This window comes from Synchiropus splendidus, chromosome 6 (genome assembly GCF_027744825.2).
Source record: "Synchiropus splendidus isolate RoL2022-P1 chromosome 6, RoL_Sspl_1.0, whole genome shotgun sequence".
Lineage (NCBI taxonomy): Eukaryota > Metazoa > Chordata > Actinopteri > Syngnathiformes > Callionymidae > Synchiropus > Synchiropus splendidus.
Window position 1 is genome coordinate 1,146,183 of NC_071339.1, and position 66,318 is coordinate 1,212,500.

A 66,318-nucleotide genomic window follows, 5' to 3' on the forward strand; every position below is an offset into this window, starting at 1 on the left:
GAGTGAAAAACCTCCCTGAACCAAAGCCAACAGATGCTTTAGTTTGCTTTGGTTCAGGGAGGATTCCTCCATGTTTGTTGTTGTTGTTCTCATCCTAGCTGCATCAGTGGAGCAGGAGCTCCTGCACTGACAAAGGGTCCCTGCTGTCAGTGTGAATATCGCCATGAAACCCATGACATATTTAATGTCATATGCTTTTTATTTGAATATAGATCATAATAAAACTATGGAACAAACATTATAGAAAGATAAAAACTTCAAAGAACATGTTATATTTACTGTTGAACTGTTTGTTAAAAAGAAAAAGAATAAAAACTAGTCAGAAAAATGGCTACATGTTCGTGATGGGTTGAGGAGGATTTATGAATCTGTCTAACTAGATGGCACTGCCTGCTCTTTGCCTATAGACAACTGATTCCATGACACTTCAGAAACCAAGAGCGCCACCTACGGAGCTCTTGAAATGATGGCACAGTTTCATGACGCCTCACGAGAGGCCCAGGTCTGTGCCAGCTGGATCAAACAACGTGTGGCGTGAGGCTGAGGAGGGTGAATGAACCATCATCATCTGGAGCCGTTGAGAATCAGTATTTATGAGTGCAAATACCTCGTGGTGATGAAGCTGCTGAGCATTTACAAACAGCATCAATCCTCCTCTCTCTCGCTGCTATGGCTTTCCTATTGTGAAAATTGATACGAATGTATGTCCAGGACAAAGTCAATTTCTCCCTCCAGCTGCAGCATTTAACATGAGAGAAGTGTTCTGTTAGCTGCCTCCGAGCAGCTGATGACAGGATGGGAGGATGAGTCCATCTCTTTCTTGGCTTGTTTTACTGCCTGCATCGGTTCTCGTCTTCACTCTGGTGACGACACGCCACATGCTTCAGACTGACTGATCGACCCCTGAAGGTCAGGATGGTGTGTGTTAGCCTGTGTGGATACACGCATCCCGTCACAGGAACAGCTTCTTCCCCTCGGCCCTCACTCTCTTGAATTCATGAACAGCCTCTGTTGGTTATTTTATTTTATTTTATTTTTGACAGCACTTTATTCCAAAGCACTTTTCCTAGTTGGTGGGACCAGTCCAGCTACTGGCTACATGCTAGCCTAGTCGAGCTACTGGCTACATGCTATCTTAGTCCAGCTACTGGCTACATCCTCGGTTAGTGCAGCTACTGGCTACATGCTATCTTAGCCCAGCTACTGGCTACATCCTCGGTTAGTGCAGCTACTGGCTACATGCTAGCTTAGCCCAGCCCAGCTATTAACCGCATCATCCAAGTGGTGGAGTCCCACCAACAGAGATTCCACTGTCTCTCCAGCAGTTGGACAAAGCTGTTTACATGCATTTTAAAAGTCCAAATTTAGCCATGCTAACGCAACAATTGGGTCTGCTGGGTGTCCTGTGACCATGCAACCATTGTTCCCCCGGAGCCGCGTGCTTCATGAGTGACTGATCGACCCCTGAATGTCAGGATGGCGTGTGTTGGCGTGCGCGTCATGGGGCAGGCGAGCGACTGGCCTGCTTATCTCCTGGACGCTGGGCCTCCCACCCGGGCTCACGGCTCACACCTCTGGAACGGTGCTAGCACGCGCGTGTCAGTGCCACGGCCGAGGGCCCTGATGGGTCCCCAGGCCCGGAGGATGCGGCGGCCTCTGGCCCGGTTGCCATGGCAGCGGCGGGCTTTATTAGAGTGGCACAAACACTGCTGCATGGAGGCGCTCGCATCCTGACAGGGCTTTATTGCCGCCTCCCCCTGAGGCGCTCACATTTCAGAGCAGTTAAGAAACTTGTCAGGAATGAGAGATGGGCAATGTGCGGCTAAATGAAGCGCAATGGAGGAGCCGTCACACGATTTCACACTTGGGTGGCCTCTGGCTCCGCCGCCGTCTCACACACACACGCGCGCACGGGCGGGCGCGAGCGAGCGCTCAGTGCTGTGAGATGAGCATGAAATGAGAGCCTTGGTGAACATCAACACCAGCCCTCCATATCTGCGGCCGGCCAGAACCATCCCAGATCCACATTCTCCACACCAAACCAATGTCATGTTGTGTGTTCCACAAGCCTCAGTGCAAGTCAGGCCTCGCACCCACAACAAGTTTCTGGACAGACTTCAGACACCCACCACGTCTGGAGTCAGATGCTGATGACTTGAAATGGAGATGAGGTGACCAAGACTTCATGAGGATTCCAGGAGACACAATCCTGCAGACTGTCAAGCCTCTTCATGGCTCATGGACCCCAGTTTGCTCTTCCTTGGGCCCAGTGCTGTCGGGTTGTAGAACAGTCATCTTATTGATATATGTTGCCAGGATGTATGTTTATATATGATGGCGAGGAGCCGTTTCAGACCGGTGTTGTTCAGAACCATCAGAGCGAAGGTTATTGAGCCACCATCATCCTCAACACACTTAAATGTACAGGTTTCTCAATAAAATTCGACATTCACCAACCTGTTTTTTCTTTGTTTCCCAAGAAGGATAGATGTACGACTCTGTGTTTTAGATCACTAGCATGAGCCCCGACTAGCTTCGCAACCACGGTTGCTAACGTGGAGGTAGTGTCTCTTTAAAACAACTTAGCTTAGTCCAGCTACTGGCTACATGCTAGCTTAGTCCAGCTACTGGCTACATGCTAGCTCAGTCCAGATACTGGCTGCATGCTAGCTTAGTCCAGATACTGGCTGCATGCTAGCTCAGTCCAGATACTGGCTGCATGCTAGTTTAGTCCAGATACTGGCTACATGCTGGGTTATGGTCTATTTGGGCTTCAAAACGTCACATTTCGTGGCGAGGTGAGGCATTTCCGAGGGCGGCGTGGAAACACGCTCAGTGCTAACACAGTCCAGCCGACCTGCCTGGTGGTCTCCGGCTCACACATTCACCGGATCCATTGCTTCCCGACCGAGCTGAAGATTATCTCCGCAGCCGCCAGTTTTTGTTTCTTTACACTTTAATGACCATAAATTGCTTTGCTGCTGTTACAGATCGTGGCATCAGCAAAGCCTCTTATCTCATCCCATCGTCGCCCAGCGGCGCCTGAAGCCGTGAATCGCACTGGCATTGGAAATGAACGCCGCTCTGTGCTGCTGTGTCTTTTTATTCTCCAATAATCCATATGATGTTCCTCTACATTTCCATCCCAACAGTGACTGTTATGACTTGGGATATTCGCCATCTGGCAGCGGCGCTGTGAGACAGCAGCAGCCCCTAGAGCTCGCGGGTGGAAGTTCAGTTGTGACACCGCCACTGCAGACGCAGTGCTGACCCAACTCTCACAGGCCGAGCATCTGCTGAAAGTGGCTCCCTCTGAAGAGCGAGTGGCACCGTGATCCCACTCCATTCTTCATGTTTCTACACAACCAATAAAACTGAGCCGACACAGTGAGGGAGACAGAGCCTGTAGCCGCGGCGCCGCTGAGGAAGCAACAGGACGAGGTGCGAGGATGCGGAAGGACGTGCGGCGGAAGGAATATTAAGCAGCGACGGCTGATGAACACAAAGCACAGCACTAAGCACTGCACTTGTGTGCACAAACACTCGCAGGAGGCTGAAGTGAAAGCACTCGCACCTTAAACAGGGAGGATCACGGCGATCCGACTGGAATGTTAAAGGCAGGACGGCGACCTTGGGGCCGACGCAGGAGGAGGACTCGCTGCCAGCGGGAGCCACGTCATTCAAATGGAGCAGATGCACCAGGCCGTATTGACCAGACGTGATGAATAACACCGTTCCACTTCGACACAAGAGCAAAACTTGACAACAGAGCGACTTTGTAGTTTTCAGCACATATGAACACGGTAACATGGTCCTGAGAAACAGAGAATAATGTACAGAGACATGGAGCCTCCAGAAGGAAAATCATCTCCAGCTCGCAGTGATGAGCCGATGAGGCTTCACGAAACAGTCTCATCTTTTTCAGAGCCTTGTAGGTGGCGCTCTTGGCTGAAAAATGATCTGCAGCTGGTGCAGCCGCACGTCAGTCCGCGCATAACCTCAAGACTCAAAGATAATGTCAGTATCGTTTCAAATGCAAATACCGCGGCGGAGTTGATGAATTGATGACAGTAGAGACAGACTTGTAAACAATGGCGCCGGGATCGAAAGAAGCCAAAACAAGCCTCTAATTCAACGGCTCGCCATGCTGTTAAACTGGGGGCTGGAAAGTCCACAAAAAGCTCAAAACGCAGCTGCACTCGTCCTCCGTCGCCCTAAAAAAAGATCAAATCGGCCTCAAAGAAGCAGAGATTTGGCAAAAATGGAAAAGTTACAGTGAGCAATCAAGCTGGTTCGAGTGGAGCAGAGGAGAGATAAAAGTTGGTTTTGCGTTTCTAAACTGCGATCGTGGCCAAACGGTGCGGCGCAGAAACATGGAAATCTCCAGTGTTGTAGTCGCACTTGTCCTCTCTGGTAAAATGTGCTCAGAATTACTGTAGCACTTTGTGCATTTGCGTGAGAGTCGCGGTTTCCTCCGGAGTTTTTCAGGACTTGACAACAGTCATGAGAAAGTCAACACTTTTCGACCCTGATATAACAAGACAGCTGCAGCTGGACCAATGACCCAGAGCGAAAAACACCTGTTCAAAATCCCATGGAGCATGTTATTTACGTTGTTCGAATACATGCAAGATTTTTGTCTTACAGCTGGCAGTAATTGGAGTGTCCTTCATGTTTAGCTGTTGAACGACGGCGGCGCATTAGTCATGGTCACACGAAGGGCGAGCGACAGAGGACGAGACAATGGCAGACGTGTCTGCGCCGGCAGTGAATACATAATGTGGCCAGTCCTCACAGGGATTAATATTCGCCGGCGTGTCCTGATTCAAACAGGTCCCCAAATGATGCATGTTTAAAGCAATGTTTTCCGCCTTTTTCTCCTCTGACTTTAACTCCCAATCGTGTTGTTGCGGGAGCGAGCGTTTCAGGGTTGGCGTTTCCATTTGGGGCGTTATTGCAGCCATAGAGACAAGGGATATATCATACTTGTTACCAGTGACAGGACAGAATACATAATTCATTTTCATTTGGGCTCCTGTAATGGGCTGCGTGTGTGTGTGTGTGTGAGAGAGTGTGTGTGTGTGTGTGTGTGCAGCTGCTGGACCAGCCTTTTCCACTCTAAATGTTCTTCTCCAGCTCCTGTGTGTGTGTGTGTGTGTGTGTCGGCGCCGGTGAGGGGGAGAAAAGTTGGCGCATCTGTGTAATAACCTGGGATTGGATGTGTCAGGTCATTTCTACAAGTGTTAAAAGAAAGCAGGGAGGAGAGACAGGCAATCTGATGCGTGGAGCTGCATCTCAGCTCATCAATGGAGAGGGGGCAGAGGGGAGGAATTAAGGGGGGCGGGGGGGGCGGCAGAGGAGATGGAGGTCCGTGCTGAGCGAGGGAGGCAGTGGCTGTGTCCAGGAGGGAAAGAGTTGGATGAAAAGTTCTGGAAGCGACGGATGAACTTTTGGGGTGACGTTTCACAGGGGTCAACCCTGCTGTCTTCTGTTTTGTTTGTCTGTGGTCACGTGCTGAACTGGGGCCCAGTTTTCCACAACTTCAGGGCGGTGTGGAAACGTTACGCTGATGAAGCACAATATTCAGAATCTCACTGCCGACTTTAAAGACAGTCTACGTGAGTTAGGAGATGCTGAGAGTGGAGGGAATCGACCTCAGAGAGAGGACCACGCCAGTGAGGGGTGGCGCTGTGGTTCTTTCGCTTCCACTGTCCACGCAGAGCTGCGTCGTTTGAGACTGTTATGGAGCCGCCATCATCCTCAACACGCTTCCCTCAGCAGTTTTCTGGATTCAATTTGCAAGTTTCTGAATAAAATTTAATATTCAGGAGACTCTATGTATCACATGAACGATGCCCCGACTATCTTAGCAACCATGTTAACATGCTACCGTAGTCCAGTCCAGTCCTGAGACCAGCTTATCTTAGTCCAGCTACTGGCTACATGCTAGTTTAGTTAGCTATTATCGGCACTATACAGGTCGTTGAGTCCCATCCAATAAGCTGTTTACATGCATCTTAAAAGTCCAATTTTAGTCGGACGAACGCAGTAATTTGGTTTTCTGGACTGTGACTATCATGTAAACGTGGCCACTGTTTCAATTGAACCACCTGGGATGATGTGCACTTCTCTGAAATGTCCAGGGCAGATTAGCATCAGGTTAAGAGCTGGGATGGAAGTGTGTTGTCAGTAGGAGAGAACTAAACTAACTAAAAGCAAAGTGTGTCTCCACATACTTGTGCGGTGAAGAAGACGCTTGATACAAGTTCAGAGTCACTGCATCCAAAACAACATCCCGGGATCCATCCAGAATGGTCAACGAAACAATGAATCCCAAACCAGGAACTGCAGGGGAGACACTGCTAGATCCAATAACTCGGGTGGCTTGGCACTGGACAAGGAGAGGACATGCCCAAATCCCTCCAAAGTGCTTTTCCCAAAACTTCTGAGTAGTGTTTCTGCCGTGTCCAAGGCAACCAAGGCAAGCCAATGGGACGCCTCCTCTGGAACACAAAACTAGTCGGACAGCGTTGATCTATGTGCTGACTCTGAGTCGGTCGGTCGGACAGCGAATGTCTCGCCGGTGTTTGAGTCTCACTGTCAAGTCACAGATGACGACAAGCTCCTCACTCGTACTTGTTGAATGTACATATTTCTCTGACTCGGATGGGACAACCGATCTCCGATGCACTCGTCAATTACTCCGGCACGTGGGTGGCGCTGCGCCGACTCTGCACCGTCGAGTTCCATTCTGACAATAATCCGCGAAGATGGAGGCTTGAGCTGACAGGAAGTGACAATGGAAAATAGCATCTGCTCCGCCCTGAAAAAGAAATGATCGTGTCACAACACCATGTCACATTATTGTCAGGTCACAGCCGAGCGGAAATCTAGACGACGGAAAAACAAAAAACTTCAGTCTGGCAGAAGGAAACAAGCAAACTGAGAGGAGTCGACAACAAAAGGTTTTAGCCAGAAAAAACATACTTGTTGCTCCACTATGATCCGCTCCCGGACAACCTGAAGCAACGGACCGGATGAAGGTGGCTGCAGATTGGAGTCACTTCTCTCTTGCCGAGTGCTTCTCCTAACACACCAGTAAACACCTTTGGAATGAATGAAAGGCTGATCTTCATGTGGTCCACAACAAAAATGAGGACAAACGTAGTGACAAAGTGACAGGAGAAGAGACGGAGCAGGTGCTGAGTGATGCTTGTTCACTTCCCATGATGCATCGCTAGTGTATCCACGCAGCTCGCATCTGTTTCATTACGTCACGAGTGATGAATACAAATAACCGGTGAAAGTATCTTCGTTGGATATTGTAAAAATACTTTTCCCCTGAAAATGCGACTTGTCTGTTTTTTCCTTCTTTATGATGCGTTTTTTGGCTTCTAGTCCAACAACTACAGTATGATTTTATGAATTTTTTTGTTTCAATGCAGCAACAACGTGTCGCCAAGATGACACACGAGTCGGTGACTAGATAACTGACATGGACACTGACCGAGTGGGAAAGACGAGTAAATAAAAACATTGCTGATGATTCAGTTGAGTGTGGAATTACTTTAGTTGTGAATTCAACACTGACACATCTGTATAGTAAAGTGACCTGAGCATGGATGCTGCTGTGTCAACACCAGACAGAGGTGCTGGGTTCTAGAGCGCTGCCTGGTCGAGCGCTGTGGGATTCAGATCCACTCTTAGTGTCATGATAACAGGCGTAGTCACGCTGCCGGGGTGTGATGTGTGTGTGTGTGTCCTGCGTGGGTGTGTGCGTGTGCGATGTGAGTGATTGTGGGTGTGCTGTGTGTGTGTGATGTGCTCGTGAACAGCTGACAATGGTGTGTGTCATTCATAAACATCCCCTCACCTATCTATCAACATGTGTCCCCAAGTGTGTGTGTGAGTGTGCGCTGTGTGCCGTGTGCAGTGTGTGTGGGCTGCCGTGCGACGAGAGCAGACGGAGGGTGTGAGGCGCTTCACGTCGGTGAGCCAGCGAGCACGTTTGACGTGTTAAATGAGACATGGGTTCTGGCTGCAGAACCACTCGGCCCTGCCAAGCTGAGCGCAGACAGCAGCGCCAGTCATGAGCGGAGGACGGTGACAGTTGATAAACACATGCACACAAACAGAAGCGCCGCACACACACACACACACACACACGGTGACTCATGCATCTTAATTAGACGGCGAGCAGCAGCAATTTGATACTAGCGAGGAGCGAGGTGCGCGCCAGGGCCGGCGACTGTGAAAGGCCGTCAATATGCTCATGATGCGCTGGATTCAAATGTTTACATCGAAGCACATGGATTCAGTTGGAGTCAGCGCTGTAGAAACTTGGGCTCAGGATGGAATGGATGGAGTGTCCAGGCAGCTCTCGCCAGGTGAGGAATCACTTCCTAAAATGAGTTTCCCTTAGAGGTAGGCTGAGGAGCTCTGTCGCTCGGGAGAGACTCGGTGTAGAGCCACTGCTTCTCTGTTGAGAAGAGTGGGTTGAGGTGGCACCTCATGAGGACGTCCCCTGGAGGCCTGGAGGGGAGCCTGGACCAGGTGGAGGGATGAGACCTCTCAGGATCCTCCAGTCAGAGCTGGTGGATGTTGCCTGGGAGAAGGACGTCTGGTGTGACTTTCTGAAGCTGCTGCCACCGATAAATTGGAGAGGATGGATGATGGATGGAGGGATGGATGGATGGAGGGATGGATGGAGGGATGGTGGCCTTTGGCTGCTTCAGTCAGAAAGGTTCCTGACCCCTGGTTTAGCCAGTATCACGATGAAGCCTATAACAATTTATTGCAGCAAATGGTCCACAGAAGATCTGTTTACTTGATAAAAGACAGGGATCTTGAGTGTCCAGTCGAACACAAGAACGGACACCGTGGATGCTGCCAGTCACGTTGGGAATCATCCTGCTGGATGCACATGCTGGCCTCTTCCACACTGATGGAGCTTTGAGTCCTGTTGTGCTTTCTCCCTCCTGTCTTCCTGTTCCTGTGGCACACGGCTGCAGCCGATCAACCCCTGATCACCTGAGTACAAGAGCACCTGGACTCCAGCAGCCTGTGCCTGATCCACTCCTCTGTTCCTGTGGCTGTCCTCGGTCGTTCTCTCTCTGTGCACTGTATTTTGAGGACTGTCTGTGAAACCCTGGTGTGTTAGTGTTCTGTTCCTTCCTCTGTTTCCACATGTCTCCTGGTTAGTTTTGTGACTGACTGTCTCTGTTCGTTGTCTTTGTGTTTCTCAGTTTATTTCTGTCGGACTCTTATTCTCGTTCATGGACGTCTCCTGGTTTCATGCTTTGATTTTGGACATTCTGACTCTGCTCTGTTTCCACCGGTTCAGTGATGCTGTATGTTTTGGTTTTATTCTTGTGAATGACTAAACTATTGTATTTGACTCGCGCCTGCCTCCTGTGCCTCCCATCACTGCGTTTGGGTCCCTCCTCGCGTCTTGACTCATAACACCTTGAGTTTACAGAAAAGTTTAGGACGCAGTGTTGGAAACCTGTGTGGACACACACACACACACCATGGCATTTGCTCGCCGAGTCTCAAGGTACCAAGGTGCTCAATGACGCTGTTGTAGCTACAGGGACAATGTGACCTTTTGGAGTCGTGAGGGAGTTTCTGATGACTTCTCAAGTCACCTTAACATCAAACACACACACACACACACACGTTCAACTCTGTCTTCTTTTCCTACACTGTTTCCATTGATGAATTCAGTCTCAATTATTGTTTTGAATCATAATTCGTTTATTACTCTCTACCATAATTTCCGGACTATAGAGTGCAGCGCAATATTAGCCCCACCCACTGACTGTAAGAAGGAAGCCAGATCTTGTTCCTCCATGAGCCTCAGGTGCAGTGGTGCTGTCTGAACTGTGGACAGCTCAGTGGTGCAGCGGCTTAAAAACACTTCTCTAAAGTCTAGTTTGGAAAACGGGCTCCAGCATGGAGAGGGAGGAAATAGCTGCGTCACACGGAGCGTCTGGATCGCTCCACGCTGCTCTCACAACAGACCAGGTGCAGCTCTCCAGCCGGGATCAAGACTCGCTTGTGTTCACGTCTCAGACTTTTGAGCCCAACGCACTTGGTCTGGAGACAGAGTCTCACATCTTTGCTTCACATTAAAGCCCTCAGAATGTGCTGTTTTCACCCACGTGCCCAAATGGTGAGGAGCTCAGTATAGCTGAAGGGTAAAAACTGATTTGAGGCATTTTGAAATGAAAAACAGAAAGGTATGGAGCTCACTGGTCAGTAGCACACCAGCTACCACGAGTGAACACTGACTGTGGGTCCATGCAGAGCAGAGGTGGGCGCTTCAGTGTCCTGGAGGGCCTCATTATAAACGCTGACTGTTGTGAGGCGCCATCACGCCAAAAGAAAGGCGCAGGAGAAATAAAAGGTTCAATAGAAGCAAGGATATTAAGAACTGTAAACATGGCATGGACCCTATCAAAATCATTTCATATGCATTTTAGTTGAACAGAAATCAGAATAAAATCATGGACCAAACATCTAAGATAAAAAGGCAATTCATTTCAAAATTGTATTTTGAAGTTTCTTTCAAGGACTTTTGAGGAAAGTACTAAAATAAAAGGAAGAAACAAAATTGTCAGGAATGAGTACTGTCAGAAAATGACAAGCTATCAGTCGTATAGACCTCATGAGGGCCGCAAAAACACAGGTGAAGGACCGAATATGGCCCCCGGGCCGCACTTTTCCAGGGTCTGATGTGGAGCGTAGCTCGACTGAGACTGAAGCCGATAGCGTCATGTTGTCCAGGTTTACATGCTGTAGTTCCCCTCCGTGACCAGGGGTGGCGCCGTGAGCTCTTCAGTTCTTCCACCTCCTCTGAGCGTAGAGCATGAGCAGTGGCAGCTTAGTCGCACTTAGCTGTTGAAAAGCATTTTAAAAGTGAATAGTGTTAAAAGCTTATAGCGTTTCCTGAGCGTCCGCGACTTAAACACACAGTTAGCGGTTCAATAAATGAAACGTCTGCGACTGCAGAATGATCTTGTCTTGCAGCGACAGATGTGAAACCTCGCAGTGTTAAAACACTGAGTCTGAGGCGCTGCGCGTCAACCACTGTCTCGACTCCAACGCCTTCCAGCAACGTCAGCTGAACGTGAGCAACACACCTGCCTCGCTGGCGAGCGCCTCGCTGGCGAGCGCCTCGCTGACCCTTCAGCAGGTTGAGCAGCACTCTTCCATGGAGGCCAGGGCTTCTTGGAATGAAATGGACGCAGCAGCACGATGGAAAATTCAAATCACCAAATGACGTGCATAATTGCGCTGGAAAGACAAACACACACACGCGAGCAGCCTGACGTGATGCACTCTTAATGAACTCATTTGCATACAAATCACTCTTGCTCCTCATTAATTCTGGAGAAGAGCCACTGAAGACAAGGCGGCGTGGTGGCGGATGGGAGGAGGGCGGCTGTTGTGACATGTTGGTGTCAGCGCACCAGTGAAACATGCCGATCGACACCAGCGCGCTGGCGTTATCACACTGGAAACCTCGTTACGCTCAGCGGCTATTTATAGTGCCGCTGATGTGTAACTCCAGAATGAAGCCACTCTGTTGTGTCGCGTCTTCAGACGCGAGCTCCACTGACTGGCTTGCTAGCATGTGCCTGGCTCTGAAAACTGCTGGTTGCTGGCTAGAGACTAACATGGAGTCCAGCCAAGCATCGATCTGGCTCGGGCCCCCAGTGTCACCTTTGCCAATGTACAGTAGAGCAGTGGTCTCCAACCCCCGGGGCGGGGACCGGTACCACTCTGTGGATCAATCGGTTCTGGGCCACACAAGAAATAATTTCTGTTTTGTGGATTATGAGTCTGAAGGATCTTTTGTTTTGAAAAACATTCTTACTTTGAAAAACGACCGGAATCTCTGGGCTAAGCCTCGGTCACTTGAGAGCCGCAATTTTACCCACAAGCAAAATGAGTTGGAAACAGGTGTTTCTTTGCAAATGGGAAAAGGCTCAGTGAGGAGACGGGAGAAGAGCCTGCGACTTCCAAGAAGTACGTATTAGTTTTCCAAGTGGGTGGATGAAGGGATGAATGGAGGGATGGATGGATGGATGGAGGGAGGGATAGGTGGATGGAGGGATGAATGGATGGAGGGATGATGGAGGGGTGATGGATGGATGGATGGCTGGTTAGAGGGATGGATTGAGGGGTGATGGATGGATATGTGGATGAAGGGATGGATGGATGGATGGAGGGATGATGGAGGGATGATGGAGGGATGGCTGGTTAGAGGGATGGATGGATGATAGGTGGCTGAAGGGATGGATGGATAGGTGGATGAGGGGATGTAGTAGTAGTCGTAGTAAAAAGTGGCAAATCTACTCAACAAAACATTGAGTCTGCTTGAACCTGACCGTGTGATTCCTGCATTCCAGTGGTGAGACATTCATTTCCTGCGTCTGTGTGTCTGTAGAGTTCTTACGTTTGTGCTCCGGCTCTCTTCCTTGTCTTCGTCCCTGCCCTGCCGGCGCCCACACACGAGGCAAACTCATGCACCTCCTTCCCACCGACCTGCGACTCTCCCCCCGCGGAGCTCCGACTTCAAACCTCATCGTATGCTGATAAGCAAGAGTGAATCTTTCTCTCCCACCGCTCACCGCCAGACGCACTATTCTTTATTGATGGTCTTCTGCAGTGTTGAATCAAAGCTCACGCTGCGTCTCAGCTCGGAGGGAAGGCAGCCCAGGAACTGGAGCCGGCAGAGAGGACAATGGTGCTCAGCATATTCAGAGGGCTCTGCCGAGAAGGAAGCTGTCGATTTGTTCAGCCAATTGTTGCTGTGTGGGGACTCCATTCATCTGCTGTGTCTGTTTCCCTCCACACTATTGCGGCAAATCGCGCCCACAAAGCCAAACTGCTGAAGCTGAGGCCACAAGAAGGGTTTGGAGGGAAGATTGTCACTTTCACTGTGTCTCTCAACCTGTTCCTCTGAGCTGTGGAGGCCAAGGTTATACAGGAAGTTCACGTTCTGCTGCTTCCTGTCAGGAGGTTTCTGTGTGAAGTGATGGTGTCACGTGTTGTGTCATCGGCTGCCGTGCTATGTGTTGTTTCCAGCATATCCAGTGTTGGAGACAACGTTTTGGAAATGCCAGCTCCAACGTTTCTGCAACCTCTTGCATCGGCGCTGATCATCTCACTTGGTTTGGTGAACCAGCGGAGAAGAAATGGGCGGAGCCTGTGTTGCGGTGACAGACGTGTCAGAGGTGTGAGGATGCTAACGTTAGCCTGGATGCTAGCCCACTGTTGTTTGTTCAGGAGAAATCCAAACCTACTGTTGAACATCCATGTTGTATTGTTCATGTTGTGGGACACGGTGGAGCATTTGGCTGGCTGACGTGTGACACCAGAGGAAGTCAACACAGGGAAGAGTGGTCCTGGCTACTAACATGTCCCTGTTGTCCTGTCCAACACTGTTGTGAAATCAAGTCCTTTGGTCTCCTGGACATCTCTCCACACTTCATCTTCCCACTTGGTTTCAAGTCAGCTGCGGAGCTCCCTGGGTTTGAAGGGGTCATGTGATCAAGTGGTGACCGGCCAGTGAGGAGGAGTGGGACACGCCACACTGAGCCCAGTGTCGGGAGAGAGATGGGACACAGCCTAACAAAGTTTCTAGATCTTCTGACAAAAATACCTTTCAGTACTACATATCCGAGGGCTCACACACATATCCACTTCAGTGTATTTTCATGGTCTCTTGTCTGGACACTTCCTGTTTCTTCTCAACTCTGGTGTCTTGAGGGTCACTCATGCACCTTGCTATACTGTGTCACGGAGCCTCATCTCCCCTTCAATACTGTGTCGTGAAGCTTCATCAATACTGTGTCCTGCTGGAGTGGAGGAATCACCTGGTCAGACTGTGCGATTTTGATGACTTGGCTGATGTGTACCAAACACTGCAGCAGCTAGTGGAGACTATATGAGCTGCGCTGCCGTGGAGGGATTTCCTTTATTTCATCATAAGCTGTTGTTAATCTAACAATTTACCTGAGCTCAACACTAAAAATGGCCGATGGTGTCGGCGAGTGACTGACTTAATGGACCTCGGGAGATCATTGTTTTGAAAGGCAGATTGTGGCGCAGACCTGCTGAGATAAAGGACCGAATAAACAAGTCCGTCCTAATAAACAGAGCTGCGGTGCATCGGGCAGGTCCTGCCACGGCTGGTTGCTCCGCCTCGTGTGCGAGGTTTCTGTGCTATTGTGCCGTGAAATGAAACAACAAGTGGAACAAATGGGCAGCGCCACGCTCTGCTGGCAATTAAGCAGCAGGTGACTCGGTGAGATTCCGGCCTCATTCTTCCAAATGAGGAGGATTTGACTTCCGATCACCGCGGCTGATAGGGGGCGGCGTGTTTACGCCTCCATCCCCAGCTGAGCCCGAGGCGCAGCCACTATCAGCTGCTGGTCTGTCACCAGGAGCCTGTGAGCTCCAGCCTGTCTCATTGTGATTAGGAAAGTCATCAGAGGTAGTTGCTCTTCTGTCAGACCATTCCGGCTGGTCAGGACTGACTCGGCCAGGAAGAGCTCATCACTTGTCAACCGCAGCTGTCAGCAGCCAAAAACAAGCAAACGCCAGAGTGGGATCACTCGTCTCCATAGCTCAGGCCTGGTCAAGCCGCCGCTCTTTCCCCAGTTTCACGCGGTAGAGCAGTACGAGCTATTCCGGCGAAATGTCAGAATATTGTACAATGCCTTTGACTCACATTTAACTTAAACAACAAACCTTGCTGCACGTGTTCCAAGCTGGGGCTCTATTTTCACCTCTGAGCAACTAAGCACAGGATGGTGCTGGTCAGCTGCTTTGGACCGAGGAGGTGGTGGGGCTTTGGCTGCGAGAGATTTTAACGTCCGACTGTGGAGTTTCTATGGCGTTGAGCAGTACGACGCTGAGTGGGCGTGGCTGAGAGAGTGATGTTTCAGTTCCTTGGAAACAAAGCATTTTGAATGGGCGGGGCTTATGCCCATTTTCTAGGGTTGGTATTTCACATCATAGTTTTGTGTTCAACTGATTAGATTCTCTTGCAAACGCAATGCCACTCTCAGTTATGAATGCTTGTGTTTACCAGCTATGGCCACATTCGGATGGCGAGCCACATTCTCTGCAGAGCTTTGACACTAAAAGCCTTTGAAAGTGAGGTTTCACCAAGCAAATACCAATCTGCCAGTGTCTCTGCTGCTTCATGCTTCGGCTGTTTGTCGTGTTTACAGCTTAGAGATGTGTAACAGCACAGCAGTGCAGTCTGTGCCACAGAGGATCGTTCTCACTCACACGTTAAATGCGTGTGAGTGAGAGGGAGCCGAGTGGACAGGTGAAGTTACAGGATGCAGAGATAAAGAAGGTGAGGGGTTTGAAGTGCTGAGGCTCAACTGTCCAGGGCCATGGAGAGGGTGAGAGGGAGGTGAAGAAGCGACTGCAGGCAGGATGGAATCATTGGAGAAAAGTGTCAGGTGTGATGTGTGACAAAAGGATGAGAGGGAAAGTGTCCAAAAGGCTGGTGAGGCCAGCAACGTTGTATGGTCTGGAAACAGTGGCACTGAGGAGAAGAGCTCACCTGTCGGACACTCTCATGTGACCCTGAACAGGACGAAACGGTGGTTCACTGAAGATGAATGTAAACATGACGTTGGTGCTTGTTCAGAAACGACTCTGAATGACGTGAAGGAAGAAAGAGAGGAGCTGCTCACGGAGGGAGATTGCCACTCTAGTTTTAGCTTCCGTTGCTTTGTTCTGTGGTGCAATTGTACTATTGTTTTTTTGACTCATAAATTATTCAGTTGTGCCATGTGGTCTGACTGGAATGAAATGCAACTTCTAGAAAGAAGTCTCTTTCTGAAGTCAGTGGCCTCTTCCATCGCGTGATGCTTCACCAGCCTTGTGTTCATTGAAAGCAAGTCAGCTAATCTGAGGTGGTTGTTAAAAGGACACCAGACTTCAAACACTCACATTAAAAGATTAAACTAATCTGGTGAAGGTCCAGGATTAAAGTGAACCTCCTGCGTTACGACTGGACATACGTGAGCGTGGCGACAGCCAGTAATGACTCTGAGAAGGTCGGCTGAGGAACACTTAACAACAGCGCGTCACGTCGCCACCTGGGCCGCTTCATTTTCACCTCTCAGCCCTGCTGCAATCCACACGCACGACTTGATGCACTTCTGCACCTGGGACACAGGTGGGAAGACTGAAGATGAGAGATGGAAACATAACAAGGAGGACGGCGGTTTTCAGCGCTGCCTTCGAAGCGCTCGCACTCGTCCCTCCCGACAACAATGGAATGGACCGACGAGCTCCTGTGGGCGGAGAGAAGTCACTGGATTCAGTCGCTTGTTCGCTGCTCAAGTTTGATTTTGGTGTGTGTGGCGGTCGGGGGTGTCATTTATCCAACAATTCTTGACATAACGCTATCCTTGTGAGGACGGTATGAACGGATATTTGGACGGGCCCCACGATGTTAAGCCTCAATTTGGGGGGGAAGACGGAAGGAGGGATGGATGAAGGGATGGGCGGGTGGATGGATGGATGGATGTATGGGAGGATTGAGGCAGGGATGAAGCGATTGAGTGAGGATGGATGGATGGATGGCTGAAAGGATGGATAAAAGGACGGAGGGAGAGATGATGGATGGATGGAAGTATGAATGATGGATAGCTGAATGGATGGAAGAAAGAAAGGAAGGAAGGATGGATGGATGGAGGGAGTGATGATGGGATGAATGGAAGGATGACTGTTGGAGGGATGTCCAGTAGCTGCATGACCTGTGGCCTCCTCACCCACGGCAGCGAGGAGACACCAGGTAGCACCGGTTGCTTCATCGAGCTGGGAAAGTGAAGGGCTTGATAGCAACCTGCAGTCAACTGACTGTTGCTTGAGTCGACTTCCACAGTGATGAGTGATTCATCATCCCTTCAAAGCAGATAACGTCTGCTCCTAAAGTGCTTTATCCATCAGGAAAGGCTGTTCGACAGTGATCACCGTGGCCTTTAGAACGCCGAGGCGATAAGAGCCGTCTGAGCCGCAGCTGTCCGTCTGGCGCACACGTGTCCAAACAGCCCGTCCTCATCTGGGAGCCAGAGGCCGGAACCACCGCGCTCATCTGGGAGCCGGCGGCGGAAATGGAGGGAGAGACGCCGCTGCTCCGTCACACAGCAGATACGCAGATATCAAGCACAACCAAACCAGGCAGGAGGCAACATGAACCGGGGAGTCACTGAGGGCAGGAGGCGCCTGGAGACGAGTGGGAGCAGAAAAGCCCCCGGACTCCTCCCTTCCTGGGAATCCTCCGAGTCATAAACAAAAGGTCAGCAAAAGTTTCACTCCACTTTTTACTCCCCCGTGATGAGGCTGAGACGTCAGCTGACCTTTGGTTCAACGACCGTTCCTGCTCTATTTCCCCTTCGTTTCAACGGGACACTGAACGTTTTATAGCTCGGCATCGCCACGTGGTTCCACAGTGCATCGGATCTTCTCTCTCTCACTGTTCCCAGTGCTGTGGAAGTTGGTGATTCTTTACCACAAGGACGAGCGCCACCTAGAGGGCGCTAGAAGTTTCTTTAGTTTCCCACCTCTGGGCCGTGAGAGGCTCAGTTCTAACCCATGAGCCAGGTGTACAGGAAACACTGTTCAAGAAAGCACCTGTTGAAGCAGTTTTGATACGGCGATGCTTTCATTTACTCTTTCACTTATCTTCTTTAGAGTTCATTTATGATATTTAGACATTGTTTTATGATATTTATTTTGTTCAGAATTGTATTCATGGCGTGCAGTTTTTCCAATTTCCTCAGCAGTTTGCACCAAGGGTATTTATTTTTATTTTTTCAGTTTTTCTTCAGTAAATGTGATGAACATGACCTGCACCTGCTTCTGCTTCTGCTGCTGGTTGGACTTTTCCATGACAAATATCTCTGTGATGATCACATGATTTCATGTCGTTTCACAAGGCGTTGCTTTGTTTACATGTGTATGTTCATTGAAGAGAAATAAGTAATTCTGACATCAGTGCTGATGAGTCAGTTCTCGTCCTTGAATGGGCCCCAGGTCTGTTTGTTCTGGGCCCCCAGACCAAGAAGGTTCATAAATCCCTTCCTCTGGTTTGACTGACTTTGTTGGCAGGAAGACAGCCACCAACCTTCATGACTGAGGTCATAATAACAATAAGAATAATGGTAATAACCAAAGAGCCAGAATGGAGCTGCGTTTGCTGTGATGGACTCAAACACATGGAAAGATTGAAGTTGCATGTTTAGTCCAAAATCTCCTCAGAAGAGAGTCTGAAGCCGCAGAAGGGCGTTTTTGATTCTGAGCCAGTGTTTATGGAAATGAGTTCAGGTGGGTGTGAGGCATCTTTACCATGTGCTGCACACTTTCTTCAGCGTTGTGCTGCAAGTGCAGGGTTCACTGTGCAGGACGCACTGAAAACTGATGTGGAGAGGATGAGCCTCTTCACCAGGGGAGAGTCAGAATGCCAGCGATGGGTGATGTGATGGAGGAGCAAAGTCAAAAGAATGAATTTGATCGTCCTGGGAATCGGCAAACAAGTGGCCAAAGGGCAATTCAGCAACAAAAAACATCTGACCCAGCAGAACAGAGGGAGGATAACAAGCTGTCACACTGTGGTTGATCCAAATCTGATCTGCAAAGAAGATGCGCAGAGACACTCAAAGACTCATGGACTCTTCCTGCCAATGGAAGCTCCAGCTGCAGCAGCTGCAGCAGCAGTGGGGTCCCTCCTGCCGGAGCTCCAACCTGCTTTTGATGGGACAAATGCAGACTGCAGCGCATCGTACGCTCTGCTGAGAAGGTGATGGGTTGCAGCCTGCCACCTCTTCAGGACCTGTATGTCTCTAAGACCCAGAGACGTGCAGGTGGGATCAGAGCCGACCCTTCTCACCCTGGACATGGACTGTCTGTTCCTCTTCCCTCTGGCAGGAGGCTACAGTCCATCCAGACCAGAACCTCCTGTCACAGGAACAGCTTCTTCCCCTCAGCCATCAGACTGTTGAATTCGTGATCAGCCTTGTTGTTATTTTATTTTATTTTATTTTTTCTGTCAGCACTTTATTCGTGGGCTCCCCGCTGGCCATGGCAATAAATTTGATTCTGATTCTGACTGTGATTCTGATGACTTAGACTCTTGGCTCTGATGGCTGCTCTTCTGGCCATGAGCTTCATGAGGACATCACCCGAGGGTTTGCAGCACACGGAGGCTACTTTGAGTCGTCTAAAATATGAAACATTCAGAGTGATTCAACTGTTTTGTCTTTGCTGCACAGCTCCATATGTCCTGCTTCATATAGTTGACATCTTCACCGTTGAAAGGAGTAAAGTTCAAGAGGAAACGCTGAATCAGAAGGTGAGTCCAGACAAAAGTTGATGACAACAACAAACTCCAGAACCTGGACAGGGTGACTGTGGAAGAAGCATTGATCGTGTAGTTCCTGCACAGAAGAGGAAACGGAGGCAGCGCTGTAGGAGGCGGTGGTCGGTGAGGCTGTGAAATCTATCACCTCTGGAGGACTGAGAGTTTCTGCCATTGTTATGGCTTCTTCATGTCTCACCAGAGCGACGTATCGGGTCGTAACAGCAACACTGCCCCCCATGGTTTCCAGCAGTACTGCTCCGTTTGTTGTTAGCTTTGCGCAGAAATAGGGAGGAAATGAAGGCAGCGCACGGACAGAGGTTTCCGTCCAGTTGCGGATCCGTGTGTACCATAGAGGACCAAGTGGCCTCCAGGCGAACACTCCTGATCCAAACCACTGGGTGGAGACAGTGAGCTGGTCCTCCCAGAGTGATCCATATGATGTCTGTTAAAGGACAGGAGAGATGCCTCCTCCGCCCTCAGCACATAGTGGAAGTGTTCTAAGAGGCTTCCATGCTGCAGATGTACAGTTGGTCCTCACAGCGACAGGTTTATTCCAAGCAAACTGTTCTTCCTTAAAATATTCACACTTGCATCGACAAACACAAACAGCTAAGAGGGGTGTTTGCCCGAGGGCACTGAGCTGGAGAGACGGCGGCGTCTCGTGCCAAGCAGAGTGGAGAAATTCAATCGCAGGATTTGAAGCCAGTTCTGTCGGGGATCTGTATCTGCCTCAGTTGTGGCGATGCATCTGCAGCGCCCCGTGGTGCCTCCGTGTTTATGTGATTGGGAAATGTGTGGGCGTCTCAAGTTTTCATCCCTCAAACCCTCAAAGCTAGAAACAACTGCGTGTGGCTCCATATTTCTTACATATTCTTTCAATAGCTCGGACAATCCGACAGATCTGTTTGAGTTGTTCACGCTTGTGGGGCGGAGCCGCAGTCGCCTGCGGCAGCCTGAAGTTAGGATGGAACTGAGTGGGGGGGTAATCCCACCCCAGAGATGGGCACTCCGCTCACACTGACTCGGACTCCAGTTGACTCCAGTCGCTGTCTGTGTCTGTGGTGCTGTCTGTGTCTGTGGTGCTGTCTGTGTCTGTGGCGCTGTCTGTGGTGCTGTCTGTGTCTGTGGTGCTGTCTGTGTCTGTGGCGCTGTCTGTGGTGCTGTCTGTGTCTGTGGTGCTGTCTGTGGTGCTGTCTGTGTCTGTGGCGCTGTCTGTGGTGCTGTCTGTGTCTGCATGTTTCATTCTCTTCCACTGTTATGAAAGATACTTCAGTACATATTCATGTACTCTCTTCAGGATGTTGACTATCTTCAGGAAAAACCCTCAACAAACATGGTGTCAGAAGTGGGATCTCAGGACCAGCGGCAGACGGGGCTGATCACCTGGGTGCAGTCACCTATAGGAGGCCTTCATATATATATATATAAACATGAGGCAGGTCCAACCACATGTGGTTTAACTTTGAGGAGGCACTTGATCAAACGCACTGACTTGCAGACACAATGTTGACGAACAGTGGGAGACATCGTGGCTACAGGGGGATGGATACAGAAGCTTCGCCAGAGAGGCAGCTACGCATGCGCTGACATTTACCACTGTATCTCCAGATACTAATTATCAGGAGATACCTGCGATCTCGGGATAAAAGGAATAAAGCCATCCATGTCACTTCCAGGGCTCCGTAGTTACTGCCCTCATGTCTGTGAACGTTTGTTATTTGACTCAGATGCTTGTTTATCTGTTGTTTGTCAAGTTATTTTGGGACAAATAGATGTTCACAACTGTGTTTGTTACAAAGCAAGTGGCTAGTTGTCAGTCGCGGGGTTTGGAGGCCCTGTTTCTGGAGAACAGGGCACCTGCAGCAGGCATCAGCTCCAGCACCAGAGCGTGAGGTTGAGGAGCACAGAGCCACGTGACTGTAACTGCAGTGGAGGTGTAATGAGCCAGAGCTACTCACCGGACTCTAAAGGTCGAGCCCAACACTAACAGCCGACAGAAACAACGTGTGACCTGTTGAAATGTGGCTGGGAGCGTGATGGAGAAAAACCCTCGCTGTTGTGAAGGAAGAGTGTGGAGGAAGGTTAGATCTTCGACGCTCACGCTGGAGGAGAGGCTGGCTCTGAGGTTTGGATGTGGAAGAAGCTTCTGCTGCAGGTGCTTCAGGAGTGTGAGGCTGTCACAGAGGAGACCTGGACCTGCAGCTTCATCTCACGTTCATCATGTTTAGGATGCAGCATCTCCGTTGCTGAGGCGTTTATCTTTGCTGCTGCCGTCTGAAACATTTCTGCTCAGTTTGGTTCCTGTGGTGAAGCCGCTTCTGTCGGCTGCTGGAAGACATGACACAGAATGACGACATGACTCACAGATGCATCACATGGGGCTGGGCTCCCCTTGGCTCACGCGGCTCTTTCCCCAGGTTCATGCGGCTCTTCACCAAATGAGCCGCCGAACTGGCTGCAGTTTTGGTCAAGTTGCTGTTGAGATGATGTTTATACAGGAAATAAGAGGATAAAGTCAGAGCTATCCCAGCGAAATGTCAGAATATTGTACAAAGACTTTGACTTGAGTTTAACTCTGAAACATAAACAATAAACCTCAACGCACGTGCTCCAAGCAAGTCAAGTCAATGGCGGCCACATTTCTATCTACGGCGCTTGATATTTCCAGGAGGATCAGGGTCAAATGCACAAGAGACGTGCGCCGGACGTGAACCAGCAACCTGGTGACACACAGGGAGGAGCTTTAACCACTCTACTGAGTCAGGTGAGCAGCTGCTCAGGTGAAGCCTCACAGCCTGACGTGTCTGTAGCATGGGGCTCTGTTCAGCAACACAGTCAAACAGTGGGGCTCTGGGCCTGGGACTCGGAGCCCTGGACTGGAGTTTTAGTGGCAAGAGGGGGTCATAATGTAATGATTTGTGTCAGGTCTGCGTCCTGTAACTTCACCTGTCCACTTGGGACGGACGGCTGACATGGCATCAGCGAATCAGCAACAGAAAGAAACTTCATTGAAAACGGCACAGAAACGGATGGAATAACAGCAAGTATGGGCGGAGCCTGACCTGGCTGCTGAAGCAGGAGGTCTGGAGCTTCACTGTCCACTTTCAGACGTGAATGAGACAATGACTTCTGTCATCACACTGTTTCAGCTGGACCACCTGCTTCTCACGCAGCACAAATGAGATGCCACTGGGAAAACTGCTGTCAATAAAGGTCAAGGTCAAGAGGTCAGCGCTGCTCATTATAGTGCCGGACGTGGGACAGACACTGAGAGCTTTTCTTTTAATATATGTATTTATTATTTTGGAAAGATTCGTTCAGAAATGGGTCTGCGCCACACCATGACGTCACAGCCTCAGCATACTACGTTTGGTGGTCCTCTGCTGCCACCCAGTGGGCGACAGCTGTAACTCACAGACAAGGCAACTGCTGGCTCTCGACGTAAATCGCTCCCATTCACGCGAAAATAATACACCATACTGATGTATCACTGGTGATTGATTCAATTTATATATGGTATATTTGGTTAGTATATATGGTATGAAAAAAAAAAATAAGTGGCAACCATCTGCTGCACCTTCGCCTCAAACAGGTTTGGAAGGCGACTGCAAATGTCCAGGATTTCCAGCGTAAACAAGCCACGACAGCAAGAGAAGCTTTGGAGAGTTCAACACCAACCTGTGCCACTGTGGTGTCTGAAAACTACAGAACAATCCAAAACTATGGTAACCTGGTCTTGACCTTTAACCTGCCACTGAGGTCGCGGGCTGCAGACAGAGGGAACCTGGTCAGAGCTCTGGATAGAAAGTGGTTACCTGCTCTTGCAGCCTTGTTGTTTCCTCTGGCTCTGGTGTTCAGTCAGGACACTCGGACAGAGGAAAGCACGCCTCCGTCGGCTCCTCCTCTCTTTCAGTCTGACATCTGCCACATTTTCTGGACAGAAAACCCAAGGATTCTCAGGTCATTTTTGTGGCATCTGCGTCGGTGGCTGAGGTATCGGCGTCTCTTCTGCCACTCGGAGCCTGAAAGATCTGTGCCATCAGATATGGAATATGAATCTCTAATGGCATTTTCACCACCAAAATCGCAGTTTTCATTTGAAATACCTTCACATTTCTGTCACGTAGAAGAATTTCAAACATGTCAATATCTGAGCAGGACGGTTCAACGGACAGTGGACCATCAAATCCGATCAAAGTAAGAAGAGTCGTCCGGTGCTTCCCAACAGAGGCGAGGGTCAGAGGTCACCACCGTCATCCTCGGGTTCAACTCCAATACTGCGTCACAAAGCCTCATCTACTACTCCAATATTGTTATGAAGCCTCATCTACCCTTCAATGATAACGTACTTATCTCAGTGCATGAATGTTGGAATCACATTTGTACAATAGATGAAAGACACTCGACATGCTGTTAAATTAGACTTTATTTTCAACAAATCTCATACATTTCAAAACAGACGACCCCGGTGTTGACAACAGCCTGGTTGCTCTCATGGTGGCGATGGGCTCAGTAGGGGGCGCTCTGGATTTAAAAAGGATGTGACCCCCATTGAAAGTGTTGTTGTTGATGGTAGAGCAGAGAGCGCCATCTAGTGGACTCTGAAAATGAGGTCACTGTTTCTCGAAACCTCACCCACCCGCCCACCGCTGTCAGGCAGCGTCTTGAGAGGGTTGGGGAAACAAACTGGGCCGCAGGTATCAACCATCCAACAGTGCATTTGACAAAGCATCTACGTCAGGTTCCTCTCAGCTTTCTGCTCAGTTTGGAACATTTAGTCCAGAGTCCACCCGCGAGCCGCAATGCTAACCCTGAGGGTTTCCTGGATCTTCTTAAATAAAGCCTCCCCCGGTCTGTCTGACATCACAACGGGATCTTGTTAGAACGGATGTAAAGTGCCTGAAGTTCCCAACATTCGCTGACTTCCTGAAGCCGTACACCATCCACACGCTTCACTACGTAACTAGGACTTTCACTGGAACCTGGTGAGAGCGAGGACACGGCCTGGCTCTCACGACGGACTCGGCTTTACACGCTTCTCGTCTGGTTGTGGGCTCCTCCCTCCGCCATCTGAAGGGGTCGCTGGTGGGTGGCTTGATTCCCAAAAGCGGCCTCAGCCTCTATGGAAAAGGGCTCGGCCGTGCCGAAGAGACTGGCTTGCCTCTGTTGAGAGAGAGCACAGGGCGTGAGACACGGGGCGAGAGACGGAGACGCTCGCTGGCGTTACCCGGAATATTTCCTCGGCCGCGGCTTCTTCTGCCGCTCTGTCCAGCTCGTCCTCGTTCATCAGGTCTCCAGAGATGGCGCGATGGAGCTCCGGGGCCGCCTCGGCGTCGATGTTCCTCAGTCCTGCCTGAGAGTTGGACTCTACATCACTGCTGTGGCACTGGAGCAAGGCAGGAGCCGCGTGGATGGGTGGGGAAGGTCAGGAGGCAGGGAAGGAGGGGGGGGATGGGTGGATGATGGAGGGAAGAAGGGACGGAGGGATGGATGGATGGATGGAGGGATGATGGCGGGAAGAGGAAAGGAAGGATGGGTGGTTGATGGAGGGAAGAAGGGAGGGAGGGATGGGGTGGGTGGATGGATGGATGGAGGGATGATGGCGGGAAGAGGAAAGGAAAGGAAGGATGGGTGGTTGATGGAGGGAAGGAAGGGGGTTGGGATAGAAGGAGGGAGGGAGTTAGGGGTGGATGAATGGATGGATGTATGGTGGGATGGAGGGATGGAGAGAGGGATGGAGGTGTGGATGGATGGATGGATGGATGGAGGGGGGAGGGGGGATGGGGCGGAGGGAGGGAGGGAGAGAGGGATGGAGGTGTGGATGGATGGATGGAGGGGGGAGGGGGGACAGAGGGTGGATGGGGGACGGAGGGAGGGAGGGAGGGAGGGAGGGGGACATGGTTCCTCCCCACAACCAGAGTAGTTTAAACTAGTGATGGGCTGATGAGGCTTCATGAAACAGTGTCTCTATTTCCAGAGCCCACAAGGTGGCGCTCTTGGTTGGTAAATATAAGGTGTCGTTGGAACAGTTGTTTAACAGTTGTATATTTTAGAGCACAGAGTGCCATCGTTGTTTCATGAAGCCTCAGCACTGTTTACAGGAAGTGAATCAGAGGGAGACAATAGTCGGACTGTACCATGTTGAATTACGGGGTGTCTTGAAATCTGTTCTGTCACATTTTGGATGTCTTTTGATTTGTGATGCAAAAGGTGAACTGCGTGATTTATCATGTAGTTGTGCGGTTCATGGCTTATTTTGTAGAGAACATTGTGTCTAGCAGGAAGATGTGGAGGAGGGGAGGTTTGAAATGCTGCTGCCCAACACCACTGGAGGGGACAGAAGGACACTTGGGAGTTGTGCTTGCGGCTGCTGACTAATATTTTGGGGATAAATAAAAGGCACTTGCAACTCAAACCATCATCAAACAAGGACGTCTATTGAGGATCCACCAGTTCTTGGGATGGATGTCGGTAAGCACTGAGCCCTTCACCATTGAGCTGCTGTGCAGGGGAAGGGCCTGGAGCAACACGCACCTGTATCTCGTTGGTGGCGCTTTTCTTGGTGGACCTGAAGCCGTAGTACTCCTCCTGCCTCTTCTTCATCTTCCTGAAGTAATCCTGGATCAGGAAGGTGGCGTAGAACTTTCCCACCGTCACTTCGTCATCTGGCCGACACACACCAGGTTCAAGGTCAACGGCCGGAATGTTGGGTGATGACAAGACCAATGGAGCGCGTTTACGTCATGTTGATTCAATACGTTTTTCATCTGTCTCGATGTAAAACACTGTGATCTTTTGGTCCAACAGGAAGATCAGGCAGTTTCAACAGTATTAAGGTCAGGTTTCTCCTTACATTCAAAGTTCTCTGAATTTAATGTAGAACCAGACAAAACAAATATCATTTTCTGAAACCACCAAATACGTATTGAACATAGTGAGAACTAACAGACTCCACTCACTGAAGTTTGCTCCGTAAGTTCAACCAACCTTCAGAAAACACTGGCTCAACACTGCTGCTGCTGCTGAGAAGCTGAGGTCACCATACACTTGCTGCTTACCTCCTATAGGTGGAATGACTTGGTCCAGCAGCTTCATGCTGGTGCGCTTCCAGATCTTCTTGATGATCCCACGCAGCTCTTCATTGGCTTGTTCAAAGTTACCTGAGCACAGACATAAATTCAGAGCAGCCCTGAGTCCGGAGGAGAAACAGGTTGAAATACCAACCTTCAGTTTTTATCTTCAGTGCGGTTCTGACCAGGGCGAAAAGTGTGGCATTGAAGGTGACTGTGCCATCACTGTTCAGAGGCATGTTCATGGACACCAGTCTCTGCAGGAAGACATGAAGCAATTCAGACACCAGTTCCAGCTGCAATGTTTCTGTCGGTGCTTATGTTAGTTTCTCCCTGCAGTTGTGCCCCATGTGGACATTTTCAGACATGCTATTGAGTGAAGGGTTGGTGAGGTTTCATGAAACGGTGTCCTGATTTTCAGAGGCCACCAGGTGGCGCTGTCTGCTGTAGAATGTCTGGACGTGAACAGTCGATTCAGTGAAACCTTATATCATTTCCAAACCAAGAGCGCCATCCAGTGGTCTCTGAAAGCTCAAGACATTCTGAACTGAACCAATGAAGCTCATGGATCATCAAGTTGGTTCATTTATTTGGAAAACAGGGTCAGGAAAAGCACCAGGTGGGCTTCACCTATGTGTCACAGTCCCTTTCACCAGAACTAAAAGGATAAATAAACGCATTTCAATGCGTCTGAAGAAGTGGGTTTTCCATTATCTCACCTTGCAGGCGATGCGGTGTGGACAGAACTTGCCAAAACCAAGCGGCGGAGGAATGCGCCGCAGCAAGGTCACCACATCCAGGTGCTTAATCCGCCCCCTGAAAATACGGTGGATCAACTATTATACTGAAATCACATCCTGTTGGAGTCCAGTGAGAACATCAAAAGTGCCTCTTCACCAGTCCAATAAACATCAGGACGGTTCATGAATGAGTCATGGAAAAGTAATATTAAGGCTGTGTCCCATGTCTCCCTCTAACACCAGCACTTGGTTCTGAGCTCCCTCCACTATGAAGCTCCCTCCACTGTGAAGCTCCCTCCACTGTGAAGCTCCCTCCACTGTGAAGCTCCCTCCACTGTGAAGCTCCCTCCACTGTGAAGCTCCCTCCACTGTGAAGCTCCCTCCACTGTGAAGCTCCCTCCACTGTGAAGCTCCCTCCACTGTGAAGCTCCCTCCACTGTGAAGCTCCCTCCACTGTGAAGAGTGGTCCTGGCTACTAACATGTCCCTGTTGTCCTGTCCAACACTGTTGTGAAATCAAGTCCTTGGGTCTCCTGGACATCTCTCCACTCTTCAGCTTCCCACTTGGTTTCAAGTCAGCTCCCTGGGTTTGAGGGGGTCATGTGATCAAGTGGTGACCGGCCAGTGAGGAGGAGTGGGACACACCACACTCAGCCCAGTGTCGGGGGAGAGACGGGACACAGCCTTATTTGCCCGAGCTTTAACACTGAAATGTGCTTGGTAAATGGAGGATCAGAGAAAGAATTGGCTTGGTGGTGTGTTTGATGACGGTGGTTCACTCACGTTGCCTCTGGATCGTACTCTGCCCAGATTTTCTTAAACTCATCCAAGTGCTGCGGGCCCAGGATGGACCAGTCACGTGTCAGGTAGTCGAAGTTGTCCATGATCACAGCCACAAACAGGTTGATGATCTGCGAATGCCAGGACAGTGATTGCAGTGGCGCGAGTGATGACACACGAGGGCGGACGTATGGAGATCAGGATGGTTGCTAGGCAACGGTGGCGGAGAAGAGAATGGGGTTGATGATGAGGGTTGATTGCTTTTGATTCCAGGACAGAACGAGTGGACTTGAGAAGCAAACAAGATGAAAGGCGGTCACTTGGAACACAAGAGTGCGGAGCGGTGAGGGAAGTTACCAGGAAGGCGCAGAGCATGTAGAAGCTCAGGAAGTAGATGATGGCGAAGTTGGAGCCGCAGGTGTACTCTTCCCCCGGCAGGTAGTCCGACTTGGGGTCGCACCTCTTCCCGTACATGGAGGCCAACATCACTTCGTGCCACGCCTCCCCGGTGGCGCATCTGGCCGACACAGGCATTGACATAAAAACAGTAAATCATCTTGTAAATAACAACTGCTGCAACGGACTGTCTCAATAACTGTTGCTGAATTAGAAGGCTGGCTGGCAACAACACTGAAGAAGTCTAAAGAAAATGAAGTCAAATGAAAATGTATGGTTCACACTTACATCAGATTAGAAGTGCAAATACCATGAAACAAATAGAAGAAACAGGACAGAGGAGAGGTGTGTTCCTTCATGGTTGTGTGACTCTGAATGTTCTTGGACGTGAAGCTTTCAGTTTCACAGCCATATTTGATCTCCCATCCTGCTGTCCAGTGCTTCACTGGCAGTGAAGCCAGTAACGCGTTACTTGTATATCACAATCTAACACGTTATCATTTCAAACAGAGTCATGAAGTTAAAGTTACTGCTCTACGTCACCATGCGTTACTATTGTTGCCATTGTCAGGAAGCAAAATATTAACACTGGCTTTCTACAACTGCGTCTTTGGGCATGACGTCATGTGTGGGACACGCCAGCGGGCAGTTCACGTGTCAGGCTGCCGGCTACACTGCAGTAAATAACAGAGGCGTGAGGAGAGAGATGCACCTTTCTAGCTGAACACACAGCCACCACTTTGAATTACAGTCTGCTACAGATGACGGTATCAACCCTGCAGGGTCCATCAACGCTCAGGAATCACTGGTTAAAGAGAGCGAAATAAAGTCACCTTGCAAATGTGTTGCATTTTCTCTCGAAAGTCAGAAATAAAATGATGCTCCGGCACCACGGAGCGTAGAGGCGAGTGACAGCAGCCACTTAAGTGCAACTACTGTCTCCAGGAGGCCAACAGCAGACGTGACACACTGAGACTAGACTTTTGCCTTGGAATTAAAAAAAGGCAAAAAAGTAAAATAATAATAAAAATAATGGGGCATGGGTGTCAAAGCAAAACATTGACTGTACATTCATATAAGTGAGATTCTCAAAACTGACATGAAGTTGGCTGCCAAATGTAACTTGAAATGTCACTTGTAACATAACTTAGTTACTTTTAAATTCAAGTCATCAGTCAAGTAACTATGTTACTTTTTGAGGGAGAGAGAATCAGTTCTCAGTAGTTTTTCAAAGTAACTGTGGCAACACTGTTCAGCTCCTGACGCAGATAGAAATGGGACGAGAGGATTTGCTCATATTTAAAAAGACATGTTGACACTCAGCGCTCAGTTATGAATTGTTGCGCCACATTACAAGGTATGGTTTGAAGTGAATAGAAAAGTGTAAAAGAGACTTGAACAGGGCTGACCAGTCAGACGCTATTGTTCTTCTCTTTTACCAGCTGATGATAAATACCATCTTGAATCCAAATGCATGGATCTGGAGCCGGAAGAAATTCTGAAATAGCTGAACTGCAGTGCAGAAGAATCAGTCACAAACCTGAACAACAGCAGCACCGCTTGCGGAAAGGTCTGGAAGTTGTTGTTCCTGTTGATATACGTCCCGTCGACCAGAGCGATTTTACCAAATATCTACGGGGAAACATGGGAAAACTATCAGGGTGCGTATAGCTGCGTTGCTGTGCGTGTGTGTGGGCATGTTTTACCCACACCGTCTTGGCATGCCACCCTCTAGTGAGGACATCGTGTTTTGTGAGGACATTTTGGTCTGTCCACACAAGGTTTACAGGGTTAAAACCTCAGTAAAAGTAGTTTATTATGACAGGGTTCCAGTTTGGTTCAGAGTCCTGGTTCAAGTCAACCATGTGTTTTGGATGGCTAAGTTTCAGGGGAGAGGCTGGGGAAAAGGTGATGGCCACGAGAGGTCCTCACAAAACATTAGAAAATAGAACGTGTGACTGTGTGTTGTGTGTTTAAATATATCTCTCTTAGTGAGGTTCAGTTCGTCATGTGTTTTGGAAGGTTAGGTTCAGGGGAGTGTGTGTGTGTGTGTGTGTGTGTGTGTGTGTGTGTGTGTGTGTGTGTGTGTGTGTGTGTGTGTGTGTGTGTGTGTGTGTGTGTGTGTGTGTGTGTGTGTGTGTGTGTGTTCACCTGCATCCCCACCACAGCGTAGATAAAGAAGAGCATGAGGATGAGGAGCGCCACATAAGGAAGAGCCTGCAAACAGTCACATTATATAACAACATCAACAGAGAGTTCTTCACAGTTTGGCTCCTTCAAACAATAATTCCACAGACTCAACATTTTCGCCACTTAGCACTGACCACAGTGTCACTGACAACCACTCAAACAACCCCACAGCTTCAAAGTAACTGAGCAGAAGTGTAAAGTTCTAAATAAGTTTCCACTTTATTCTGGAAACTGGACCTTCTTCAAGCAAAAAACTTGGAGCAAGTGATGACAGTGCACTTGACTGAAATCCTTGACTCAAGTCATTCTGCTGACTGAGGAAACCTGAGGCTGCGTTCCTTCACTCACCCTCACAACTGGAAGGAAAGGAGCCAGTGTGCAGCTTCCATTGGAATCAACAACATGAACAGGGTTCTTCAGTCCGGCTGAGGTGGGAGCTGTTCCCTGGAGCCAGCGTGAAGAAACTCACCTGGAGGGACTTGATGAAGGTCCACAGAAGGTTCCGGATTCCCTCTGAGCGATTCAACAGTTTCACCAAACGCATGACTCGGAAGAGTCGGAAGAAAGTGATGGACACGCTCATGTTCTCTTCAGACTGTGGAGAAAGGAGTGTGTCCACTGAGCATTAGCAGGTTCAACTGTGGAGCAGGAGACGGCGCAGACACTCACAGCAATGGCCTGCATGGGATCCACCGCCTGCCAGGAGGGGTGGGGAAAAAGAAGCATCAAGTCAAGGAGGTGGGAATGTGAGGGTGAAGTTTCAGGAAGTGGGGATAGTTACATCGCAGCCGTGAAGACAGTACAGGCCACCAGAGGTCACCAGCGCCGCCTGTCGTGGGGAGAAAAACAGTCAAGTGGGTGGCACATCAACATCAGTCATCAATATAGAAATATTGATTTCATAAAAAATATTTTTCTCTTTTCATTTTGATGTTAATGTTCCTGTTTTATTGGCTTCTAGAGTGTTGGTGCTTTGTCTCTGTCTTTAATGTTTGTATGCTGCTGTAGCAACAAAATCCCTCCCCCAGTGTGGACAGAACAAAGGGCGTCAAATCTACTTTCGTCTTTGTGTCACTCACGTTAATTTCGCTGAGCATCACATCCACAACGCTGCCGATGACGATGACGAAGTCAAAAACATTCCAAGGGTCTCCAAAGTAGCCCTGGAGATGAAGGTGTGTTCAGAGGAAAAGCGTCGACACTCATCACTGTAGTTACTGAAATCTAGTCATGGTTGATGTGGTGTCATGACACAGTGTCGCAGGGTGGATGAAACAGTGTCTTAGTTTTCAGAGACCACTAGGTGTCGCCTTAGGTTTAGAAGCTACGTGAGGTTTCATTGAATTAGTTGTCCTAACAGCGCCATCTGGTGGCGTCTGAAAATCAGGACACTGTGTCATGAAGCCTCGTCCACCCTTCACTATTGAAATCCAAAGATTTTAGAGCACAGAGCGCCATCTAGTGGGCTGTGACAATGGGGCACTGGTTCATGAACCTCACAGCACCCAGGTCTGTTCCAGAAAAGCCGTCTAAAGAACATGGCCGCGGCAAACCTTGGCTTTGAAGGCCATGAGTTTGAGGATCATCTCGACGGTGAAGAGCACAGTGAAAATCACATTCAGCATGTTGGAGAGGTGCGTGACATGGTCGGACTGGTTGCAGTGCTGTGGAGGACAGTGCACATGATGACATTCAAAGTAACAACGCATTTTAAAAACTGATAAAATACATTTTATTACTTATTATGATAGGACGTACAGGGCTACCAAGGTCATAATAGAATTTTCATATATTTTCGTTTTTTTTGTTTTGAATTTTTGTTTTTCAAATTCATCTAGTTTGAATTCATATTAGTTTTTATTAGTTTTCGTGTAAATCTTAGTTGTTTTTGTTGTCTTCCCTTCCCTTCTTACCTGCATCCCCAGGCACATGGTGTTGAGCATGATCAGCAGGAACATTAGATACTCGAAGTAGCAGGAGGTGACGATGTACCACACCTGATATTGGTAGGGGTTTTTAGGAATATAGCACCTGAGGGGCCGAGCCTTCAGGGCGTACTGCACACACTGACGCTGTTGAGGAGCAGAAAATAAGAATGGTGATCTTATCTGACTCGTTGTTGTCGTGTGAATCTGGGTGAGCTGAAGTGACGCAGCGAGGATGAGCACCTGGTTCTTGTCCAGCTCGCAGTTTTTGTACTCCTGCTCTCCTTGCTCCTGGAAGGTGACGATGACGAAGCCCACAAAAATATTCATCATGAAGAAGGCGATGAGGATGAGGTAGATGATGAAGAAGATGGAGATGGCCACACGGTTGTTGTACACTGGACCTTTGTCCTCCACATTGGAATCAATGGCTTTATAGAGAAGCCTGAAGGAGAACAGGCCTGGGTGAAGCAGCTGAGGCTCTCGCTCCAAACGTCGACGCCCACACTCACTTGGGCCATCCTTCGAACGTGGAGATGGTGAAGAGCGCCAGCATGCCGTTGAAGATGTTGTCGAAGTTCAGCTCGGAGTTGATCCACAGCCTCTCGCGCACCTCCATCTCATGAAGCGCCCCCTCCTGGTACTTTATGTACCAGCCTCTAGGAGAGTGGTCGGCGGTGAATATTACTGCAACAGTCTGTCATCACCATCACACCGTGACTTTGATGAACAACATGGGTGAAATAGCTCTGAAGGTAAGAGAAATGTATGGATTTATCTTTGTAAATGTCTGGTCCTGCCTGAGCGTGGGAGCGTGTTGGTCGACAACATGCTGGGCTGAGCATAACCCCTGAGCATTGACACGACTCTTGTCTGAAGGCAAATCCTTACTTGCATCTCTCCTCAGTCATCTGGTCGGGGTCTGTGCAAGCGTAGAACTTCCCCTGAAGGAGGCGGACACAGCGGTCATCACACAGCAGGTGGTTGCGTACCACGACGGTCCTTCATCTCCCACCTTGAAGAGCTGAACTCCGATGCAGGCGAACATGAAGTCCAGCAACATGGTGACCAGTACAATGTTGCCAATGGTCTTGACCGCCACAAACACACACTGGACCACGTGCTTGAAACAAACACATCCAAGCAAGGTTAGTTTATCACAGTGTAACTGAGAGACCAAACTAATCCCTCACTTTAAGACCCTTGGCTCGATTGATGGCCCTGAGGGGCCTCAGGACCCTCAGCACCCTGAGGATTTTCACCACGGAGATGGCACTGGATCTAGACGCACACGACACCTGAGTATCGGGATGATGCCACAGCAGCATGTATTTGAAAAAGATAGTTACTCCATTCCCATCGACAGCAGCGAAACACCAACGACCAGAAGATCCAGAATGTTGAAGGAGTTGCGGCAGAAGGAGCCTTTGTGGAGAATGGCCCCGTACGTCGTCATCTGGAAATGAAAAGCAGTGACCCACCAGAGTGAAACGGTTGGCAAGTTCACAAGACTTTAATAACTGGTTAATAATGGTTGTTTGTCCTTGTCAAGTTTGTAGGTCTTTATTTATTTAATAAATGTGTCTTTCATTTCTGAGCTGCTCTGTGCAGTTACCACAGCTACTAAGTGAGATTACAAGTTGCTGTGATAGTTACACTCAGCTGCCAACAACAGCCCCTTCGCCTCATCATCAAACCAAAAACAGATTTTCTCATCCTCACTTTAATGGAAGTGCATTTTCACAGCAGCATCAACAATATCTAGTAAAGACATGATTCTTCCAAACGGAGGTTACGGTTTAGAAACAGGTCACTGGTTTGTTGCCTGGCAGCACAGAGTGCATAACAAAGCTGGAGCCTTTTCACTCACTAAAAACAAAGTGTTTTGATGAATCTGAACGTAAATATGAAGTGTGTTTCAAAAATACAGTTACAGTTGTACCAAATAATAAGCATAAAAATGCAGGACACTCCTATTTTATCCCATTGTTTCCAAAACATTACATAGGAAGGAGGAGGCTGAGATCGGACTGGACTGACTCCAGAGTTCGATTCAGACTGCAGCCTCTCTTGATCTGCATGTTGGAATCCAGATTGGATGGAACCCAGCACACATCACAATGCGCAACAGTGTGTTTCACTTGCCTTGAGGACAATTTCTGCTGTGAAGACGGAAGTGAAGACGTAGTCAGCATACGCCAGCACCTGAGACAAAACAGAGCAGTCACAATGGCATCACTTCCATTATGAACAAACTCCTATGGGGTATAGTTGTTGTGATCGATTTTATTTTGTCATTTCCTGTTTTCTTGTGTGTTGTTCGCTCGCTCCACGTTTTGGTAGCGACGCCTTTAGCTCCTCGTTTCCTGTTTAATTGTGCTTTAAACCTTGTTAACTTTGACCTTGTTGTTTCCAGTCCTGTGTGAGCCCGTCACGATCTTAGCGTTTGGGTCTGTTCTCCTGAGCCGCCATGACAAGAGTTGGATATTTAGTCCATTTAAAATGAAGTGAATTAGGGTCATCACACTTGAAATACGAGTCACAGTCACAAAAGAACGGTGTCCTTCTGCAGGCTGTGACTGTCTTTAACTAGAAAGCTTTTATTTTTTACTTTTTACTTGAATGCAGGTTTACATTTAAGAGTTCTGAAGGCAGAAAACAGAAGAGGTCACCTGGTTCCTAAAAGACAGTGGGTCTATTGGATCCTCTGCTGCTAAGGAGATGGAGGACAGCAGGATGAAGAGCAGAATGATGTTGGTGAAGGTCGTGGCATTGATGATACGGTGGCACAACTTCCTGAATCTAAAATAAAGAAAACATTAAGTCCAAACTCTGAAAGCCAACGTCAAACATGCCAGTTGGTCGTACTTGTTTTGTGGTCCAAAAATGAAGAAGGAGCTGGCTTCAGGCATGGGCACGGCTTCTTCCTTCAGCTGCAGGTCAGCCATGGGCCGGGGTCTGGGACTCTCGGGAATTTCCGGGTCTTCCTCTTCGTCATCGCCTGCCGATCACAGCCGTCACACATGAGCCGTTTTGATGGGCTCACTGCTAAAGTAGTGATGAGGCTTCATGAAACAGGGTCCTCATTTTCATATCTCAAGGTGGCGCAGCTGGGCTCAAAACTGAAGTAGTTGTTTGACTCCAACGATTTTAGAGCAGAGAGTGCAGGACACTGTTTCATGAAACCTCTCCAGGCCGTCGCTGCGACTGGGCAGAGACGAAGTGAGTGACTCACCGGGGAAGTCCGCCGGTGGGAAGGGATCCTTAATCTCATTCACATTGGACTCAAACTCATCGATCTTCAGCTGTGGAGCAGAACATAAGTGGTAATGGTGTAAGACGCACGCGCTTACCTTCAATCTTACCCTGGCTGTCGTCGGGATTCCCTCCGCACCTTTGGCTCTCTGCTCGGCCAGCTTCTTAGCAAGGTTGGCCTTTTCCTCTGAGGTCTTGTTCGGCATGTTGGCCCTGTCAGCCAAGAGCCCTGGTCATCCACACTCAAGAAGACACCCGTCCTGACCCGCTTTGACGTTTCTGACTTCCCTGACTCGTACGTATTTCAACCATTCAATGCTTGCTCTTCATGAAACGTGCTGTGTCTTTAAAAATCCCGATGCCAGATATAAATAAACATTTTAAAACAAACTCTTGCACAAGCCGCCCAGAGCAGCGATCAGCAGATGCAGCTGGATCGACAACCTTGTTCAGGTTCAAGATATTTGAATATTATTAAGCTAATAAGGTACAATAAATATGGTGAATACGTTAAAAACAATGAGCATAGTGAGCAAGTGAGAAATCATCTTTGTTCAAATACGCCTGTAAAGTAGGTGCTCCTGTTTGTACATAGATACTCTATGGTGTATTTTCTTAGTTGGAATTGAAGAGCTCACGAAAAAAGCTGCAAGATCAGACTGTGTGACTGCGATCAACAACCTTGTCCAGGAAAACAAACCTGAGTGCTTTCTTCCGAATCTTTTCCTCCGCTTTCTCCTTCTGCGCCAACGTCAGCGACTCGGCCTCGGCCAAGTTATCCACGGCGATGGCCAGGAACACGTTGAGAAGGATGACTGAGGGCACAGGGGTCAAGGATGTTCAGGGCTGTTGGTGAAAGTGGCTGCAGGCACGCGCTGGAGGAGGATACAATTCCCGCAGACGAAGAGGATGATGAAGTAGAGGCTGACGAGGATGCCTGGCATGGTGGGTCCTCCGTGAGCCATGATGCCGTCGTACATGACGGCGTTCCAGTCTTCACCAGTCAAAATCTGAAACGCCATCATTCAGTATGTGGATTATTCATCTCAAAAAGCAATGAAGAATGATAGGAAATTGTGGGCAAATTCCATGATCGGCATCAGCAACATTTCATCTAGCGACTCACTGACTGGGATTTTCGTAACATTTCAATAAACTTGCTGTTGCCTTCAGCTGTGTGAAGTTCAATGACCAGTTCACCCATTTATTATTGACTGACGTGGCAGTCCCAAGACCTGCGATTTGGTTTTGGCCATTTCGTATTCAACATTAATTCTGAGTCAGTGTTTTTTTCTTGGTCTTTACTCCTTTCTACAGTGTAGATACAGACTGAAGACATCAACTATATGAAGCAGGACATATGGAGCTATGTAGCAAAGACAACACAGTTGAATCACTCTGAATGTTTCATATTTTAGACGACTCAAAGTAGCCTCCGCCTGCTGTGATGCCAGGGTGCAAACCTTGGGCTTCTTGATGAGCTTCAGGATGGACTCACCTGTTGGAAACCATGTCAGGTGACCACATCCTGAAGTTCATGACCAGAATGTCAAGCGTGTTTTGAGTCATTACACACAAGTTTTCATTCATAGTTTCGATGCCTTCAATGAGAATCTATAATGGAAAGTGCTGAGGAAAGTAAGAAAACACATTGAATGAAGAGGTGTGGTCAAACTTTTGGCCTGGTCTGTAGTTCCTGTTGTCCCTGAACGCACCACCAAGCGCATGTCTCAGGGCGGTTTCACACTGTGGGTTCTGTCTCGGGCGCCCCCTGCTGTCCAGACTCCACCGCTGCGCCTCAGGCCATGTCCTTTCTTTTCTTCCCAAATGCCAAAACAGCTGAGTCATCAAACCCCCGCACACATCTCCAGTCCCGGACCACTGTGCAGCGCTCCCGTTCCCCAGCACCATTTTCCTGCAGCTGACGCTGCTCACCTCAGTGTTCTGGGAGTTTGAGAAGTTGTTTTGAACCATGTTGTGCTCCCAGACAGCCATCAGACCCTTTACTGCCCGGCATCTCTCATGTTGGTGTGGAGTCGCACTGGACACCTCGTTTCCAGCATCTAGTGCCGAGTCGCCAGAAGCTCACCCCCCGCTGAGAGTTTCCAGAGACAAGGTGCAGCTCTCAAGTCCACGGCCAAAACCCAACTGGCTTGTGTTCACATCTCGGACTTCTGAGTCGAAAGACCGTTGTCTTGAGACAGAACCGCGCCTTAGGCCAAGCAAGTCCCTGTTCCAGACCACTAGTTCACCAAGGTTAATTTGTGTCTCATGCAAATCAAGTTAGTGAAGCACAACCATCTTCCATGTGGGAACATTGTGAGACCAAAAAAATCTGGTGAACTCATCTTCCAACTTCCTCAGAACTTCCTGGCCTGCAGGAGTTTGTACCTGGAAGACGGTGATGAGGGCCTGGGGAAAGCTGTCAAAGGTGCTCCGGGGTTTGGCCTGGTCAGGGAAGTTAAACTTCCCTCCAAACACCTGCATGCCCAGCAGCGAGAAGATGACGATGAAGAGGAAAAGGAGGAGCAGCAAGCAGGCGATGGAGCGGACCGAGTTGAGGAGGGATGCCACCAGGTTACTGAGAGACGTCCAATACCTGCGGGCGACCAGACCACAGACTTGTTGAGAACAAGTGGCAAAGATTGCTCTGTTCTAAGTTTAAAAATAAACTGTGCAAGTAATGAAACGGTACTCATCCAGCTGGGATACCTGCTGACTTTAAGCAAGCGGAGCAGCCGTATGCAGCGCAGCACAGAGATACCCATCACCGACATGATGTCCATGTGGACCAGGATGAGCTCCATGATGCCGGTGGACACAACAAAGCAGTCAAAGCGATTGAAGAGGGACATGAAGTAGGAGGGTAAGCCCAGCGCATACATCTTCATGAACATCTCCAAGGAAAACATGGACAGGAGCAGCTTGTTGGCGTTGTCTGTTCACCGTCGAAAACACAAATCTGAGCGTTAACTTTCAGTATTTTGATGCTTCAAAGCGAAGCATTTCACAAAGTTGAGTTTCAGTATTCTTGTGAGGACTCTATTCAACACGACCTTCCTCAGACCGCAGCGTTACAACCACACAGTCACATACATGAAGACCCTCAGATGCTGTGCGGGAGCCAACCTTGCCAGTTTGTGAGCCTCTCCGACTGCTTGTGGTGCTCGGACGCGATGGCCAGCGTGTTGAGGAAGACCAGCATGATCACCCACCAGTTGAAGAGTCTGGACTTCACATACACTCGGCATTTGCGACGCAGCCAGCGATTCCACTTGCGAGCCAGCTTACTGCAGACGAGGAGGGACCCCTGAGTCGGAGGAACACCGTCGCTCTCAAGCTGATGAACGTTTTACGTACTAGTAATAGATGATCAGCTGCATCGTGTCCATTTTGCCAGCACTGCCTGCCTCAGATCCTCCGTTCTCTGTCGTCAGCAGGCCTGAAATACATGTTTCCGAAGCTACAGTTTAGCAAGAACAACAGCACATGCACAGACTGACCTTGGCCCTCCTGGTCATTATCCATGACCTCTGCCTGAGTGATCCACTCCATGTAGCCCTTTAGATCCTCGTCCAGCTGCTGGGTCTCCCTCAGCTTCTGAAACTCTCCTCGGGACTTGGCCTTCTCTCGCTCCTTTGTGAACTCACTAGGTAGGAGAGGAGCACAGCGTGGTAATGACGTGGTAATAGCGCCCACTGCTGCGATGCTTGAGGACACTCATACCCACTAAGCACACCCAGAACCAGGTTGAGAACAAAGTATGACCCAACGAGGATGAGCGTCGTGAAGAAGATCCAGGGCCACTCCATCCCTATGGCATCGTTCACCTGGCAGACACAGGATGCAGCACAATCTTTCACTGACCGAATACAGCCGTCAAAAAGCGCAAAGATCCTGTCCATCTTTTGCCCCCTGCCTCCATGTTCTCTCCTCTCCCAGTCTCTCTGACTGTCCTCTCACTTTTCTCCATGAGCTTCGGTACACTGGTGTCTGATCTTGTCACGTATAACATGAAGCTCACTCGGCCTGGTGGGAGGTCATGGAGTATTTTCATATAGGTACCAGCAAATGGCACCGAGAACCGGAAATCTTTCTTTTTTGACAGGTTTAGGAGAGCAAATAATCATAACACTTTATTACATTTGTAACTCAAATGGAGGTAATAACGACAATATTTCACTGAAACATACAGAATCAATTAGAAATGCTTCTTAGACATGATCAGATTTTGGGGCCATTCTTAAGTTTCTTCAAGATCTAAAACCATTTTGAGGGGTTTCTCATTCTTGAGAATTGCTTTGCTGCTGCACCACTCACTGCACCTCGAGCTCAGTAACACTACTGCCATCTGCTGTTCTTTTGGGACAATTGTAGCGACAATTCAAGCACAAATTCTGCAGATTCATTAAAGGTCGGCCAATAATATTGCCTAAAAAAATCACATAGTGGGTGGAATTGAGTAACTTGGTGGAGGAAGTTCCTGTCGCTGAGTTAATCTCTGATGAATTAGAAAATTAAGATCAGATTCAGCCTGGTGTTTCAGCATTGGAGAGTTCAGTATGTAAAAGTGAAGAGCATTTGGAGGCAGTGGAAATAAACATGTCGTACTAACTAACGTCTCTGTCTGATGAAAAGGCAAACCAGGATTAACACAGTGCTGTTATCACTAAGCAATTCAATGTGCAGTCAATCTTTATCTAAGAACAGGAGGCAGGTGTGATGCATTACCCAGTAGAGGACGTCTGTCCAGCCTTGCGTGGTGATGCACTGGTAAACAGTCAACATGGAAAATCCAAGGTTGTCAAAGTGAGTGATGCCATTATTTGGACCCGGCCAGCCGGCGCGACACTCTGTGCCGTTAATGGTGCACCTGCGCCCGTTCCCTGCCTGCGCACATGGGGCCGGCTTCTCGTTCTCCACCGTGGCGATGATGTCTGGCAGGCAGCAGAGGACACTGGTGATGGGCAGGTGTGCTGCGGGTGATGCCGCCTGCTGATGCTAGTTACACACCTGTGCCAGCGTAGTAGCACGTCTTGTGCATCTTGCACTTGAAGAGCTCCAGACCCATGATGGAGTAGATGGTGACCATGAAGAGGACCAGGAGAGTGATGTGGAACAGAGGCAGCATGGACTTGAGGATGGAGTTCATCACCACCTGCAGGCCTGGACACAAAACAGAGCACCGACCAAAGCTTTCAGAGGAAAAAGCAATGTAGAGTTACAGGTTTATAATGTTAATGCTAATGCAGGATGGCTGTGAGAAGGGATGATGCTCAAGAGAAGACAACCATTTCATCTCATAGTCACTCAGATATTTGATGGAAAAATGTGTGGCAAAATGCAAATATCATCTTGTGAATCTTTTTCTGGTGTTGCTTACTTGGGACTCCAGAGACCAGCCTGAGAGGTCTGAGCACTCTGAACGCACGCAGAGCTTTCATGTCAAACCCACCACCTTTCTCCCCCACTGGTGCCTCCACGCCACTGATGTGGTTGATGGCATCGACCGCGACAGTGAAGAGCCTGAAAGAGAAGGGATTGACTGTTACATTGTAATAATAAAAAATGAAATGAAACAAAAAATTGCAAATGTATCGAATGTGGATTGAATGCATTCTCTGTGTGAACACGCTTCATCAAACATCGCCCTTGGATTTGTGCCACACCTGGCATTGATCGGCTGCTACTCCAGCAGTCTCTACCACGACAGTGCCGTCTCATGATTGTCACTGTGTTGTGGAGCAGCTACTCCTGTCAACACTCTAATGTTAGTCGAGCACCACAGACATATTGACAGTTACGATACAGTATATTAGCATTCATTCTTCAGGCCTCACAACAAAGCATCTGGCTAGTTGGAAACCGCTTGAATGGCCACCACTTGAAAAACTCGGTCAAGAGCTCGAACTAAGGGGAACGGCACCCCCAGTGAAGCTGGTGTGAACATTGGTGTGTCTCTCTGTGCCTTGCTACCTGCTGGAGCTGTGGACCAGCGTGTCTGTAATGAAGTCGGATGTCAGATATTGACCAGTGCAGAGCAGCTACTGTATCTGAAGAAGTCACTATGGCGTCCGCACTTTGTGTCCCACTGAAGAAGAACGTCATTGTAATGGACATGAATCTTAAAAAGACGAGGTAAAGAAGTGTTTCAGAGACCAAGGAGCTGCTCGTGATGGCTAAAACAGAGCCCTCGCACCAATGTGAGCCTCATCATTTTATCTATGAAAGCGTGCGTCTTAGATGGCCCACACGGACCCAGCAATACCATGCAATCTGAAGCCTTATGATATTCTTCAGCAATTGATTTCAAAAGACTGTGTTCAGCTCAACAGACCCAGCAAAACAAATAGTATTGGTTTCAACTTCCCCTTCCTGACTGTTTCACATACAGAAGTGGTTTGGTTGTACTGAGCAGAAACTTGCATTCTAGCTTAAAAAATAATAGGGGTGAGATCCGATTAAAAAATCTATCTAGTTAATTAGGGAATTTGTGACAAAGTATTATATATATATGTTTTTATATCACCTTATTTAAACTAAAAGCTCTTTTAATGTCTTGAAAATATTTGTGTAAGAATTTTAATGTGATCAGAATCTCAAGTCCATCCAGAGTGGTGGAAACCCTGGACATTGTGGAGTGAAAAACCTCCCTGAACCAAAGCCAACAGATGCTTTAGTTTGCTTTGGTTCAGGGAGGATTCCTCCATGTTTGTTGTTGTTGTTCTCATCCTAGCTGCATCAGTGGAGCAGGAGCTCCTGCACTGACAAAGGTTCACTGGTGTCTGGAGAGCAAACTGTTCCATTAAATTAATTTATTATTTTTTTTTGTAATTCATTACAAATTAACTTGTTAGAGTCCCACCACTAAAACATACAAGTAAAATCCTGATAAAATTTAATTGTGATTTTATTATAATAAATATTGTCGCCATATGGCCCACCACCAACCCACTCACCCGACAGACACGCAGACGAAGTCCAGTATGTTCCAACAGTTTCGTAAGTATGCGTCCGCGTGGAAGAGAAATCCATACGCCACGATCTTGAGGAAACACTCGATGGAGAAGATGATGAGGAAGATGTACTCCAGGCTTTCCTGCTCGACACAAGGGCGGTCAGTGAAACAGAGTAAGCAACTGGTGATTTGTGTATGAAAATACATGTGTAACATAATACACAACATATTGATGAACTCCCTACTCAGTCATTTAGCAAGTGACTGGGTTTTGTTTGGGAATAAAGGCTCTTTGTCTTTTTTTCTGTGAAGATGTGTGTCGATATGACTGCATCAATGATTCACATGGAGGACAGCAACTCTTAATACGGCTTCTGTTGCAAACACACGACAGTAGCACCCTCTCAACTCCGTCCGCCTGTCCGCCTCCTTGATGGACATATTTTGGTGCATTTCACTGCCTGTGTAATCCCACGTCAAGCTAGGCGTAGACCAAAATGAAAGGACCACATCGACCACAAGCAAAACCCACCCTAACAATTCTTCCCTATGTAAAAAGCTCGAGTGAAATATGAACATCTTTAGCCACCAAATACTGCATTAATGAGTGCCGTCTGATGACGGCGCGGAGGTCATCTGCATTATTGCCGTGGCCACATCTGAACACACACAAGACTGGAATGTGCCACGGACTCTCTCCTTTCAGCGCAGACATGCAGTGAATGTGTTGCAGCTAGCATGACGGCGGTCTATTTTGGAGGTCCACCACACTCGGTGCAGTGACCTTGGCTGGGATTACTTTGATATTTGAGCTACACATTGTCCTTTCGGTTTCGTCCCTGTCGTCATCGACGCCTCGTAGTTATGGCGGTGTAACTCAGTTCAGATGAAAAAAGTAAAGCGGCCACCATGACAGATGGGTGTAGTTGAGCACTGGCTGGCAAGACATGGAATTATGTTCGGAATAGCACATGCATTATTGATGCATCCATTTCTATGACCTCTGTCATATGTCCCATGACCTCAATCGAGGCGCCAACAGACAGGTGTGTTCCTCTGAGAGGTGCCCAGGTGGGAGATGACTGGGGAAACAGGTCTGGAAAAGCAAGCCAGGACATCGCTTTGTTTGGAGAAGGAGGGAACAAAGACTAGAATGGGCTCTACTTTAGATCACGCTACAATAACAGTAACACCTGCGACATGTTACTCGATGTTTAAAGTGAAATATAACAGTTTTACTGCTGTAAATACGTTTCCTTTCTTATGAATCCCTCTCACTTTTTGTCCGCTTCAGGCCACCGTCATGCTACTTGCGCTCCCGGCTTGAATTCATGTGGCTGAAATAAACAAGGAATATGTTTCTCTTACCCATGACAGTCCGCGGGAGCACGGACGTCAGAACTCTGGTGTAGGTAAATAACATTTTCTCACCATCTCACCTTTCCTACCGGCCGTTTCTGCTGACGACTGATGACGTCTGCTATATTTACCTTTTCAATTTACAGACCGGAAACAGCAGGACCCATCTGTTGCAGCCCACCATTTATGTCTGCGATAAAATGCTTACATGACAATGTAAATAAAACATTCAGAAGTCAGGGCGCATTACATCCCCAGTGACGTCACTATTCAGCGACGATGCCACTTTGCAAAACTATGAATAGCACGAACAGCAAAGTATAGTCACAATGAAGTGCACAATAACGTAGCTCATGTATTCGCTCCCACTTAAAAGTGAATATACTTTGCTATTTGTTTGTTCAATACACAATTGTCACTGCGCTATTTGCTTCTTCATCCCGTTTTGCTTCCAGGGCTCAGGCTTATGACGTCATTTCCTGTCCCCATGCGCGCATTGGTATTTCAAGACGTAATTTACTGAGTATATGCTCACATTAACTGAGACCTCGTAGGCAAGATAGAAAACTGCATGCACAGAAAGATCCAATTATTTTATCTGAAATCTTGTTAAAATATCCGAATTGTTGAATACAAGTCAAATGTAGTGATATATATATATATATATATATATATATATATATATATATATAATAAGGTTAAAATACAGTTAATACGTCGGCGTAGTACTTTAGTAATTCAAAGTCTGCTTCTCTTGATGAAATACGAGCGTGTAGTGAGGCGTGGCGTAATGACGTTGCTAATTTTATTCTAATTTATGTGTCAAGCCGCTGCACCCATGTGCGCATGCGGACAGGAAATTACGTCTTGAAATACCAATGTGCAGCACTCTACACTCGACAGTCACTCCTACAAAAGACTAGTTTAAGGCTTGGAACGCATTGTTTCTTTTTCCATTCATTGTAATGGGAAAAATCGATTCAGATTTCGGTTCAGAAATCGGTTCTCGAACGGCCGCCTGGAACGGATTGTGGTCGAGAACCCAGGTACCACTGTATGTACTTGTAACTGGCTGTGAGAGTTACGCTGCTGAGGTGGAAGCAGCCAGGAGGCACATTAGCATGGTGGATCCCAGGTGTCCCCCGCCCAGCAGCGAGGTGGGAGGCAAATAACGCAGTTGTCTGTTTCTCCATCTGCAGTATATTGCTTCTCTCTGGTTGATCATCAGTTTTTAATCGCTGTATCTGACCGCTGTTCCATCACCACGGTACAGTTCTGTGTTGTGCCACACCCTGCTGTGTGTGATCGCTTCTTTAGTTGCCCAATAGTTTAAAGGGTGATGATTCGAGGGGCTTTACAAATGATGTTGGACCCTAGTGGAGCAACGTTGTGTCTTTTATTGAATCACTTTGTGCCTCTCTCGTAGCTGCTGATTAGGGACAGGCGATCACTTATGGTCCACCATATCCCTCGAAACACAGTCTCCACTGTGACACCATCTCAGGATCAAGTGGATAAACCCGCGGCTCACTGGCTGCATCGGACCTGCACACGTGAACATGAGGAGACGGTGACGGCGCCGCACTCTCCAGCTCCACAGCGTGTGACAGTAGTGGAGAGTGTGGTGGACTTTGCTTCACCATGGTAGTTTGAACCTTTGATCATGACACTGGTGGACTCTGAGTCTCTGGATCCCTGTTTCTTTAATGAGATGGAGTGGTCCTCATAGGTTCTCTGACGCGCTCCTCTGCCTTGGTTCACATCAACACATGCAGCTCTCCTGCTGCCAAGGTGACAACACTTGGATATTGGACGTATTGGCGGCGGCGTCCTCTTCCGCGTCCTCATGAGGCTTCACTGATGGAGGACACACTCTCACAGGCAGCGCTAATGCTAGGAGCCGCCATCAGTTAGGGACCATCAACAAATTCTAAAGCCTCAAAGTCTGAGTGACATCTTCAATAAGGCCATGGAAAACAAGCATTTTAGGAGAGAGAGAATTGTGACAAGGTTTTTCACCACACAAGACAAAGGACTGACAGTTTGGGTCATGATCTGGAGAATAGACTCTGACTCCATGATCATTTCTTCACCTGATGGTTTCTCATGTTTCTTCAGCAGCATCTAGGAACTGTGTCCAGACTGCTCCATAGTTCAAGTCAACAAACCATGGTGTTGGAGACAAACTCCACTCCTGAGTTCCATCATCAAACAGAGAGACTCTAGTGTCCAACACATGGAGGAGAAGGAACGTGGGTTCATCCTGATCACATTTATCGTGATAACTTTTTTGGTCCATACCACCCATCCCCAGTGGACGAATGATAACGTTTTATGACAGAGGTCGAGAGCCTCCTGACATTTGATGGAGTACCACAAGTGGTCCTGAGCAGGACCTGACTGGACTCCACTGCAGAGAAAGAACTTTAAACATAAGTCAGTCAGGACAGGGCTTCATTTAATGCCTGATCCGTAAAATGAAAATGTCATTCCTTTGTGTCCCCCTCACTCCCTCCCTAAGGTGGCAGGGACTGCAGCTATCTCTGTGCTCGTGGACACTCAGGTCCCCACAACTTGAGAAAGAAGTGCAGTTCATTTTTGAGGACTTGCTGTTTGTCCCCGGGTGGCTACATTTCCTTCAGCTGTGCTGCACCATAACTTCCTCCCCCCTCAGCCAACAGCTGCACCCCTGGGACCTCGAGCCTCTTTTAAAAAAGAGAGGACGCTGCAGTGTTGCATTAAATGGGAACCAGAGAATTTCAGCAGCATGAAAAAGATTCACAATTTCACCGCTTATTTCTGTCTTATTTAATTCCAGATCTCAGCTGTGGCTTCCATATACATTAAGCAGGCAGTGATAGTGTTGGTCCACCAGGTTGCAACTTGAATGAATGAAAATAGTAGTTTTCTCTTTTCACGTCAAGTCAAAGCTTCACCGTGTGTTTTATTTTCATGTCTATTTACATTGTGGAGTCTGACTGAAACCATCAGATCCATGAACGAACACGTATGGAATGATGAAGCAAACGTTTGTAGTGGCTCTAAACATGTTAGATATTTTAGACTCTTCAGAACAGCCAGGTGACGTCCTCATGAAGCTGAGGGTTGGCTACTGGGAGTCGTCTGAGTTATTCAACATAACTCCTAATATCCTGCGTCATATCATGTTGTAGGTATCTATAGTAAAAATAAAGAGAAAGCACTGAATGAATAGGTGGGATCAGACTTTGGGCCTGAACTGTGTATTTCTTTAAATATATATACCTATATTTATTTTGTATACGTTCAATAAGCAGCATCCTCAGTTCATTCTGTGCATGCAATGTTATGCAAATCCCTGCATTGTTTTGACACCTGAGATTGAAAGAAAAGTAAAAACAGAAAAAAATCAGTCGAACCAAGGTCAATAAATGATGTTTTTGGATGATGAGCTCCAAAAATGTGGTGGGCCTTTTGTCAGCTGCCAGTGAAAACACAGTTTGACTGTGCTGCTGAACAGAGCCACATGCTACAGACACATCAGGCTGTGAGGCTTCACCTGAGCAGCTGCTCACCTGACTCAGTATAGTGGTTAAAGCTCCTCCCTGTGTGTCACCAGGTTGCTGGTTCACGTCCAGCGTACGTCTCTTGTGCATGTGTTTTTCACATCCCTCCATTTGACCTGTTTGGACGTGGCTCCTGCCACCAATAACGTGGCCCCGCTCTGTCTGTGTGTGTGTGAGCCACGCTGCAGACTGGAGCGTCTCCTCTTCACAGACTTCACCTCCATCAACAGTGAGTCACAGGTGAAACACATGACACACCTTTAGTTGAGGGAAGGACAGAGTCAGACGTGGAACTGAGTCATGTCAGGGGTGTTGGTGGTGGATCTGATGACCCTCCAAGGACCATGACTCACATCGCCATTGAACCTGCAGCCAGGTTTATTGTTTATGTTTCAAAGTGAAACGCGAGTCAAAGTCTTTGAAAATATTTTGACATCTCGCTGGGATAGCTCTGACTCTTTCCTCTTATTTCCTGTGTAAACCATCATCTCAACAGCAACTTGACCAAAAGCGCGGCCAGTTCGGCGGCTCATTTGGTGAAGAGCCGCATGCGGCTCAGGAGCCGTGGGTTGGCCAGGACTGATACAGTACCATCAGGAAATACAGTCCCATGAGGAGGTGATGAAATCGAAATGAAGTCCACCAGTTGAGAGTGGACTCGGCTCAGTGGATGAATGGAATTCATAACAGTGTGACGCCTTCCTTTTGGCAATATAATGTTAAACCATCTGAACATTTCACAACAAGGCGCCACCTGATTTGGAAGAGAACGTCACTGACATGGGGCAACACACTTTAGGATACAAGAGAAATGAATCATTCTGAAGAAGCCTCAATCATAAACTCCAGCTGAACCCTTCTTGCTCCAGTCCTGCTTTGGTTTGTGGGTTGAACACAGTGCCAGACATGCAGCGGGAACACAGACGCTACTCAGGAAGACAAGCATGCCGACGCACCAGGTTGCTGTTGGTGTTGTTGCTGTCCTCCTCAGGCATGGGCAGGTACACGGCCAGGGCCACGCAGTTGGCAAAAATGGCCAGCAGAATGATGATCTCAAAGGGTCTTGAAGGGAGTTATAGGAACATCAACGTGACATGACGTCACACGACAAAACGTCCCGACAGAGATGCCGAGTAGCGTGTGATATACATCAGGGTTTGACAGGCGCGGCACCCACTCACAGCCAAAAGGATACTTCCACTCCACCACACTGATGCAGGCCTTTCGAAAGGGATTCCTGAGGGTCAGGACCAGCAGAGAGCGCGCAGGTCTTGGGTTGCCTCCTGTGGCCATCAGCTTCTTCAGCTTCTCCTTCTGCTTTCTCTTCAGCGTTTCCTCGTCCATGATGAAGGAGGAGAGCGGGGGCCCGCTGTTGTCCGCCATGCTGGCCGACTGACCGAGCTCACAGCTACTGACTGTGGTGGCGTCTGCCTCTGAATGGCAGCTGTCTGCTCCACTTGTCAGGGACTGCTCGCCTGAGCAGCTGTTTGCTCCAGAGAATAAATATAGACAATGAGGGTGGCTGCCGCAGCCTGGCTGACATTTGGACAGGTCCGGTGTGCGTGCTACATGCTGCTCAGAGTGGAATGCAGCCCCAAGTTTTCAGTAAGAGAAACAAAGATTCAGTCAAGTTGTTCTCAAATATCAGTCGACTGGATCAGTGCTACCCACAGAGGTCAGGAAGGGAAGGGTCAAGCTACTGAATTCCAATATGGCTGACAGGCCGCTGGCACTGGAGGTCACTGTGAAGTGGTCACTCATGTAATAATGAGGTTATCCTCCCCTCCTTTGGCTCTTTTATTGAAGAAGTCACGCCGGCGTGATGGAGTCAAGGTGATGCAGGGCACGAACACACTGCAGCCAACTGGCTCTTCATTGGAAAGACGAAAGATACTGAGGCAGAAGAGAATAAAACTTAAGTCAGCACCGAGGGTCAAGTTGATGAGCGCAGTCCTCTGTTCATTCTTCAGCCCCTCCAGGATTGTTGCAAACAAAAATGCCTTATTTATTTGATATATATTTATTTTCTTTACTTTGCAAATGAACTTCTTCAAGACTGGTGTCAGTTTTTAGCATAAAAAAGCTGTAGCCTGCAAATATTTGTTTGAAGTATTTGCAGTTATTTTCAAACAGCAATATACAAGTATATAAATTAATAAATTCAAATATAAATAAACAACTATCCATGCTCAATCAAATCTGATCCCTCAGAGAGGGCGGAGCCAGAGGAGACTGGAGTGAGTGGTGGAGTTGGTGGGAAAGTGGCTGTGATTGGAGGAGTAGCTTCCTCATATCCGGTGGCAAACCATACGAGATGTCGGTCTTCGGTCTGACTGTTGCAACTGGAGTGAGTGGTCCAAAGCCAAAGTCACTCAGGAGTGCCATCGATAACTCATCTGCAGACAGTGAAGTGGTCATTGATTTCACTCTGCGTGACTTGTCACCAACTGTACAGGTGTTTTGTGGAGATAAAAGTGAGTGCCGAGTTGTTCGCTGTCAGAAAAGATGCTGTCGATAACGAAATAAAGTTGCTCAAGTCAGTCATAACACCAGTGTCAGAACAAGCTAAACGTTGTTACTGCGGTCTTTGTCAGCCCGAAGAAAAACACGATAATGAGCACATGATGTGGTGCTTTAAATGAGCCGACAGCTTTCAGAGTCTCACCTGTGAGAGTATTCTCAAGACAGACGTGTGCAGTAAAGGAATGAATGAGAGAATCCCACTTCATCCTGTCCCCCTGAACACTGCTGACGGGCTGTTGAGGCTTCATGAAACACATTTTCAGAGCTCAGTTGGTGGCGCTCTTGGTTTTAAAATCATGTGACATTTGATCAACAGAGTTACTGAAATCATAAGATTTTACAGCAGAGAGTGCCATCTAGTGGCCTCTGACAATGTGTTTCATGAAGCCTCATAAGCGCATCACTGATGAATGTGTGTGATGTGCATGTTTTGAATGTATTTCAAGGTCAGTTATTGTATCTGAGGCAGCGCCATTGATTCTACTACTCTAAAAAAAAAAGGCAAAGTTACATGAACGAAAAGTGGTAAGAATTTGGACGCGACGGCCTGATCCCTGGTCTTGCCACCATGCATGTGGCCCCTCTTCATGTCATTGGACGAAACGTTTTCCTGTGAAGAGGAAAATTCCTCATGAAAACAGCCTGTTCAAGTTAAAAAAAAAAGTGACATTTGATGTACAAATGTCACACCTCCTGCTTCTGTTACATTTATTATGATTTATTTGTTATTACATTATTTACTTTTGGAATTGTTTTTGCACAGGAGACTAAATGTCATGATCACAACAGTCCATGTCCGTAATTTATATTTCATGCAACGTGCTGTATTTAATTTGAAACCTGACAACCGCCGCACAGTCGATTCTGAAGTGAAGCAGGAAACAATGATACGTGATCCAACACTGCCGCCATGTGGTCCAACAGGTTTTTGCACTTTAAGATCAACTGAATTTACGGCTTCAGTGCTCTTCGTTTCGCTTGGAGCTTAAGAGACAAGTATGGAAGCCCATTTCCGCCAGGTAAAAAAAAAAAAAAAAACTTTTTTTTTTTTTTTTTTTTGCTTGGTGATTTTTTTTTCTTTACACGGCTGCAGCCGATCAACCCCTGATCACCTGAGTACAAGAGCACCTGGACTCCAGCAGCCTGTGCCTGATCCACTCCTCTCTTCCTGTGTACCAAGTTTGTTTGCTTCTCCCGGTTCTGTGATGCTTTCCGTTGGACTCTTCTTCAGTTCCCTGTGGTCAATTGGCTCTCCTGCTTCTGTGCGCTTGCTAGCTTGTTTTGATGACTCTGTCTGAAACCCTGGTGCCTGAGTTAGTGTTTTTGTTTCTTCCTGTTTCCCTGTGTTTCTTTTGTCACTGTCTCTGTTCATTGTGCTTTCATCTCTCTGTTTCCAGATTTGAGTTGCTTTGTTTCCCCCGGTTCGGTGACGCTTTCCGTCAGACTCTGATTCATGGACTTCTGCCAGTTTGCTGACTCTGTTTGGACATTCAGACTTTGCTTTGTTTCTCCAGGTTTGGTGATGCTTTCTGTTGTGGTTTTCTTGTTTCATGATTAAAATATTATTTTTGACTCGCTCCTGCCTCCTGTGACTTTCACCACTGCACTTGGGTCCCGCTCCACATCTTGCCTCGTAACAGAGCCACATATATATATATCAAGTGTCAAAGTTAAATTAACAACCAAAGTTACAGCAAGTTCAAGTTTGCAAAATGGCCGCCTTGCTCAAAACTCTACGCCAACGAGTCATCAACCTCGATGCTCTACAGGTGTCAAAGGCTTCAAGTGAGACGTCACAGTAGGCGTCGCGGGTCGGACCAGGACCAGGCCATCGTCCTGCCAAGACGGTGTGTGGTTGAGTGAGACTCACGAGGAAGAATTACAGACAGTGAATGCGTCCTTGCACCAGAAAAGTACACAGAGAGTGCAAGCCTCCGCCAAGCAGCCATATGAATATATATATATGAATGAATATGTGTTGTTATGCTGCACCATTTGTTTGGTTATGAGGGAATCAAACCCCTAATCTGCAGCAGACTATTTCATGACAGGACCCGTGTACTACACCAAAGAAGAAGCATTTTTGGAGTTCAATACTGTGTCATGAAGCCTCATCTACCCTTCAATACTGTGTCATGAAGCCTCATCTACCCTTCAATACTGTATCATCTACCCATGACTATTTTGAACATGGTCAAACCAACAAAACGTCAAACATAACCTCTACGGTGGAGTTAATAAAACAAGCTCATGTTTTTATGGCGCCACAAGCTGCCTTTCATGTTTCATCATGTGACCACGACTGCATGCTCTCGTGTGACGGCAGGGCTGAGATGACGATTGTGAATAATATAATACTATACCCTGCTGCCTATTGTGTGAAGCCCCTGAGACACACGTCAGGTATAAATATTCCGCACCAAAGCTGCCCAAGATGAGGTTCAGTTCAAAGCTCCATTGCTTCACCATTGCCAGTCCAGGAAACCTTTGTCAGGGTTCGCAACCCTCTGCCCTTTACATCCACTCCATGTCTCTTTGTTTGTTTGGTTCGTCGGCAGCCAACTCCCTGCAAGGGAGGAAATCTGAGCCGCGCTGCAGCAGGGCGCAGATAAACTGTCAGACATAAAAACAGACCCTCTAATCCTGCCGGACCGTGTGTCGGACAAAAGATCCGCGTCACTCAGCCTGCTTCTTTTTGACCGGAAAACTTGTGTCCTTCACACGTGCGGCGTTTTCCGCTGCAGAACCTGTCAGTGGGAGATGACGTTTCTTTTTTTTTTTTTTTTTTATTCTCTTAAAGTAATTATCGTCTTATTACATTTGTTGTGTGTTGTACAGTTCCATGAATATTTCAAAACAAAACTTGTATCTTCAGATTATGAGTGTGTTATAGTTGACGGATGAAAACAAGACTAAAAGGTTTTAAAATGAACAAAAACTCCCTCCTAGTTTTCGTTTATCACCGACGACACAGCACAACTGGTCGATGTCCTCTCGCTGCGCCCCCGGTGGCCTCAAACAGAACTGCATGCAGGAGGATGACCACGACGTCTCAGGGTTTCAGCCTCATGTAAACAATGGAGGCTTCAGCGAGAGCCGCCATGGCTTCAGAGTCATGACCCCTTTATTAAAGACCAGCTCTCATGTCACCAAACGTGTTGAAAACAAAGTGGAAACAAGCGGAAAACACATGAAGCGTCATGGAGACGGACTTGATGACGGTGGGTTCCGCCTGTTTTTAACGGCAAAATCCCAGCCGAAAGGTCATAATAACTGATGTTTATCTCTGGCGGAGCTAAAGTGGCGCATCCAGCCCAGCAGATGAAGAGACGGAGCGGGTGAAGACGGCAGCAGAGAGAGTCACTCCTCTTCATTAGAAAGCAGCTTTGTCAGTGTCACCAACTCAATACACGTCACAACGTGGCTTCACTTCTCGCCTGGCTGACTGCCATTTCTGTTTTCTTTAATCTGGCAATCTGTAATCTGGCAGTTTGTATTATAGTTAAGCCTGTTTTTGCTGGTGTTTCTAACACATATAAAACATGAATAACTCAAGTGGATCATTTGTAAATGCATGTTGAGACAGCAATGGAAACACTAACAGCAAAGTTGCACTCAGGATTCATTCATTCATTCAGGTTATAAGATGCTTATTATTCCAGGTTTGTGGAATAATAACATTAGTTAACTGGGGTAAATGAGCAAAAAGCATCTCTGGAATGATGATGAGTTTTTGTTTGACTAAAACTAGCTGTGGCTGTGACTTTTGCTCGACTAAAACACTACTAACTAAAATGAGATGTGACTGACTCTCTGTGACTCAGACTTAAAACTGGCACTAAACTAAAGTAAACTAAACTAAAGTAAACTAAAGTGGCTGCACCTGTGAGCTGCTAAAATATATAGGGCTCAATGGCACCAAAGGCCTTGGGATTTATGATGATGTGTCAAACTGATTTTCTTCATTTTTATGAAACTGACTGCTAAACAACAGGTTTTATCTGATGCGTGTTTATTTTTCTGCTCTGAAGATGATGGAACATTCATCCAGATGAGCCTCATGAGAGCAGGCAGCTCGATATATATCTCACTCAGAGTGGACCAGGTGAGCGCTCAGAGAGTTTGTGTGAGGGAACATAGCTGCTGAGCCCCGAGTCTCCCCCGTGATCCCACTAAACACCAGGTGGAAACTCCACCGTCTGCTCCGTGACCCCGTAACTCTCCCCACTGTCTCCGCCTCACTCTCCCAGGTCCGAGAGTGAGCTGACATTTGGCCGCACCACCGGCAGCTCTGGCCCTGCAGCACCCAGCACAGCTCCAGCCTGCGAGTCTGAGCTGCAGGAGCGAGGCCTTCCCGTCCCCACGCTCTTTAAATAGACCTGCTGGTTTGTGTAAGCTGCAGCTGCTGGAGTGTGTCTGCGCCAGGGTTTGTCCCTTATAAGCCTTGGAAGGCCGGTGCCAATCCTGGTATTTTTAGACCTCAGACGCTGCTGATGGACAGTTTGCTTTTGAAAAGGTGAATCAAACCTCACGTCAGTGCCCCGGCGTGTGGTGGAACCCATCTGAAATGGTTTGTAAACTAAGACTGTATCATGAGTTTCTGTGATAAGAGCGCAGGAGGCACAGCTGGAACCTGCTGAGCCTCTTCAAAACGTATCGTCAGCTTACTGCATCTAAGTCCCTCCGCCAGGATCAACCAATGCTGAAGTGACCCCCACCCTCGCTCCATTCCTCTGCTGAGTCCCTGGTGCTACTTTGGTCCGGCGCCCCCCCCCCGCTCCCCAGCACCATTCCGCTGCTGGCTCCTCACGCCGTCCAGCTCTTCCCGTCCCCATTGGTTTAGGCTTCTATTGTCTCGTCCCTGCTACACCGGAGCACAGCTGCTGAAGATGTCGGACAGGAGTCGCCTGAGAAGGAAAGAGAAGCAGGAGAAGGAGGTGGCCAAGGATGCACCGGCGCCCGAGGCCAATGGAGCCGGCGCGGCCGGCGAGGCGGCCGCCACCAACGGCGACGTGGCCAACGGGCAAGACGAAGCCCCGCAGGTCGAGCAAATGGAACTACCTCCTTTTGAAATCATCGCAGGGTAGGTGACGCTCCAGTCGGCAAGCACGGATGTCAGTATCTGGAGGCAGGTTTCAGACGGCCACACGTGGAACTAGAACCACCTGATGACATTGAAAGGCGTTAATGTGGCTTTTGATGCACGAATGGAACCCACCTCGCTCTGAACATGGCAGGAAAACTGCTCACGCCAAGTCGTTTCTGCTTATTCTCTTGCTCAGGTGCTGATCATGTTAAATACTGTCGAGTTCTCCTATTACCTTAGAATGTTCTTCTTATTCTTTTAGAAGAAGAAGCTTAGAATACATGACAGTTAAAGCTGATATATACACTTCATACCCAGGCCTCATATTTCAATATGTGTCGCGCTGTGAAGCTGCATAAACACAGTTGTTAAAAAAGGTCCCATCTGTCACGCACTTTTACTGAGGCTTCACAGAAGATGTTCATCATCATGGCTAAGCTTTTTAAAATGTTGTGGATGTGCATGGAGGTTCAGAACACTTCTGTGAAGCCTTACAGAGTCTTGTGCATGCAGCAATAACACATTATAGAGAGACGTTCAGAAAGTGGAACCAACACTGGTCACCTTTGACCTCTGTGTCCGAGCATTGGCCTCCTCTTCTCGGTGGTCGGTGCGATCTTCAGGTGTTGGAGAACATGGTGACGCTGAAGGTTCCAGGAACAACACGTTCTCTCACATCTCTTTCCAAGTGAATGTCCAGATCTCATTCACACTAAAGTGTTTGTTTTTTCCTTCCAAGCCGTCGCATGTCTGATTGAACCACAGCGCCACTTTGTGCTTCATGACAGAAAAAGAAACTGCTGTAAACAGAGTTGAATGTACTCATCGCTGCATGGGTTGTTGTTGTTCCTGGGGTTGCCATGTCAGCGCTGGGCGTGACTCGGCTGGCCTCTGAGATGGCCACGCCCACCCTGCTGCTGCCCAGCGTTTTTCATGCCACAAACTCAACTTGACAACTCAACTCAATATTTATTCATGAAAACCAGTTAAGCCATTGCTGAAGACTTGTGCTGAAGTAGTGAATACTAGTGACCGCAACACCGATATTTACCGATCATTTCTAGGGTTCAGTGTTGGACCGGTCTCTGACAGGGTTTGGAGTCACTTGAGCTGCGTTGGGCTTGAGCCTGTCAACACCTGATTCAGTCAGTCAATCGAAGCTTGGGCTTGGACTCGGACTCATGCAGAACTGGCTGCTGCTCTGGGGCTTCCCCACTGTGGGGTCAGGAACCTCTCTCCAAACCCGACTGAGCTGTGTTCCACAGACTGCTGTCTGAAGAAGCGAATGCTGAGTCACGCTGGTGGTGGTGGTGACCTGGCTGGAATGCACCCTGGTTTACCCTCCGCTCCCAGTGGGGCGGGGCGCATGCGTCACCCCTTCCCTCAGCACCCAGTGTCAAGCTCCAAACCGGCTGGTGATGATTTTCAGGAGCCCCCTGGAAGCAGATATTATTAACTGTGCAATCGTGTGGCCTCGCAGAATCTTGCTTTTCTACTGGGCTCGCTGCACTTGGCTGCTATCAGACGTCAGTGTCGAGGCAACTGCCATTTATAGCTGCGTCCTGTCTGGTCCAAGGGAAGTTCAGCCAGTTTGTCCAAGTCTTGAAGTGGACATGACATAGAACACCTCCCCTGGCATCTGCTGCCAAAGTGTGTTTCCACAGGTCCCACTCAGAATGTGAGTGTTTCTAAACCCTGAGATTTGCCTCCATGCGGCTGCTATTTTAGGATCTTTCCACACAGATTCTGACACTTCGTGCTCTGTCATTCTTTAGTTATTGGCTATTTTTCTTTTTGTTTACCTTTGGATAGGAGTTTATGTACTTCAAAAGGGGGCGTCGCATCTTTCTTTTCGTAATTCAGCGCAGTAAACTACGAGGAAGCCCACTTGTAAATGTGTTAGTCACTCCCTCCAGCAGATGGCGATGACAACTATGATGGTAATTCCGACCAATCCCTGCCAGTTCCGTGGGGCTCTGCAAACTTCCCTGCCAGTTCCACCACTCACTTGAGTCTCCTATGGCCCCGCCCTCTATGTGCGGCTCCATATTCCCTCCCTCCTTGTTGAGATGAAGTGCGACACCAAACACTCACATGGTCCCGCAAATCTTGGCACCAACGGTGGCGACTCGGACGTGAAGGATCCTGAACCCTAAACGTCCAAATCCCCATGATGGAACTGTAGAATAGAGGGAAGTGACTAGTGCAGCGTCAGCCCGACACTATAAACCAACATGGCCGACCTGCAGCTCCATCTCTCTCCAGGCTGTTTCTGAGCCTCTACATCAACAGAGCAGCAGCTACTGTTGGAATGAGCCGCTCACACACACCTGTACCTCTCAGACTCCGCCCCCATCCAGACCTCTGCCAGGCTCCGCCCTCGTGAGGAGTTCGGGAACAAAACAACCAGCGCTCACTACACGTCATCATAAACAAGATGGACTTATGTTAACATCAGTGTTTATTTAGCATCTACATTTGTTTATTTATTTAGTGAGTGCTGAACCCTTGTGTTTCCATCAGGGACCGGATCGATCCCTTCATGTTCAAGTTCCAGTTCAAGAACGTGGAATACTCGTCGGGCCGGAACAAGACCTTCCTGTGTTACCTGGTGGACCGCGGCTCAGCTGACGGTCTGCTGAGAGGCTGCCTGGAGGACGAGCACACCGGCACCCACGCCGAGGAAGCCTTCTTCACACAGTCCCTGACAGACTACGACCCGGCGCTCAAGTACACGGTCACATGGTAAACGCCAACGTCAGCGCTTGCATGACACACGCCTGTGTTCAACGTGTCATTCCAGTCATTTCAGCCTTGACTGGAGGAGCTCCAACTGAGAAGGGCAAAACACATTTGCAAACGTTTGGAACACAAACAAAATTTCAAACTTCTTTGGTAAATTTTTCTTGACTGTTTTTCCAAGTTTTTAAATGTGTTTTCAGTGTGTACACACTTTCCAAGGAATTGTACAGAAAGGTCGGGGACCACCATTGGAAGTCGACTAAATCCGGAAAGATGTTAAAATGAATTTATAAACTTGGAAACACACTTACGAACTCGAGGCTCCGGAGCCGACTTGAACCCAAGTGGGAAGCTGAAGTGCGGACAGATTCCCAGGACGCCGATGTGTGAAGTGAAGAACACGACTTGTAAACAACAGGGACGACTCTTCCGTTTGGTGACTTGCTCCTGGTGTCACAGGTCAGTGACCTGAATGTTCGACCGTGTCCCACAACATGAACAACACAACACTAGTGAGTGTGTTGTTGTTTCTTCTTAGCAAACTGCTAGCATCCAGGCTAACGTTAGCGTGGACACACCTCTAGCAGATGGATCACTTCTCCTCTGTTGGTTCACCAAACCAAGTCAGATGATCAGCAAGAGGCTGCAGAGACGCTGGAGCTGCCACTTCCACACGCCTCCGACACTGGAGACACAGGAAACAAAACACACCACGGCAGCCGATGACACGTGACCTGAGTGAAGCGAGATGACGTCACTCACTTCTCACTGGTGCCGAGGGTGGGAAATGGGACCGGGCCTGTGTCTTCTGTCTTATTGGGCACCGAATGTTAACATGAAGACACATGTTTTTTCCTGATTTAGTAGAAGTCTTTGGCAATATTTTGACATATTTAGCAAATATTTGTTACATTTAATGTTACATCCCATTGTTTCATCTCTGTGCTAAAACAAAATCTAAATCTTAAATGTAAATATTCAATCAAAATCTTGTAAATGTAAATATTAAATCTAAACGTAAATATTAAGTCTAAATGTAAATATAAAATCTAAACGTAAATATTCAATCCAAATATTACATCTAAATCTTAAACGTCAGTTTTAAGGATTTAGACGCCCCTTTCCTCCAGCTGGAGATTTAGGCGCCCCCCGCTGGTCTTCGGCTCCGACCCGACCCGACTCCGGACAAGCGGCAGAAGAAGGTGAAGGTGAAGGAAGGTTTAGATTTAATATTTTGATTGATGAAACTACTGGACATAACACAGTATAAAAATGTAAATGTAACAAACATTGGCTAAATCTGTGAAAGTATTGCCAGATTTCTGCTGAATCAGGAGAGCAACACGTGTCTCCATGTTTACATTCGGCGCCCCACACGATCTGCCTGTTGCTTAGAACAGCATGGTTTCTCTGCCCATCCCAGCCAGCGAGCGCTGCCCTCTGACCTGAAGCCATTTCCCCCTCCTCTCTGCAGGTACGTGTCCTCCAGCCCCTGCTGCGCCTGCGCCGCCAAGATCACTGAGGTGCTGAAGGCCAGGAAGAACATCAAGCTCAGCATCTTTGCCGCGCGTCTCTTCGAGTGGGAGGACGAAGGCATCCAGGCGGCGCTGAAGGAGCTGCACGCTGCCGGCTGCAAGCTGCGGGTGATGAAGCCTCTGGACTTCTCCTACACTTGGGACACATTTGTTGAGAACGAAGACCAAGCGCTGAACCTGTGGGAAGACTGCAAGGACAACTACGAGTACTACCAGGAGAAGCTGGCCGACATCCTGCAGTGACCAGGTGAGAGGCCGCGCGCGCCGCCTCCTGAAGTGACGATGAAAATGATGGTTTCTCTTCCTTCTCTCTCTCTCGAGCAGGAGACCATCGCTGGAGCATCGCTGCTGGTCCTCTGTTGGAGACCCCACGTTCAAGCTTTAGTGCAGTTCTGCTGCTGGACGTTGCTTTTTGTCAGTCATCTCAGTGGCGTCACTCCTCCTCCTCCTCTCAGCTGTGGCCACTGGTCTGCTCTCTCTCTCTCTCACACACACACACGCTTTGTTTCTCATGATGAGGCCTCATGAAACTGTGTCGCCGGGTTGATGAAACAGAATCCTCATTTCCACAGGCCACTAGATGGCGCTCCTGCTTTAGAAGTATCATCGAATGGTTGCTGGAGGGCAAACGGTCCACAGCAGACAGCGCCGTCAGGTGGCCTCTGAGCCTCAGGACGCTGCCTCACCAACCCACCACTGGTTTTTATATGCAGTTTGGTCTGTGAGCGTGAGATTCCTCGCCTTGTTCATGTTCACGTGTCGCTCATCACATCAGGAGAGAATCTGCACGTTCAGCCTTGAGGTGGACATGACAGGGAGCACCTCCCCTGACATCTGCTGCTCAGCTGTGTTTCCACAGGTCCCACTCGGAGTGTGTCTAAACCCTCAGATTTGCCTCCACGCAGCTGCTGTTTCAGGATCTTTCCACACACTTCACGCTCTGGTGTTCTTGAGTCGTTGGCTATTTTTGTTTTTCTCTACCTTTGGATAGGAGTTGATCGAAAGCGGGCGCCGCCAACTCAAAAGTGCAGTTGTCCGGTTTGCCGTGTGTGATGCGAACCCTGCCCCGGGACATCTGCGCCTAAACATTATGACTGAGTGACAACGGTGAGGAACTGACACTCGCTTGTTGGACCGCCTCTCTGTACCCTGCTCTGCCAATAAAGTGACTGGGTTGGCGCCACCGTGTGGTCATTGCTGACGGAGACACCTTAGTAGTCGTCACACCCACAGTGTCGTTCATGAAACAACCACAGGAGGGCAGCAAAGACCTGCCAAAGAACTCGTGCACGTTTTTAGGATGATGGAACCAAGGTTAAAATACTTTTTTTGTTTTGTTTTTATTAAGTGTTGAATTTTTATCTTTTAAATTCAGTTAGTTTTAATGAGTTTTTAGAGTGGATGGGTGGATGGATGGGTGGAGGGATGGATGGAGGGAGGGAGGGAGGGAGGGAGGGAGGGGGAGGGATGGTGAGATGCCATATGTGTAAAGACAAGAAACACTGCTCAAAGCTCAAGACACTTTCTTCCACAGTCCTGTAGCGAGGTCACCAAATGGCCACAGGGGGGCAGTGGAGTCCGTATCATCACTGTAGGTGTTGGAAGGGTCGGAAGCCTCCGACACCTCCTGTTATTCAATGGTGTTAGTCGAGTTGCCCAAGAGCAACTTACTAAATGCTTGAGTCTTTAGTGAGTGACAGGAGCATGCTGAGCGCACAGATGTTGTAGTGTATATACATGGAAGTCATTCCTGACCACTGAGCCCTCGGGCGTCTGTCACCGACGGAGGCCAGGGGGAGATTTGTCACCATCATGGATGGTTGCTGACTGACTGCACTTGTTTGACAGTCGGCCCTTCAGGGAAACCTGTCAAGATGCACTGCCATTAGCTGAAGTCACTCACTGACCCCCGCGCTGGAACAGAGATGTCAGCTTGTGTCCTTCTGCTGTGCTCGTGACACTGACACAGCAGACAGTCAAGTCATGGAGGAGAGAAAGAGCTGTTTCCAGTGATGGTGACAGCAATCCATCCACCCACCCATCCATCCACCCATCCATCCATTCATCCACCCATTCATCCACCCATCCATCCATCCATCCCTCCTTCCCTCCTTCCCTCCATCCATCCATCCATCCATCCATTGATCCATCCATCCACCCATTCATCCATCCATCCACCATCCATCCATCCATCCACCCATCCACCCATCCATCCATCTATCCATCCACCCACCCATCCATCCATTCATCCACCCATCCATCCACCCATTCATCCATCCATCCACCCATCCATCCATCCATCCATCCATCCACCCATCCATCCATCCATTGATCCATTCATCCATCCATCCATCCATCCATCCATTCACTCTAAAAACCCATTAAAACTAACAGAATTCAAAAGACAAAAATCCAAAACTATCTTAACCTTGGCTCATGAACGTGTCCTACGTCGCTGAGGACTTCAACTCCACATGATGAAGTATTGATGGATCTTGTCACTATTTTGAATCATGGGGCTCAAACGCAGCCTGGGGGTCAGAGTTCGGTGATTCATGGTGCCGTGGTGAAGCACCCAGGCCAGTGGCTGGTGAGGGTGCAGGAACCCGCAGGTGGGTGCAGGCTGTTGGGCTGAGGTGCAGGAGCTGCAGGCTGCGTGTGGAAACCTCTGACACCAGCAGACAGGCAGCGGCAGCAGCAGCTGCTGGCAGGGCTGAGCTCGGAGACAAACCATAGCAGGTCGGACCAGTGTGGATGGGTGCTGGCATCGGAGGGAGGAGTCGTGGCAGAAGCGATGGATCGGACTGAACTGATGGTGACATGAGTGGTGTGGGACAGAAGACACAAACACACCGATGCTTCAGGAACCACCAGGTTTCAGTGCGACACTCGTGCTCCATGCCGTCTCTCAAGTCTGTCTCAGGTTTTCCTCAGCGTCCGCCGAGGAGCCCACAGCAGCCGAGGAGCATGGCTCTTGCCAGGGAGACGCTCCTTCAGCATCAGTTCCACCTGCCAGCCTCTGACCTACTGCTCTGAATTGCTGACCTACTTTTTGACCTTCGACTCTGAAGGAGAAAATATTGGCTCATTCATTGTTTGTTCAGCTTGACACGGTTTCACTTTGACTCGTCGTCTTGTCATGGTGCACTTGAATGGACCTGGCTCCACGTCACCCGCTGGACGAGCACGTGTGATCCCTGGCTGGGGCCGATGCTGCTGTGTCTGTTTATAAGCTTTTCAAACAGTGCTGGGGAATTTGCATAATTCCTGCTGAGGAATGGAGAATGTGTGAAATATTAAAATAAAAAGGCAGAAATAATTTCAACTGTCTTTGAAATTTATAGATATAACACATATTTGTTAAACTGAATAATAATGTCATATATTCCAAATATATGGATCCAGTTTTGATTTTATGGTGATACTTTCATTTACACTTCTTTTACTTTAGTTTAAATAAAATATATATTACTTTTGCGTTATGATATTAAGACATGGTGTTATTTTATTTATTTTATTTGCAGTTTGTGTTGCCTTTTTTCCATGTACTGTGTGTGTGTGTATATATATATATATAATACATTTTATTTAAAAGCGCCTTTCTGAACACTCTAGGACACTGTACAGGAAGTAAGATCAATAACAATAAAAGAGCAATAAAATCAATAAAAACACACACAAAAGGACAGACAAATGTGGTGGATGTAGGTGGAAGGGTGATATTAGCTGTTGTATGTGGTCCTGAACAGATGGGTTTTGAGTCTTGATTTGAAGAGGGGCAAAGAGTCTCAATTACGGAGGTCCGGGGGGAGAGAGTTCCAGAGCTGGGGAGCAGAGCAGCTGCATATTTGGACCAACCACCGCTCCTACACATCAGCCAGCTCCTCCAGTTCACTTCATATTTCCAGCTCTTCCAGTTGCAGGAGTGTTTAGTTGTGGAACACTAAACAAAACAAACAAACAAAAAAAACGATCATTTATGAATGACGTAAAATCATGATGTATTCATTATATAAATGATATATTATTATTTATGAATTGTAAAAATACAACAATAGCATTATTAATAAAACAAAATAAAAGTCATTTAGTTGACTTGACAGCTGCTCATCTGTGATAGTCACCAACTGTGGAGAAGTTCTTGGAAAGAAACCATGACAGTGGTGGCGCCCCCTACAGGAAACACTGTTCACCTTTTGGAGCAGTTTTGAAATGGTGAGACTTTGATTTACACTTCACTCACATCTTCTTTGGAGTTGAAATCAAATATATTATTTTTATGTTACAATATGGTTTTGTTACCTTTGTTTTATTCAGAATTGTATTCAGTTTTTCCAATTTTCTCCACAGTTTGCATCAAGTGTATTTTCTCTTTTTTTCTTCAGTAAATGTGATGAACATGACCTGCACCTGCTTCTGCTGCTGGTTGGACTTTTCCATGACAAATCAATATCTTTGTGATGATCCCATGGTTTCATGTCGCTTCAGAAGGTTTTGGTTTGTTCACGTGTGAGTAGATTCAATCTGGTTGTTGGTCACAGATGAGATCAAGGGTCATGAATCAGGTCTATTGAATGGGCCCCGGGGCCATTGGTTCTGTGAAAGGTTCAGAGCCCCTGGTTTACGCCACAGGGCTCAGGCTGTGAGAGCAGAAGCAGTGGCTTATAGTGCGCGTCAGCAGCGCAGCTCCGAGGGAGCGGCGGCTGCAGGGTCACCACAGGTTCATCTCATGTCCGACACTGACCATGGGGGCGCTACTGAGAGCAGAGCAACTGCTGTTCTCTAGATGTAGACGGCCCGTCACTGACGTCAATTCAGAGCAGCACCATGATCACAGGGGCCACGGCAGCGTGAACCACCTGTCAAAGGTCATTAACATTATGTCAGACGTTTAGAAATGTAGCTCACAATATTCATCAGTGAGCGGCTCCGCCCTGTGCGCCTGCGCATATTTGGTGATTAGAGGCGCCTGATGTCAGCAGCACTCGCCAGATTCTTCTGACCCGTTTGCATGTTCCTCAGCAGCTCAACTCCAAACAGCGCTGCTGGATCCAGGTGAATTCAAGGAGGTTCCAAACAAAGTGGGGCGAAAGGTTGGGGGTCAGGGGTCGGGGGTGAAAGGATGCGGCGCCTTACGATGCATGAAGACTTGCCTCAGCAGCTGTAGACACCAGGAGAGACCGCTCTGTTGTTACTGCCGCTCACGCCAAAGACCCGTCTGTGTGATCGGAACCAAGGAGCTGCAGTGCACAGCCCCATGGCTTGAACACAGAAAGGATGTGGTGGCTGCGGTTGGCAGGACGGTTCAAAGCGCTCACATCTACCGACAGAATACACTGGAATCTGCTGGAACTGACTCCATGTTTTGTTGTTGTTGTTGTCACTCATCCAGCGTTTCAGTGCGATTCACATGAAGTTGTCCTTCATTCTCGGCGCTGAGCCCGGAACATTGTCCTGCTGCACCAACCTGAACCACGTTGTTCTTTAACTGAACACAACAAACAAGCGCCGCTGAGCACAGGCTCGCTGCACTTCCCCTCCGCTCAGTTCAAATTCATCACTATACACACTGGGCTCCGCTGACTTGACGTCAGAGAAACCAAAGAGTTCCCATGATGCCCTGCAGCCCGCTCCACCGTGGTCGATCAGTCCAGTGTGGAGCGTTTGATTTGGGCCGGAAAAACAATTGTATTATTTGCTTTTGTTTGGCCTATATTCTAATGATTTATGAAGGTGTATAACATGATAAATGACGGTAGATTTTACAGTTTATTCCTGTGGAAAAAGCTCAGTAACTGCCAAGTCTGTCACTGTCGTCCCAACCTATTAACCTGTAAATACTAGCAAAAAACATTGATTCTTTTCATGTCTTTTAACTAACTCTTTTGCTTTGCTTCGTATTTTACAAAAATTCCAGTGACAAAAAAGCTTTCCTTGTGTTTCTGTTGACATTTTTATGACGTCATGTTTTAACAGTGTGTCATGGCATTTTAAGGCGCACGGAGAATTCCAGAAATAGATCATTGACTTTTTTAACTTCACTCTCACTGAGCAGTTTCTATCATGTCACTGGTGGAGGCAGCAAACATGTTCCTGCCAGGAACATCTCTCCAGGAAACACACTTGCAGTGCCACTTTGGAGGAGCTGGTGCAAGCAATGTTCATCTGAGGCTGAAAAATGTAGAAAATAAATAAAACAACCGTTATCATTTATGAATTACTAACAATAAAAACAATCATAATGTATGACTAATTCTAAATAAAATATTATTCATGAATTATAAAATACAATTACACTAATATTTATTAAACAAAACAAAATCAAATCAAATAAAGGACAGTCAACTCGACTGAAAACTTCAGCGTCGCCTGTGACGGCTGGTTGACTCGCAGCCTAGTTATCATGTGAAGTAACCTCCATTTATGGCGTCACTTATCATGACCATGGGAGCAGTGGCATATTTTTAATGGATGAATTCACATTAATGAAGTCAACAGTCGTGACGTAACTGACCTGAAAGGGTTCAAGTCTTTACGCAGTGTTGACCTTGAAGTATGACTGACGCCTGAAATGATATGAATATGATGTGTTTGATGTGTGTGAGTCATGGGGGTGTTAGTCGAAAATCTCTTGGGCTCTGAAGGCGACAGGATCAAACCCAAACAAACGTTTGCTCAAGTTTCTACTGCTTCGTTTTAGTGGTTTTTGGTGCTATTACGGGATCGTGGAGGCAAAAATGTCATTCTTTATTTATTCATTTTCTCTTTTGTTTTCAGCGTTTTACAATCCCCAGTTGTCACCAGCTGTCAGACCAG

General features: G+C 48.1%; 2 protein-coding genes across 2 annotated transcripts; one reads left to right on the top strand and one right to left on the bottom strand.

The window, feature by feature from the left end:
- Positions 1–24,230: 24,230 nt before the first annotated feature.
- LOC128760279 (dihydropyridine-sensitive L-type skeletal muscle calcium channel subunit alpha-1-like) lies at positions 24,231–48,987 on the bottom strand. The gene is given in 39 exon segments (XM_053867531.1): positions 24,231–24,562; positions 24,627–24,752; positions 25,928–26,064; positions 26,458–26,559; positions 26,624–26,726; positions 27,189–27,285; positions 27,992–28,119; positions 28,346–28,505; positions 29,925–30,016; positions 30,536–30,601; positions 31,044–31,169; positions 31,356–31,403; positions 31,654–31,737; positions 32,128–32,238; positions 32,488–32,646; positions 32,743–32,944; positions 33,012–33,158; positions 33,391–33,443; positions 33,515–33,622; positions 33,693–33,780; positions 33,849–33,955; positions 34,645–34,704; positions 35,172–35,301; positions 35,368–35,500; positions 35,735–35,804; positions 35,865–35,967; positions 36,455–36,569; positions 36,644–36,764; positions 38,146–38,353; positions 38,467–38,692; positions 38,884–39,113; positions 39,158–39,403; positions 39,481–39,584; positions 40,486–40,691; positions 40,768–40,920; positions 41,138–41,280; positions 42,714–42,853; positions 48,573–48,678; positions 48,812–48,987. Coding segments are annotated over 39 exon segments (5,022 nt in total). The 5' UTR covers positions 48,961–48,987; the 3' UTR covers positions 24,231–24,427.
- A 5,995-nt stretch (positions 48,988–54,982) lies between these two features.
- On the top strand, positions 54,983–60,670 carry apobec2a (apolipoprotein B mRNA editing enzyme, catalytic polypeptide-like 2a). The gene is made up of 4 exons (XM_053868642.1): positions 54,983–55,222; positions 57,749–57,970; positions 59,442–59,749; positions 59,827–60,670. The coding sequence occupies exons 1-3, from the start codon at positions 55,029–55,031 to the stop codon at positions 59,743–59,745; spliced, it is 720 nt and encodes a 239-aa protein (XP_053724617.1). The 5' UTR covers positions 54,983–55,028; the 3' UTR covers positions 59,746–59,749; positions 59,827–60,670.
- The last annotated feature ends 5,648 nt before the right edge of the window (positions 60,671–66,318 follow it).

Excerpts from the sequence above, each read along its gene's own strand:
- apobec2a (XM_053868642.1), top strand. The coding sequence starts at position 55,029 with ATGTCGGACAGGAGTCGCCTGAGAAGGAAAGAGAAGCAGGAGAAGGAG. Across the intron at positions 55,223-57,748 it reads CCTTTTGAAATCATCGCAGG|GGACCGGATCGATCCCTTCA; the intron begins GTAGGTGACGCT and ends TGTTTCCATCAG. Across the intron at positions 57,971-59,441 it reads CTCAAGTACACGGTCACATG|GTACGTGTCCTCCAGCCCCT; the intron begins GTAAACGCCAAC and ends TCCTCTCTGCAG.